Genomic DNA, 62,617 nt, shown 5'->3' with positions numbered 1-62,617 from the left:
ATTACAAAAAACATTAGTTGCACCTGCATCTGGCTTAATCAAATTGCATGATCACATGATCGTATCACATTGCTTCTGGATGCGACTACCTTTGAGGAAACTCATATATGGGAGACTGAGACGGAGTAAACAGTTGTCTGTAACCTTTTTGCTTCATGGAACTTAAAATGTATATAATATTCTCATATTTATTTCTGACAGTTTATAACTAAACATACTGTGTAAATTGATGTCAAAAACTATTTCAGTAGTCTACTTCCGTTCGTGTCAGATAAGGAGAAAACTTAGGTATGTACTGTACTGCATTTGTCTTCTCAGACGTTTTCGAAACTGCTCAAATTATTTGTTAATATGGACATAATTTATATTTGGACACAGATACAGTATTAGTGCACTATAGGTATTCACCTGCATTAGTTCTACTGAATCTATACAGTGCAAAACATGCAGAGTACAAAAACATACAAAGCCACCACTTTGATTCAAGAAAGAATCATCCTCTTATGAGATGTTTTTTTCAGCGAATCAAAACATAGAGTGTGGCCAGTGTACTCCGATTCTTGAATGAATGATGCTTATTAGCCAGTTCTTTATACTAATTTAGAGAAACATTTTGGGACATGCGTAACACAATCCCCGAACAAATGACTCTTATGCACCGATTCGTATTGGTGAATCAAATATACAGTATTATCAAATGACTAGCTGGTTCTCCTTAGTGAATAAAAAACACAACAAAGCAGCCAGAAGCTGTCTGAATCACAAATTTGTATTATTCTTATTATTATATGGTTTCAGTTTATTTCCTGTGTGTCCTTATCTGGTTCATTTCCTGTTCTCATATTAGTTAATCATCCTTCATTCTGTTCACTTGCATTACATTACTCATCTCCTTTACTACTTGGTTCCATGTGTTTATAAGCCCTCAGTTTCTGTCATTCTTTTGTGTTGGATTCAATAGTTTAAGTGTGTTGATGCTGATTAAAAACTACACGGTTCCTACAACCATTACAGTTTGACACTCCCATTTAATTTATTTATATTAATGTCAACCGTAGCTAGTAAATTAGGTGCAGACTTCAAAACATTAACACTTTTTTTAAGGTTACTTGCCAAGATGGGTATTATGACATAAGTTTCTATGTATTTGATGGTTCAAGTGCTAGAAGAGGCAAAACTCATTGTTTAAGGTCTATGAGATACGGCTCTCTGCACGCGCAAAGAACACAGAACCTGGGTGCTGAATTAAGCTTTTTGCGTCTTTTGTTTTGTTTTTGTGTATGGTCTGTAGGGTATTTGTTCATTCAGGTACAAGAGGACATGAAGGAGAGCTTGGTTCGGTGTTTGTGCAATGTCTGTCAGACACGGCTTTCTGTGTGTACACCGAACACGACACGCGAGTGCTTAGGTTTTTTTATTTTGTATCTTGTGCTTGAATGCTTTAAACCCTTTTGAATGTTTAAATTGGCAATGCTTAAGAACATGTTCAACTGATTAGCTTTCGTGAAAATGCACAGCAGTGGACTGTCATCTGTTCTGAGCATCCTTGCCCGCTGGACTTGGCCAGTCGGTTGAAATCATCAGAGGGCCCCTCCGAGCTGTGTGCCTATATAATGTAACCACCTTTCGCCCCACTTGTGACGGCCCTGCCTATACTGTAGGTTGGCTTATTTTTTGATGAATCAAAACATAAAACGCGACCAATGAATGGCCTGAAGGAATTTATAAATAACATACATGACTGGCCCAGTCTGATTCCCTAACAAATGACTCTTAAGAGCCGGTTCTTCTAAATCTATAATAATAATAATAATAATAATAATTATAATGATGATGATGATGATGATAATAATAAGCGGAGAGTAAAAAAACACTTAAGACAATCTACAAAAAAAGATATTACCCCCCCCCCCCCCCACATAGGTTGTAAATTAGATTGCATTACTGTGCCTCTGTTGTTTGAATTACGTAATATAGCCTAACTACTAATTTGGTAATCATTTTCAGCAGCATCTACGTCAGACTGGGGTTCATCTGAACTGGAGTAACAGACGAAAGGAAATGCTAATACAATGCACTTTGGACAATGCCAGACGTCTACTAGGGTGTAATGGATCATTGCAATTCCAGCATGATGACAGCGGTGCGTCGGTGCTGTGGCAGCACAACACAGTCGCCATGCGCAACAGTCCTCATGTGGTCGTAGGAATATTGCTCCAAAAGTATTTTCGGTGATGAATCGGTGAAGTTGATTGCATCAGCTTTATAAATGTGAGAATCAAAGTTGTTCCTTAAGCAAGGTGAGTTTCTGTACAATACACTGCGATCTGTAAATCGATAGAGCATCCTTATCCAAGGCTTTAAACTGTGCGTGTATTTAACCGTTAAGCGTTTAATGCGAATCGTGATGTCAATCCAGCCTTCATGTACTTCATCTGCAATTTCATAAGTTTAGTCGTGATTCTTAATGATGAAACGGAAGTTGTTTCTAAGTGAAGTTTAGAGTGGTTTCATTGCGTAAGCATGCGCAATTTGGAGATTAGTGGGTTTTGGCAGGTTTGCGTGCTTTAATTTAAACTACTACACACTGAAATTGTTGTTTTTTGCATATTTGTAAACTTATACAAATATATATTTTGTATTATGAGCTTCATTTTTAGTCCCAGAAGGTGATACCATACCATGCGTAATCTGAAGATTAGTTTCTTTTTTTTCTTTTCAGTTTCTCTTGCTCTATTTCACACCACAAGGGGATAATAATTCAACAATTTATTAACACAAGAGAAATGGTAATTGTCGTTGTATTCCATGAAAATATGATCTGTCCAGTTGTGCCAAGCCGTTTGCATGACCCCACGAAGTTGTTTATTAGCTGTGCGAACTGATAAAAGGTTCTAAAAACTAACCACTTGTATGACTAGCTGCTATCTGTTTTATTGCTGGTTCTTTGTGGTCTATTACGTTGCACCTGCTAGCTGGATTTTCAGTAGACTGTATAAAGCCATTAAACTGTGTCCATATCAAATCCCAAGATGTTTTTGTCTTTAGGTTGCCATTACTCCTCACTCTTCAATTGTTTTGTGATGGATTAAGTCAAGATGTCGCAGCTGTACTACCGCCGAACGGACAATTCCTCGTACCGGGACCGCATTCCGCTGCGGATTGTGCGCTCCGAGTCAGAGCTCTCGGTGCAGGAGAAGTCCTACCTCAGCGCCGTGGAGAAGGGCGATTACGCCAGCGTGAAACTAGCGCTGGAAGAGGCGGAGATCTACTTCAAGATCAACATCAACTGCATCGATCCTCTAGGGCGCACGGCGCTGCTCATCGCCATCGAGAATGAGAACTTGGAGATCATTGAGCTGCTCCTCAGCTTTAACGTGTATGTCGGGGATGCTCTGCTCCACGCCATCCGTAAAGAGGTGGTGGGAGCCGTGGAGCTCCTGCTGAACCACAAGAAGCCCAGCGGAGAGAAACAGGTTTGTTCGAAGAACTGTCTGCTCTAGTTATTTAGATCACATCACATGGCAATATTCTACAAAACAACAGTTTCCAATAAAAGAACTGAAAATGGCATCTATCTCTGCTAGAACTAAAGCTTAAACCAGTCTAGTTTAGAAGTCTTATAAAGCTGGTCTCTTCTGTTGGTGTTCAGTTGGTTTAGCTGGGTCGCCTACCCTGACCAGCTAATAAGTAGACTTCTCTAAAACCATCAAACTAGACCAGTCTGACTAGTGGAAACTATAGAAGGTTGGTTGGTTGGTTTAAGCCAGTGATTTATTAAATGCATTGAAATATGTATTAACATCATAAAAATACATTTGTTAGCATGAATACAAAAACACATTAACAATTTTGTTCTTTGAATTTTGATGGCCAATAATTAATTGCACAAAACAATTAATTGCCAAATTAAGCAGGTGCCAAGTGGCAGATAAATTTGTGGCAACTTCTAAAGGTCATAAAGCTTGTTTATTTTGCTGTACTAACTATGCATAATTATTTGCACTTCATTATACACGTTGTGTATATTGTGCCATTTTAAGTTCTGAAATCGCATCCCCAAAACAGAACTTGTAGAGCATATCTGAATATAGATGTTTGCTTTATTATCCAGATATTTCATTGGTTCTCCCTGGACACAAAACCTTCAAACGATCTCTTATCAACTTCTCATGTAAACAACCCGTTACTGTAGATAGGAGTGCTTTTAGGGCTGAAAGGAATGAAGTTCTCAGTTGTCAACACAAGAACACTCTAGAAAAAGTGTGCTTGTCTGCTTCTTTTCAGAGGAGAAAACTGTTTGCTATAAAAAGCTCAGTGTTCAGACACTCAGGCATGTAAATGAATAATTACTGTTGTTCTAATGCTGTTTACTTTGGAGCGATCTTTGCTCTCTCACCAACTGAGTGACTTAACATATGGGTCTTACTGGTCTGTCCACTCCTTATAACTTCAATTAGATTTCCCTTTATTGGCTAGGAATAGACTGGATGTTGCAGCACTAGTTCAAAAAAAGATGGGATGGATGCACCATTCACAAACCAGAGCAGCTGTGTATCTGATCTTTCCTTCCTCAATCCCTGAGGGTGTTTTCTTTTCCTCTGTCTCTGTGTCTCTTCCTGTCTATGTCTATTAATGACACATTTATAAAACTTTTTGATATGCAAATGACTACATCAGCATGTCTAAAAACCACAAGAGGGCGAGTAAGTACACATGAACACATTGTTTGCTTTGATTTTCTAAATTATGAATCTGATGATCATATAATGTGGCTCTCTTCATGTCTTTTATCACATTAGCGAGTTCTTGTAAATTATGAAAAAATATATATTAAATAAGGTAACTGGCTGTTATGTAGTCGTCAAAACAAATATATTGTTCTTTTCTTAAAGAAACAGTTCACCTAAAAATGAAAACTTGTGGAAAATTTTCTCACCATCAGGCCATCCAAGATGTAGATGAGTTTGTTTCTTCCTTGCCGATTTGGGAAAATGTAGTAGTACATCACTTGCTCACCAATGAATCCTCTGCAGTGAATGGGTGCCGTCGGAATAAAATTACAAATAGTTTTTAAAAACGTCACAGTAATACACAACATGACTCCAGTCCATCAATGATTGTCTTGTTAAGTGAAAAAAACTGTGTGTATTAAACAAATCCATCTTTAAGATGTTTTTAAATTCCTCTAAAAGAGTCCTCTGTTCATTGTATTGCTTTCTCCAGTGAAAAGGTTGTATTGTCTGAATCAGGCGAGAAATATGAACAGATCAAGCTCTGTTTACAAGCGAAAACAGTCCAAAAATAGTTCTTAATGGTATATGTTAATGTGAGAAGACAACAGGAAACGGGTTTTGGAGGAGGCGTCATTATGGAATCATAATTTGGCCACAAGCGACGGTTTAAAGTTAAAATGTCTAATTAATTAGCTTGTTTTCCTACAAACATACAGCTTTCTACTTCACAAGATATTAGTTTAATGGATTTAAGTTACTTGCGCTTAATTGTGATTTTGGTTTTAATCATTGTTTTATCATCATTGTTTTTACCAGCTAATTGAATACTTATTCTGACGGCACCCATTCGCAAATCTGTTCTGATGAAGCAACAAACTTATCTACCTCCTGGATGTGCATGTAAAAATTACACTTTTAGCATTATTTTCATTATAATCATTATTTGGGAGTAAGAGTCTCTTTCTTTAGCAGTTAAAATAATTCAGATTGAAAGATTGAAAAAAAAAAGAAGCGATCCCTCAGCTTTGTTGGAGATGTGCGTAATGAATCATGAGACTGGCTTCTTTTCACTTATTAAACACAAAACTGACTTGAACTGTCATCTTGCTGACATTTTGAGTCAAGCCCTCTACTTTCTCCAATTCTTTTCCCTTCACCTCTGCGGTCTATTGTGGTTAAGGATGAGCTTCAAAGCGTCATATTGCGGCAGCAGATAATCAGTATGGCTGCCAGCCTGAACATGTCTCTCCTACTGGAGCCTTCATTATCTTCTTCAAATAGTCGAGCTTTTGCTGTTGCCATTGTGGGCTCTTGTGAAAAGGATGAAGATATCAGTCGAAATGTGCTAATCACCCCCTACCTTCAAATCACACCTTCTCTTCTCTAAGTGGCTTTAACTCATAAACTCTCGACCCATTTTCTCTCACTTCACTCGTTACGCTTTCTCACTTTTAATCACTTTTTTGCGCATGCTGCCTGGTTTTCTTTTTCACGCTCTTTCTTTTTGTCTCACAGTTTTTTTTTATCCATCTCCCCCAAATGTGGTGTGATCACAGAACCCAGTCTTCATGTAACAGTGTATATATTACAACTCGCTAGTTCATGCCGATTTAAAACTTGCACTAAAGGATTAGATATTATCCACTTCACTACTTTTAAAACCGTGGTTCAAAGCTGGTTTTGCTTCAAGTTCCAGATTTCACATTTACAAGTGATGGCGCATGTCGTTTAAGGATAGTCATTATTTGTCAAGACTAACCTGGTGAAAAATAATATACTTAAGTGTATTTAAAATACATTTATTTCATGCTAAGTATTTATTCAGGTACTTACTAAAATGTCGTGCAATTGTACTTTTTTAGTGTAATAAACTGGTATACTTAAAGTCTACTGAATTGGAACAACTAATTTTGTACTTAATGGACTTTAATTGTGCAGAAGTACAATTAAACTGTAAATTTTATTGTACTTAAGTTGAACTATTGCAAGTATACTTCAGGTACACTTAAAATGTTGCATTTAAAGTCTGATATTATTCCAAGATCATATACAGTCCTCATCAAAACGGACATTAAAACATATTTTCGATATGATTAAGATTAAACAAGTAAAGTTTAATTATAAGTTTTATATTAGTAAGCTTTTATTTATCTGTGAGTAAATATGTTAATAGATTTGAACTATTCTTAATATGAAATAAATGTATTTTAAATATATAACTTTTTTACTAGGGTATAGAGATCATAGTGGTTGAGTTTTGTATATTTTAAAGCACTGGAAGTCAATGATTTAATGCAACATTTATTAATTTCAGAGCTAAAGCTGAAACACTGTGACTGTAATATGTGTCTGGTTATTGTTCATTCAACAACTTAACATTGTTTTATAGGTTATTTTAATATGGTTAGGCAAGAATGACATGTTTAACTCTTTTAATGTCAGCACTTGTTTTTTCATGTGATTTTAGCCAGACATATTGGCAGATATGCTCTTATTTATTAAGATAATGGATTATACTCGTGCGCCACAATTCGAGTCCTGCATGTACTTCACGGTTGAATTACGATTATGATTTATGTTTCAACCATAGCATTTTAGGACATTCACTATCTTGTTCTTAAGTTGGCTAATGTTCATTTATCCTTGCCCTTGTCCAAAACATTGTCCTTTAGATGAACTACCTCCCAAATGTGAGGCTGAAATAGGTTGCTGTATTTCTTGCTATATTGTGCCAGCTGTTCTTTCTTCTGTTTTAATAAGGTGCGTCATCTTTGCTGATGAAAACCAGTGCTTCAGTATTGTGCTCCCCCAGTGTAATTTATTGGATGCATTGTTGTTTGTAGTTTTGGACACTTTTAGTTTTGCCACACATATTGCTTTGGTTAGAAAAGCTCAGTCTTATGTGACCACAGAAACATTTCCCATTGTAACTGGGTCACTATTATGCCTTTCAAGCAAAAACCTTGCCAAACTCCATACAGGATTTCACACAGTTCTTCTCTGCTACCGAAGCTCTCTCTGTAGCTGCTTCAAAGTGATCACAGGCCTGTCTGTAGCCTCTTTCCCAAGTGTTTTTTTTCTTTCTTATGTGCTCAGAGGGTTTTTAGGAAAGACCTTTTTCCCTGTCAGTGTCTGGGTCATTTGATTTCATCATTATTAAACCAATAGTGGGCCCTCCTATTGTTTTATACTCTTCTTCCTAATTTATGCATTTGTGTTCCTCTCTCGTTTGGAATATTCTTTAGTTTTCATTTGTTATAGCTGCCTTTCACATTTGAGGTCTGAATCATAACGAGGCCTTAATTGTGGGGTTTTTATCCAGCAAGTGTGTTTAGCGATTCATGGGGAGATGCCAATTGTAAATGCAGCACAGTCTCATCCAATCTTTTGCATATTTAATTTTTTGTAAAGAAAAAATAAATAAATATATATATATATATATATATATATATATATATATATATATATATATATATATATATATATATATATATATATATATATATAAAATACTATAAAATAATGTCTCAGTAATAAATATTGCAGTATTTCGGTACACTGTAAAAAAAAAAATCAAAGATAAATAAAACAGATTATTCATTTATAAAGCTTATTGCTGTAGAAAGGGGAATAAAACAAAGATTATTCAATGTGTTATTTGCTGTTATTTGAAAATTGTTTCAAAATAAATTACACATTTAATATTATTATTATTATTATTATTATTATTATATTGTGGACACAAATACAATGAAAAACATTCAGTAGAAACAATTTTTACTCAGAAACTTTTAGTAATTACAAAATAACAAAAAAGGGACATTTAATTAAACATGATATTTTAAAGTAGTACAATTTTTGTAATTTTTAATTTTGGTGAATTTAAAGTTAGTGAATTGGTACAACTACTTTTGTACTGAATCCACTTTAATTTGAGCAAGCATTGCTGAAGTGCACCTAAAGAGAAGTATATTTGATTGTACTAAAGTGGAGCTATTGCAAGTACACTTCAAGTACACTTTAAATATCCTGCATTTAAAGGATTACATTATTCAAAGCATTATTAGTAACATTAAAGCACATTTTAGGCCTAATAGTAAGAAATGTGTGTTGTGTACTTTTACAATTAAAGTTTTAATTATAATTTTTATATCAGTAAGTCTCGAGTGATATGTCAGTAAATGTTAATAGATTTGAACTATACTTGGTATGAAATAACTGTATTTTGAATATATTACTTATTTACTAGGGTATAAAGTATATGCATTATATGACAAAATATCAAACAAAGTGGCATTTATTTAAAAACATAACACATTTTGATTCATGATATACTGTATTTAGTATGTTCAGTTTCATATTAGTTTTCTAAACATTTTAATTGTTTTTGGGGCCATTGTGTAGTTAAAAATAATGAATGGCATATGTATGTGTTATCAGATTAGTTTGAACCATCTTTTTCATTTTCTTACCAGGTACCACCCATCCTGCTGGATAAACAGTTCTCAGACTTCACCCCTGACATCACTCCCATCATCCTGGCTGCCCACACCAACAACTACGAGATCATCAAGATGCTGGTGCAGAAAGGTGTGTCTGTCCCCCAGCCTCACGAGGTGCGCTGTAACTGCGTGGAGTGCGTCTCCAGTTCAGACGTGGACAGTCTGCGGCACTCACGCTCCCGGCTGAACATCTACAAGGCCCTGGCCAGCCCCTCTCTCATCGCCCTGTCCAGCGAGGATCCTTTCCTCACCGCCTTCCAGCTCAGCTGGGAGCTCCAGGAGCTCAGCAAAGTTGAAAACGAGTTCAAGGCCGAATACGAGGAGCTCTCCCATCAGTGCAAGCGCTTTGCAAAGGACCTCCTGGACCAAACCCGGTCCTCACGTGAACTGGAGCTGATCCTCAATTTCCGTGATGATGTCAACCTGCTGCAAGATGAGCCTAACAATGAGCTGGCTCGGCTGAAACTAGCCATCAAATACCGCCAAAAAGAGGTACAGATCTGGTATTGCAACCATGTACAGTTGAGCTCAAAAGTTTACATCCCCCTTTCAGAATCTGCAAAATATTAATTATTTAACCAAATAAGAGGGATCATACAAAATGCATGTTATTGTTTATTTAGTACTGACTTGAATATGATGACTCACATAAAATATGCTTAGATATAATCCACAAGAGAAAAAAAACGAATAGTTTAATTTATATCAATTACCCCATTCAAAAGTTTCCATTTCCTTGATTCTTAACACTGTGTCCTTACCTGAATGATCCACAGCTACAATGTGCAGATATTTTTTGGCTTTTTGGGTCAGATATTTTTTAAGGTTTTAATAAGCTAATTATTTCTTGCAGATTGTGATTTCTATCTCCCCTAAGATTGACTAAGCTAAGGACAAATTAACTCCCATGTATACTGTATACTCAAGAAAGTGCTCTTAGCAATACCTGAGGTGAGCCAGATGATACTCAAGCCTCCGTTGTGCATTAATTCAAAAGCACTGAAGTGTTACAAGCCCAAACTAAGAGGCGGGTAATTTTCTCCACAGTTGACAAGGTCATCATCACATGCCTCAGCGCTGTGTAGATCTCATAAAAGGAGCCCTTTTGACCCAGTATGACTTTTTACAGTGTAGGAGTAAGGAGTCATCCACTTTTAGCATGTAGTGTGGATTCATAGCTACTAATTACTTTGCCTCTTGAATTTAGTCTGTTCCAATTTGGTTAGAAAATAGTCCACATTTAGTCTTTATTTAACACAGTGTGAACATGAAACAAAAATGATAAAAATACTAATAAATAATATATTAATGCAGCAATTAGTTTTGACATCTTGGAGCCTTGTTGCTGAAATTATTTTGCCCTCTTTTGGTTTTGCAAAGGCATTACACCCTAAACATCCACTTTGTTGTTTACTGTATGCGAATTACCTATATATCCATTGGTTATATTCTTCTCAGCTCGTGATTATATTAGACATGATTAAATTCAGTTTAAATGGCATTTGTTCCAGCAGTCAAACAGTCTTTGGGAATGGCAGTGACGGCCACATCAGCGCTAATCTTATTACTGTAAATGTTACTTGAATGCCTCCAATTAAACGGTGCATGTGGATGTCCACTACAATATAAGAGAACAGTTCAGAACAGATGCAGCATGCTTTGTATTAGCTCAGATTAAAAGATGTCAGCCATTAGATTATAAGAGTAAATAACATGTTGCATATTGTTTGCTGCGAATGGGTAAGAAAAATACCATCGCCTTTAATAATGCTTGTTCTATTTATTTATTTAATTAATTAGTTATTGTGGAGATGTTTTCTGAAGTTTTCAAGTTTTATAGTTCTGAAAGCCTTAAAAATTAAACGATATAAAGTTTTTTTTTTTTTTTTTTTAATTGTTGCTGTAGAGTACAGCAGTAAATAGACACATGCTCTAGACTGAGCCTGATTTCAAAGTGGTAGCCTTAATTGTCCTGCTGATTATATTGTGTATTGTGTATTAAGGTACTGTCTTTGCTCGTACAGCAGTCCTGTGACAGAGAGTCCTTTAGTTGAGTGGTAGAACAGATTGCATTGTGCAAATCAGGCCTGACGGAGAACACTTAAAATCATCTCAGACTTGACCTCATCGCCTCCAGAACCCCTGGCTCTGCTGTAATGAGGATGCATTTGTTTGTAATTTGGTTAGGCACCATCCCACTTCCGCATGACATTTAAGATGCTCTGTTAATAGCTTTGGGCAAATCACTGGAGACGGATGAAGAGGATGATGGAGAGAACAAATAAGCATCAAGAGCAAGAGTCGATATATGGCTGCAAGTACTGTAGCATTTGCTTGCCCATGCAGATAATAAAAAATAAACATTGCATTAAGCATAATTAATTTTCACCACACATTTTTTATAAATTTCATTTTAAGGTCAAACCATACAGCTTTAATTCAGCATTCTTCGATCAATAAAACGGTTATAAATAAATAAATAAATAAATAAATAAATAAATATATATATATATATATATATATATATATATATATATATATATATATATATATATATATATATATATATATATATATATATATATATATATATATATATATATCCACAGTATATATTTTAGTTTTTCCTTTCAGCTTACATTTTTATTATTTTCACTCATTGACTTTTTTGATTTACTACAGTTTTTTTTTAAAGAATTTAGAATGTAGTTTAGCTTGTTTTTATATAAGAATTTTATGTTTTTAATTTTTGTTTTAGATGTCAAATTTTATTAATTATCTGTTAATTTGATGTCCTTTAAATAACCACATTACATATCTATAGATTACTGATTATTTTTGCATTTTAAGTATTTATTTTATTTTAAAATATTTTTTTCTGATTATATTAGTTGTTACCTAATAACATTTTACTAACTAAGGACCAGCTTGGCCTAAAGATGACCTGACAAAAATTTGGGGAGGATTAATAGAAACTGTAGGACCAGTTAGAAAAATGGGTTTGCAATACACTTCTTATCAAAATTATTTACATTTTTATGATTTTACAAATTATAGGTGGCATTTTGCCTTCAGATCATTTTGGCTACAACAATATGGTTGTCAAATCACATCGCAAACCTTTGTGCAAGTGTTTGATGCTCAAGCAGTATGAAGCAACATGTAAACTATTCAACAGGAGGCTCAGCAGCTTGATGGGGAAGAAATGAAAGAAACTCAGACCTCGTGCCTCACTGTTCATGTTCACTTTAGCATTCTGACTTTATAAGACACTAATGCACACTTCACATGGTATCCTGTAGTCTGGCTTTGGAGAATCTGCTAAAATACATATGTGTATAGTCTGCTAAAATACATGATGTATAGTCTGCTTGTGCTGTAACAATTTTACTGACAGTTGATAGCTCAGTTAGAGTGGAATACATGCATCCCATAATGTCATACACAAACTATGCCTATAAAATATATGCAAATGGTAAATGGCATTTGGCAAATTGCAAATAGTAAAAATGGAAATTCTGGGAAATCTGATGATGAAATGTCAAAACAAAAATACAGCATTGGCTCCTTGTTTCCCAGACCACCTGTTCATACTTGGATAGTAACATGTGATTTCCCTTGTATTCTCTTCTATTCTTTTCTCTCTCAGTTTGTAGCACAGCCAAATTGCCAGCAGCTGTTGGCTTCACGCTGGTATGATGAATTTCCTGGCTGGAGGAGACGTCATTGGGCTGGCAAGTTCATCACATGCGTCTTAATCGGCCTCATGTTCCCCCTGCTCTCCCTCTGTTACCTGGTGGCACCCAAGAGCCGCTATGGCCTGTTCATCCGCAAGCCTTTTATCAAATTTATTTGCCACACAGCCTCCTACCTGACCTTCCTCTTCCTTCTGCTGCTGGCCTCTCAGCACATAGTCTCTAACAATCCCGATCGCCAAGGTCCAAAGCCCACCACTGTGGAGTGGATGATCCTACCCTGGGTTCTAGGTAAGACAGAACTGATATAATTCCATAAACTGACCCTAAATTGAGATATTTGCTTATAATGTTCTCCATGCAACGTTTTCATGGTTCATCTTGGACCAGAGAACCATGAAGGTCTTTGAACAGAGACCAACAAAATCTTTTGGCTTCCCTTGCAGGATTCATATGGACGGAGATCAAGCAGATGTGGGATGGTGGATTTCAGGATTACATCCATGACTGGTGGAATCTCATGGACTTTGTGATGAATTCCTTGTATCTTGCAACCATCTCACTGAAGATTGTTGCCTATGTAAAGGTACATTGCATCACAACAGTCACTGGTGGGAATCACTTGGGAATGGATCAAGAATTACTGACTGTTATTTTCATCTTTCCTAACAGTACAGTGGTTGCAAACCCAGGGAAACCTGGGAAATGTGGCACCCCACTCTAGTGGCAGAGGCGGTGTTCGCTATTGCCAACATCTTCAGCTCTCTACGCCTCATCTCGCTCTTCACGGCCAATTCTCACCTAGGTCCTTTGCAGATATCATTAGGACGGATGCTTCTGGACATCCTAAAGTTCCTCTTTATATACTGTCTGGTGTTGCTTGCCTTTGCTAATGGACTCAATCAGCTTTATTTCTACTATGAGACTAGTGAAGGCATGAATTGCAAAGGCATCCGCTGTGAACGTCAAAACAATGCTTTCTCAACGTAAGTCTTTTTTGTCACCCAGAAATTTAAATTCTTTCAATAATTACTCACCCTTGTGTCATTCCAAACCTTTAAGACTTTTGTTCATCTTTTGGAACATAAATTAAGATATTTTTTTATGAAATCTGAGAGATTTAGACATAGACGGCAATGTAACTGAAACCTTCCAAGTCACAGAAATGTAGTAAGAGCATCAGTAGGGGACATACTTTCACGAACACGTGGCAGAGACTAACAAAGAAGAGAAGAAATTGTTGAATAAAGTAATTAGTTTTATTTACGGTTGAACCACTGATGTCACATGGACTATTTTAACAATGTCCTCACTACCTTTCTGGACCATGTACATTTCAGTTGCATTGATGTCTATGCAGGGTCAGAAAGCTCTCAGATTACATCCAAACTATCTTAATTTGTTCTCCAAAAATGATAGAAGGTCTAATGGGTTCGTAATGACATTTGGGTGAGTAATTATATATATTATTTTTGGGTGAACTATCCCTTTAATTGATCTGTTTTCATTGTCAACTATACCAGATCTAAATCAGTATAATCTTCAAAAGTAATTTGAACTCCTAGATCAAAAAGAAAATGTTGAAAAAAGTTGTGTTTAAGTTGCAACTACCCTTTCTAATCTTGCTTGTCCTCTGTTTGTAGGTTGTTTGAGACCTTGCAGTCTTTGTTTTGGTCCATTTTTGGGTTGATCAATCTGTATGTGACCAATGTCCAAGCTGACCACAAGTTCACCGAATTTGTGGGTGCCACCATGTTTGGCACCTATAACATCATCTCCTTGGTGGTCCTCCTCAATATGCTCATTGCCATGATGAACAATTCATATCAGCATATCGCTGTAAGTTCATTCTAAAGTCTGAGCACTTAGACATATTTTTATGATATCCTACTCCAGTGTTTGTTGCATATTGCATGAACTGTATTTTCCAGGAAAACAACTTGCACATGACTATTACAGAAAGGAATTAAAAATATGTAATTCAGTATGAAGCAAACTTTAAACAACATTAACTATAAATGGCAAGTCTAAATGGTTTTAAAGCAAAACTGAAACTGCCATCTTGTAGGAAATGCACTATACATATAAACTTGAGGTCATAGTGATTTTGTGCTTTGTGCATGTTTTGTACGCTTGACCTTAACTGGATTATTTAAGTCACCACATGATATACATTCCAGAAAATAAAAATGTTGCAAGTGTTCTGTACATTGTGCACTCTGGTATGAATCCATAAGTGTTAATTTCTCAGTAATTACCTGCTTCTGACGTATAATGTTTTCTGGCTTTTCTGAAGGACCATGCTGATATTGAGTGGAAATTTGCCAGAACTAAATTATGGATGAGTTATTTTGAGGAAGGTGGCACCTTGCCACCTCCCTTCAACATTATCCCCAGTCCCAAATCCATATGTTACCTGTTTACATGGATCAAGGTGCATGTGTTCAAGAGGAAGTCAAAGAGGACTGAGACATTTGGGACATTAGGGGTGAGAATCCTTCTTCTTCTTGGCTCTTATATAGAATTTGGTTTAAATAAATTATTATTTGATAAACAGAAAATATATATATATATTTTTTTAATTGTCAATGCTAAGGTTACAGTATGTAATGCACCAAACTAAATATTTGTCATAAGATGTCCAGCATGCTTGGTTTTCTTAGAGTGAGAAGATACTTTAATATTTTAGGGGACAGACATAGAATTCTTCAATTTCAAATGCCCTTCCTTTCCTCCTTTCAGAGAAGAGCTGCTGAAAACGTGAGACTCAACCACCAATACCAGGTAGATTATCACCAAAAATACTGTTTCTGTACAGTTTTTCTATATCGAATTGATTTTCTTTTATTTTTATTTTATCTGAATTGTCCTGCTGTTCCCCTAAATGCAGGAGGTCTTGAGAAACTTGGTAAAACGATATGTGGCAGCTATGATTCGAGACGCCAAGACTGAGGAAGGACTTACAGAGGAGAATTTCAAAGTAAGCTCTGAAAATGACTTTGTCTACCAAATAGTCATTTTATGTCAGATTTTACTTTTGTTTTCACATTGATTTGAGACAAGGATTAAGTAATTTCCTGCTTATGATTTTACCGGTCCTTACATACAACAACAGTCTTGTACTTTATACTGAATGAAGCATTACAAATTTTAACTTCTCAGTGTCGTTGTAAGAATGCTCTTTATGTATGGAATTACATGCGGGTCGATAATAATGAACAAAACTTTATAAAACTGAACTGAACTGAACTATCAAAAATATGCCATTACAAAAGAAGAAAAATGAACTCAGTCGCACAAATTTAACAGGCTCTTCAAATATGCTTCATTCTTTGTTAATGTTTTTCAAAGATTTGTTTTCGCTAATCGTGGATTCTGAATTAATTCCGAGTTTCTGAGTTCTTTTTCAATAGTTTCAGAAAAAGTTACGTTCAGTTTCGTTCATTATTATTGAACCAAATGTAATTCCATATTTATGACCCTTGACTAATGTATTACAACCAAAAGTGTCCAAAAATAGTAAAATATTTAGATTTCAAAATGCCATCCACCATGAGGTGGGCCCCCCTAATGTATAGTTAAACAGCTTTTTCTTGCCTGCTGATACAGTATAACTGGAGTCTTGATCTAATTTCAGTGTGCATTTTAAACCATCAAAATTCTAGTCATTGCGAGAAACATTTTAAATGACAAAAACTGCTTAGTGCACCTTTAAATAAAATACACAAGTAAATTGAGGACTCTGATCACTTCGACAGGAGCTGAAGCAGGACATCTCTAGCTTCCGCTACGAAGTCATTGGAATGATGAAAGGCAACCGGAAAAGTACTCGTGCGAACAAGACTGGCACAGCGGCCTCCGATGTTTCTCATCCAGACGGTTCACTTCAATTTTCCTCGACTCTTCCGCGGAACAAAAAACTACATTTGTACAATGTGACTACAGTGCTACAGCAGCACAAATCTGAAGAGACGAGGGAGTCTCTCGGTTGTCTGGCCAATGGATCATCAGTAGTTCTGACTGACCTGATACTCAAAGACAAAGCCAGGAAGGACATCCCTAAGGATTTTACAGACTTTGGGGTATTTCCAAAGAAACAAAACAGTCTCAACCCAAATAAGATCTACTCACTCGCTGAAGAGGCAAAGGAATTGGATTCTGACATATTGGACTGGGTTAGAGAGGAAACGGATGAGAATCCTCTGGCAGAAGAAGCTGAACAGGAAGAAAATGAATCAAAGTGCCTGATGGAGGAAGAGGAAAGTGTGTTGCAGGACCAAGAGAAAGAGCACATTGCATCTCCACGTGACCATTAGACAAACAAACTCATTCTTTTTGTATCCAAGGATTATCCAAATCTCAAATTTAGCCGACATACTTTGTCAGAGATGACAGAGTTTTCTTTCTAATGCGCCGAGGGGAGGTTTTGCAAGATTAATTGTCTCAGGAAAAGGTATTTGCTTGGTTGCAACCATAAATCTGGAGGATATGAAATGAAACAAAGCTAGGGAAAATGCTACATGGTGTCCAACTGACTTGTTTGATAGGTGTATTTTTATTTAATTTTTTTATCTTATGTATTTATCCTCACGTTTTCAATGTGCAGCATCCTCTCATTCCTTTTTTGTGAAAAAAACTTGAAAAATAACAATCATCTTATCAATCACCAGAGAAACTGTATATTATTGTTATTATTAATATGTTTTTATTATTATTCTGCAAGAGTGCATTAAATTGGGCAAAAGTGACAGTAAAGACATCTATAATGTATCAAAAGATTTCTGTTTTAATTAAATCCCGGTCATTAAAAACAATTATCGACACAACAGCACAGCCGTTGATGATGATAACAAATGTTTCTTATAAGGGCTGCTGAAAATTTCTAATTAAAAATGGTCAAACTAAAATTTTTAATTGTAAGAATATTTAACACTATTACTGTTTTTATTTTATTTTTAATCAAATGAATGCAGCCTTGATGAGCATAAGAGACTCAAAAGCATTTGAAATTCTTACAAACCCCAAACATTTGAACATCGGTGTATAAATAAAAATATGTTGCACATGACATATAACAGCTGCACAGCCTGTTTAAAAAGACTATGCAATCTTAAGTATAGCACTCATAATACATCTGTTTACACCTGTTACAGATTTCTAAGCACTATCCTCAATATTGTGATGTTGGATAAGTATCCAGCGTTCTTATAGATTACAGTTTAACTTGACTTTCATGGACCATATGACATACAGTAATATTTCAAACTGCAATTCAAACTAAATGAGAAATAAAATCTCTACTACAAGTTCGGATTCTTTGTTATCTTTATGTTCTGCTTACAAAGTCTGCCCACAATTGCTAGCATGCAATTTTGTCATTTTTCCAATTTCATGCCCACTAATAATGCTTAATCACTTGTTACGTTCTGAACTTATTTTTGAAAAATTAAGGCATTTGATATACTGGAGGTTTTTCATTATGCACAGTATGTTGTCTCTCAATTTTCCAATCTGGCTGCGCTACACTCGCTGATTAATATTACAGCAGTCATAGAATCTTTCACTCTCACAATTGCTTGTTATTTGTCTTTTGCTGCTATGGCAACATGCAGTGGCTGCTCTTGTTCTTTAATTAATTGACTTCACAGCGGTTCCTTTATCTGGGAGCACACCATGCTGTTTTCAATTAGCAGTGAATAAATTGTCAGCAGATAGTTTCTCAGATTCTGTTTCTTTTGAAATGAGTCGCTCCCTGTCTTTGAGGTAATTGTGGTAGCAATGAAAAATTTGCTGTGAATCTTTTTCCTAATGTTATTCAAGGAATATTCTTTTTATGTTTTTATAATCATAAACTAATGTTCCAAGACCAGAAAGTTCTTAGGTCTACCGGTAAACTAATGGTTTTCAGTTAAAGCTATATATATATATATATGTGTGTGTGTGTGTGTGTGTGTGTGTGTGTGTATGTCGTCTTACTGTTTTCTTTTTTGTTCTTTTTTTTCTGTGTTTTCCTTTCGCATCTGTTTGCAGCAGAATCCCTCTGCAGCTTGAGCGGATTATGTTCATGTTCTGATATTTACTACCAATGTCTCTCGGCTCGCCAGCATCGCATGCAACACTGCGGCACGAATAAAAGCCACAGAGAAGAGAGGGAAAAGAGAAAGAGTGGGAAGAAAGTGAGCGAGCTATTTCCAGATGCATCTCATGTACGCACTTTGACTTCAGAAACATGTTTCTGTGAGATTGAATATGACATTTTTAAACATCTCGTATTTTTTTTTAAAGATAACCCAAATCTTGTTTTGACAGAGTCAGTGTTTATTAGTATGGGTGAGGTCAAGCAACACTCTTTCATTGCAGTTTGATTGTTAGTAGGTAATAAGAAAAAAGCCCTTGAATGCCAGTATGTTTGGCGACCACTGGAGTGAGGGTTTGGAAAAGTCCACTGCACCCTTATGTCTTATAACTGACTGTAAATAATATTTAAAATATCTGTTTTCTTTTTAAGTCCAGGGCCTACAAAGTGCACTTTAGAACTGGCATCGGGAAGAAAGATGGATGTCTTCAGACTGGACGCCCTAAAAAAATTCTGTCAGTACAGTTTTATGTCAGAGTCAGAGTGATCTTCTTTTTTGTTGTTGTTGTAAAGGTTTTCCACGAGATGGAGCCACGCATCCAAAAGGTTCCAAAGGCTGTTATAGATACCACCATCTTTTCATAGTTATGTTTGCATCTGGCCACAAGAGTGAGCCAAGCGCAGAGACGTGATTCTGGATGAGACCGCTGTATCAGATGACTCAGGGTTTGATTTATATTAGTGTCAAAATGTGGATACTTGGAGTGAAGCTATAGTGTTACGTAAAATTGATTTATACTTTTAATCCTGCTGCTTTTGGTTTTTTGGAATGTTTTACTTCACAGAAACACTTGCCATTTAAGTTACAGGTTTACCTAACAATATTCCTTGAAAAAAAAAAAAATGAAAGAATTTCGTAAAAAACATAACTCTGATGAACCGAGAGGATGATGTATGTTTATGACTGGAAATAAACATGCACTGTATGTTTCTTTAGATTTTTGTAGTATCACTAGTAAAGAAGAACTGTTTTCAAAAAAAAAAAAAAAAATGTGAAGGTCAATGCCACTCCTAATATGGACTAAAATAGCTCCCCTGTATATTATTATTAATTCATTAGGAACTACAAGATTTCCTTCTCGCACCCCAGCTTGTTGTTAAATGAATCCTCCACTCTTTGTGTTTTGCTCATTCAGTATTAAGAGGTGAGATCATAAAGACACACTGGCGCACAGGAAAGGCTGGTGCACTGATGGTTTGCCAGTCTCTCCTGCTGCAGAGAGCCGAGCTACAGTATAAAAGCCCTCTCCCCTTCAGCTGGAGCCCATTTCTTGGTCTGAAGTCTCACAGTGGGGAAAGCAGGGATGAAGCTACTCTTTACAGCTACTTTTGCGCTCTTTGTGCTGTCTGCCTTTGACCAGGCAGACTCCTCAGCTTATGACAAGATAGTTGCCCATAGTCGTATTCGAGCAAAGAAAGAAGGGTAAGAGATATTGTTACATTTATTTATTAGCATTAAAATAAGAACGGTTATTATGATTTATATTTAGGTTTTGTATATATATCTTTAAAATGTACATATGTCGCTGTTGTTATTATTGTATTATTTAAACTTTCTTTGTCCTTGTGCAAGATAAGTAAACTAAAACTTAAATTAAAAAATTGGTGTATTATAGAACAGTCTATTAAGAATAAAACAGTTTATTTAAAAGTATATATTTAGGCTACCTGGTAGAATGTTATTTGTGTTTTTTAAATAATTTGTATAATCTTAATTTTAATAATGTTACTTTATTTTTATTTAATTAAATTGTTCATATTTTGTTTGAAATTGTATTTTATTATAGTAATTTTCTAATAATTTTATCAAAATTGAACTTTGTGTATTATTTATTTATTTGTAAAACAAACTTTAATATGCATATTAAAGTTAATATTATATTACTTTGGGTATACTTATATATACATTTATAATAATTTAATGGGTATATTTAAGAAATAGGTATATTAATGTGCATTGTTTTAATTTTATATTTATTTAATCCAGTCTATACCTTATAGTCCCAGTTTTAAAGAAAAGCACCATGCTGTCACACACACACACAAAGTGCATCTATTGCACTCCTCTGTTTTAGCTTTACTAATTTCGTCCCGTCTTACCTTTACCTTTCTGCAGACCAAATATGTGCGCTCTACAGCAAGTGGTGGGGACAAAGAAGAAATACTTCAGCACTTGCCGTAATTGGTACCAAGGAGCCATCTGTGGAAAGAAAGCGTAAGTATGATGTTTTATGATTTATGGAAGCTATTACAAATCCTGTATCTTTGACAGACACCGGAAAGTTCCTTCTGCTCCAATGGTCAAAGGTGAAAGGTCACTGTTCCACCTGGTAAGAGTACGTGAAGATTTCCAACACATATGATTTCCTACTTAAGCAGAGCTCCAAATGCAGCTTAATAGTTGAATTTACAATGCTTTAGACGACTTTTAAAAATACAATATTTGACAGCAACAGTAGATTTACAGCAGCCTGGCTGCCAAAAAAAGAATGGATAAAAAAAAAAAAGAATTACTTCACTGCTACCAACCAAATTCAATGTGTTACTACAGCACTCCACTCTTATAAACCACCGGAGAACTGCAGAACCCTAATTGGTATAAAATGGTGAGACCCACTGACATTGTCAGGACATGCCACTGATGATTAAAGAAGGCAGTAGAGCTCGCCCCGGAGTGCTTGGCTTTTGTTGAAACAACTTTACTTAAATTTCTGTCCTTAGGCAAAAATACACAGCTGTCTACAAAGTGGAAATATCAGCAGGATCTTTTGTTTTTCGGGAAGCTCTGGCAAAACTAAGTGAACTTAATGATGTGTGAAATGTAAAAACCAACAACAACAAAAAAAGATTGCAACATCTAGATCAACAATGTGCAGTAAGATGAGCGCAAAGTCCTCGTGTGAAGGCTCTAGTAATGACCTGGTGGTTTATGGAGAACAGCATGGTCAACCACAACCATTGAGTCATGCAGAGTTTGTTATGCCTCCGGTTTCAAATTCTTTTTCTGTGGTTGGAAAAGAGAGGAAACGGCAACGTAAAGAGGTTACCACCGTTGGGAGGTAACCTCCAGGGGTTTCAAATGTCCTTACTTTCAAATCCAGACTTGTCTGTGATATTCTAGATTTTCAGCTTCCCTTGCAGTTTTGATTATTAGAAAGCCAGGAACTGTTCTGCTCTGAGTGTCTTCTCAGACCATTACATAGCGGTTTGGCAATCTTTGTTTCGCCTGCATAATTGAGATGAGTATGACAGTCCTAGATGTCTTGCAAAGATTGGCACAAAAAATGATATCACTGATGGCTTCTCAAAAAGTGCAGATGAGGGAAGATTACTAACTTTTGAAGTCTCCATTTTAATTGAAATGTTGGGTTTAATGTTCTACAAAGCTTATCTAGATATATTTTGCTAGATATCTCCACCATCGGATGGTTTTAACTCCATCCTAATGGTTTGAATGTGCGTAATGTTGTGAAGACTTTGAACTGGTGACTCACTATAGGGAGAACTTCAGTGAAATTGGAAAATCTGACCTTCTCCCCTATGATTAATGTAGCCGTATTCCCTCAGACTGTCTGGTCAACAGGAGTCATGTTTTCCTACTGTTTTTGGGAGAGATTCTTTAGAAGCTCATGTTCTAGCGAGATTCTAATGACTTCATCGACATCCCTCGCCTTCTCCTACACTGTGCTTCTCTTCCACAGAAGACTCAGAGGCCAAAAATGATCTAAAACTATTGCTTCTGGATCCTCTATACAGTGGTCACATAGAGGACAACTTTGAAATCCCAATTAGGTTCTTACAGTCTCGTGATTGCACAATCTCAGAGACTTGTCAGTTTCCAATGTTCCACAGAACTCAGCACTGGATGTCGTTTATCATTTGGTGATTTGAAGGCTGTTTTATCTGTTTGGGGAATTCAGCAACTTGCATCACATGGAACCGATTTGCTGGTGTGGACATTTCCAAGTGCGGCAGCCCACTAGCCTTCAGTGTCCATCTGTAACTCTGGAGTGCATTTAATATCAGCAGCTTTGAGAACTTCTCAGCGGATTTTAACTCTCCACTGGTGTTTTCTCAGAAAACCATATAAAAAAAACCTGTTTCCCATTAAAAGCTATTTATTAACTCTACAATACAGCTGCTATATAGTTGGTATAATTAGCTTAGGGAAGTTTTACTGAACCCTTTATTCATATTAAGAGCCTGTTATGATGCATATGAACTTGAAACTGCTTTATCACACACTAAGGAGAATGGAAAATAAAATAAGTTCTAAAGTACATCAAGTCTGCACAAGTCAAAAACATTATGTCTTAAATGTACATGCTGCCTAATAAAGTAATTTGATATGCACGGGTAGATTTATATTTAGACAGTTATGCATATTTCAATGTTTTATAATGTATTATTTAATTATTGTTTATTAAATAAAATTTTCAATGTATACATTTTAATACATTATATATTTTTTTATTATATTTTTGGCTTCTTACATTCTACCAAGAACAAAATGGCTTTTCATCCATGAGATTCAATTTGTGTGGGCATGGAAATAAATTTACAAGCTTGGTTGGAAGGTTTAAAGAGCCGCTTTCAATGAAAACAGAAAAGGCATAGAATGTGCCCTTTATTACTGGAAAACTGCTGATTCAACATTTCCTTCCATTGTACATTGTAACTTCCAAACCAACATTTCACTGGGTTCTAAATTTGCTTTAAAGGCATCCTGGATCCAAAAAATACCCCTCAGCCTTACCAAACCACCTAACTGGTCTCCGCGCTTAGCTTCAGGGCATTTAAAGTATTAATGCAATTCTGTGACAACATAATGATAGTGGAATACGGCTCAAACCTCAGGACCACATAGCATGTTTATGTACGAAGACAGTTAATGGTTACCATATGGTCAGACTCTCTGTCCAGGACCATGAACTGTGTTATCATTAAAACCGGGATAGCTTGTAACAATGAGCGAATGGCATCCAAGAAAAAAATGGATTTGAGCCTGTACAACACTGGTATTGTATTTTTTCAAATGGCGTCATATATCTGAGATTTAGTATTCGCTTAACATATGTTCTACTTGTTTTCTATCTTTCTTCTTCATCCAGGACTGTGTTGTATGAGTGCTGCCCAGGTTACATGAAGCTGGATGGAATGACCGGCTGTCCTGCAGGTTGGTTTCTTAATAGTTGCTACTGGCCAGTTAGACATTGGAAAATGCATTACTTAGATTGTAAAGCTGATCCTACAACCAATCTGTGTCATTTTTCTTTCAGTTGCTCCCATTGACAATGTTTTTGGCACCCTTGGCTTGGTCAAAGCCATAACGACCCAGGACTACTCTGCTATATCCAAGCTACGGGAAGAGATCGAAGGCCCTGGGTCGTACACATTCTTTGCCCCCAGTAATGATGCCTGGGATCTTCTCGATCCGGTAGCATTTCATTCCTTCTTCCTTCTGCAGCACACATTTTACATTTGAGTAATTTCTTGACTGTTTTGCATTGGCTTGCTCTTTGTCCTATAGGAGGTAAGGAGTGCTCTGGTGAGCAATGTTAATATTGAGCTTTACAATGCTCTGCACTATCACATGGTCAACAAACGTCTGCTTACCAAAGACCTCAAGAACGGAATGACTCCCACATCCATGTACAACGACTTGAACCTGCTCATCAATCATTACTCCAATGGGGTAAGTTGATATCTTGAGAAATGGAGGGTTACGTTATAGGTTACTTGCGTCTGCGTCTCCATGAGGAACTCATTTTACATGTGGTTCTCATTCAGATTGTCACAGTGAACTGTGCCAGGATCATTCACGGCAACCAGGTGGCCACCAATGGAGTGGTCCACGTCATTGACCGTGTCATCACGGCTGTTGGCAACACTATTCAGGATGTGATCGAAGTGGACGACGACCTGAGTACTTTGAGCGTAAGTCTTAAGGAGACTTGGAACCCTGTAGCCAATGAACCAATTTGTTTATGCTCCATTTCTTCTCCAGAATGTGGCCTCTGCATCCGGTTTGATTGAGAAACTGGGTCAACCGGGACACTTCACCCTGTTCGCCCCAACCAATGAGGCCTTTGACAAGCTAGACAGAGAGGTTCTGAATAGGCTTATGGAAGACAAGAAATCCCTCCAAGGTAAAACTAAGCACCAAGATGTAAAGCCCAATGTGCTATTCTCAAACAGAGTTCTTTAAGTTGCTTAAGGGAAACGTTAAGTCCCATATTGATGGCAGACTTGGCACAAAGAAAGGCTTTATTCTTATTTAATGAGACAAAGGTGCAGGAAATCAGGGGACTGGTGGTTCCATCATGGTGTGTTTGTTGATCTGAGTCAACTGAGTGAGGCCAAGTGTTATTTCAACCCCTTTCAAACCAGATGGGCCCGCTGTACCCCAAGCTGTTGACCTGGAATTCTCAGACAGTTGGCAAACAGTGCCATAACCACACTTATGGGACTACATTGAGATTTAGACAGGGTTACAGTTGAGCCACTTGGAGATGAGATCAAATCTGAAGGTTTTTGGCAGCAGAATTAAAGTTTATGGGTATGTCTTATAGTATTTTCAAAATACTGTGGTTGATGTTTGCTTTGGAGTTAGGAAACACTAGCTTTCCCGGTGATCATGTAAAAGAATTACGTAATGCCCACTCTCATGAATATAAGGTTTGTCTAAAATACATTAAGGGTTATATTAACTACCCGAGTGAAAACTGAAATAAAACTAATAAAAATAATATTATGGCCAAATCTGTTGTGCCAAGCGGAAAGATATTTGATCTGCTACTTAAGCGAAGGGAAATGAAAAAGGAAAACTCCAAGCTTAACCTAGATACTGATGCCTGGTACAGTTAACTATTCACCGCATATACACGTAATACCATCAAATTCAGCACATGGCGAGAAAACAATGGCTTGTGTTTTCCAGATTGATCCAGAATGCATTATATAGCCGTAAAAGCAGCATGTTCATCTTAAGGCCAAAGGAGAAAGATCTAAGACCTTCTGAAAAGAGCATCATCCTTGTCTTGCCAAAAACATATAGATAGGAAACAGCTGTTAGCTTTACAATCCAGTGAAAATTGGCGGCAATGGGATCTCAGACCTCTTATTAGTCCCTAGCCAGAAATTTGACGTGAGATCAGAGCGCTCCATTTGCATTCAAATGGCTTGGAGCTGCTGAGAGACTCACTAGGAGAGGACCCAAAGGCTCCCAAGGACCCCTTATGGAAACGAATGGGAGATGCAGTGTCATAATGGATTACATGCAAGCATTCACATGCTATCTACATAATATATAAATAAACCATTAAATTTTAAAGACAAATTTTAAAGGTCATGAAATGAAAGTTTTGTGGCTTTAGCCCCATGTATGTTAGCTTTGAAGATACTGTTTCTATATGCTGGTGCGTAACTTAGTAGATACAGGCATTTCAAATAAAAAACATTCTCTTCCAGGAAATCAGATTAGAAATTTGATCATATATGTTGCACCACACAGATTTATATTCAGTCAAAAGCTCTCTAGAAGGACATCTGTAATCAACTAGCAAGGAAAAAATATTTTTTTCGACATGCGATGCCTTAACTTTCTGGAGCTATGCTCGCCAAGTAATTTAATGCAAATTAATTTGACGCAAATACCAAATATGCAAAACTGTCATTTAGCATTTTTGTATGATGCATTTGCAAATCCAACTCATTCCCATTTGTGATATGTTCTAGACATAAAAAAATAAATAAATACAAAATAACAAATGTCATTTTTCCATGATTTCCTCATATCTCAAGAGGCGTGTAAGAGGAATAACAGATGTGCTTGGATGACAGAGACTAATGTTTCTTCTCTTCCAGCTCTCTTCAACTACCATCTGTTGAACTCTGTTCAGTGCTCCGAGGCCATCATGGCCGGCACATCTTATGAGACCCTGGAGGGCAGCAACATCGAGATTGGCTGCGATGGAGATAGTCTCACAGTCAACGGCATCAAGATGGTACTCAAGAAGGACATCGTCACCTCCAATGGAGTCATCCACCTCATCGATCAAGTCCTCATGCCCGACTCTGGTTAGCTTTACCTCCTACCATCCTTCAGAAATCATTCTAACATGCTTTTTAAATTTTAGAATTTTGCTTTTTTCTTCAAAGCTAAGCAGGTTATGGAGTTGGTTGGAAAATCTCAGGGCACCTTCAGTGACATGTTGACAGAGCTGGGCTTGTCTGCAGCTATGAGACCCCAGACTGAGTACACGCTCCTGGCTCCACTGGACATAGCATTCAACGGTGAGCAGACAAGTCTGAAAACATGCCAATCTCTCTTTCTACCTCCCTTTGACTAACTCTCATAGTCTCCTTACCTTAACACAACTGCTGGTTTCTTCTCTTTCATTGTCTGTTTTAATTCTACCTTAGCAAAGCCTGTGTTCTTTCAATTGCTGATGTGGCATGCCTCTGTTAACCTCCGCAGTCCCATAACTATAACTTTGATTCTTCACGGGAAAGCAGGTGTAAAAACAGATCATTCATACCGTGCATGTGTATGGAAAATGGCAGCTTGCTGACACGGTAGCTGTATCTGTTAATCTCTGGGCCTCGTCGTGCTTCAGGCACTGAAAAGATGGGGAAAGAAACCGGAGGCGAAAGCTTCTGTTATCCCACCTCCCAAATAGAAGGTTTCAGACCTCACAGGAGGCTAGGCTAGATCTTTCACCTCATCATCACAAGTTTGTAGATCATTTGTGGCTAATGACAGGTGAACACATTCATCACATTATACTTTCAGGGTAAAGTGTTCATTTTACTAGGCTGCATGGGGGGAAAGGGACAATGCCTGGGGTTACAATAACGAAAAGTCCTGTCTGGGAATGCACATTCCATAAAACTGCTCTCTGCTAAAGGCCGGCCAAGTTTTTACTTGTTGCAGTTTAAAACATATTCTGTTTCTGCGGTATAAGCCTCTTTGGTAATGTGAATGTTTTAGTCTGTAAGGTTGCTCGGTTTTTCTAATCACACTAAATCAGAGTTACATACTGTAGTAACGCGTTACAAATGTTGTGACAATTTAGTTTTTTAGTGCAAACCTTTTTTCCTTCTGCAATCTAGATGAGGTGATGTCCATGGACCAGAGCTTCCTGAAGATCATTCTGGAAAACCACATCCTGAAGAGCAAGATTGTGCTGAGTCAGCTGTACAATGGTCAGCGCCTGGAAACACTTGCAGGAAAATTTCTCAGAGTCTTCGTTTACCGCACAGTCAGTGTTGTTTTATATGTCCTTCTTGATTTACTTATATTTTGTAAAAATCTGTATGGTAATTTATATATATATATATATATATATATATATATATATATATATATATATATATATATATATATATATATATATATATATATATATATATATATATATATTCATTGAAAACAATTAATTAATTTAATGATGAATGAATGAATTAAATGGTTTATTTAATCATACATATTACTGCTTGTATGTGTGTATATATATTTAAGTATATAAGCATATATAAGTATTTTTATGAGACGGCTACTACATAATATTTATTTAAAATGATATTTATAGAAATGTGTTTTAAATATTTGTTCATCAGATATTTGCCCTTTGCTTATAATTCAAAATATATTGTAAATAATACATAGAAAATAGTCACTTTTCCAGTGTCAGCTAATAAAATGTAAATACTTTTAAAGGTTTGATAATCTCAGTCATAAATAGCTGAAACAGTTGCCATTAGTAAAGTCAGAGGAAGTGAACTGTCTCGTAATATTTTGACTACGCAGGCTGTCTGCATTGAGAATTCCTGCTTGATCCGTGGAAGCAAAGAAGGAAGTAACGGCGCCCTCCATCTCATGAAGACCCTGATCACACCAGCAGATTCAAGCATGTACCAACTTCTGTTGAAAAACGGAGGCTTCAAGTAAGATAAATGACATGTTTGCACAGTCAAAGTGAAGATCAGTTTCTCGTTCTTGTCTTGACTGTATCATTTCATTGCTGCAGGATCTTTTTGTCTCTGATGGAGACAGCTGGCCTGACTGATCTGCTCAAACAGGAAGGAGATTACACACTTTTTGCTCCCACAGATGAAGCTTTTGCAGGGCTCAGTGAGAGAGACTTGACTCTTTTGAAGAGTGAGTCCTTATACATGTCATTTTCAAGGCACACTGCATCTAGAATGACTGTTTAGCTGTGTTTTATTCAGGATTAATGAGATTAAAGATGAGAGACAGAGGCTACAGGATGTGACAGCATCTCTTCTCTGTGATCAGGTGACATTAACGCCCTCAGAGCAATCCTGCTCTATCACTTCAGTAACGGCATCTTCATCGGAGGAGGCTTGGAGACTGGGGTCACTAACCTCCTGAAAACTCTCCAGGGCAGCAATTTGAAGGTGTTGTTTGTAAGTATCAAGCAATCTGAAATTAATTTCCAGTCATAACATGTTCTTTATGGTTATAGTTTTTATGTATTTATTTATTGATTGATGTTATTACCTTAATATACAGTAACTTTAGATTGTAAAGGTGACAAAACATTTTCTTTGATCAAATAAAAATGCTATCTGTTGTTGTAAGTTAATATTGTAAACTATGTAAACTAACCTAACTAATCAAATCGGTCATTATTTAATGTGACTGAATACATTAGCTTACACCAATAAATAATTTTTTTAAAAATAAAATGAATGCTATTCAGATCAGATAGGTACAACTCCTAAATATAACAAGAACCTGTATTATCTCTTTACATTTTTTTTTATTTTTTATTTAATTTAATTTAATTTAATTTAATTTATAAATTAATTATTTATTAAAATAAAATATGAAGAAATAAAATAAATATTACAGAACTGGTGGTAATAAAATATTACAGTGGTGTTTTTTATTTATATATTTTTTTTCATATGTAAAATATACAACATTTTTTATTTATTTCAGTGCTTTTTGTTTTTTAATAGTTATTATTTTATATTTTGTTCAAATTTTTAAAAAGTGAAAAAATAAAAAGCATAATTTAATATTTCATGTTTTATTTATTTATTAAAATGTATTTCTTTACAATTTGTAGGCAAATGGGAGCATGCTGGTCAACACTGTGAAAGTTCCTGATTCTGATCAAATGACCACAAATGGAGTCGTTCATTTTGTTAGGACTCTTCTGTACCCTGAGGGTGAGGGTTATGAAATTATGCCTCTACTTTTGCAGTGGCCTTTTTTTTTCCTTTTCAAATCAGATCCAGGTTTAAGAACTGTGCTCTATTTTAAAGATATACCGGTTGGGAACCAGGACCTCCTTTCACTCCTGAGAAGGATCATCCGATACATCCAGATTAAGGTATTGAATTGCAGCATGCTCCTTCAAAACCATGTCATAAGCATGAAGTAGTTCACATAAAGGGCTGTTTAGAGGACTCTGTTGCCCTGAAGGTATGGGCTTAACTTGATTATGTGCAACCAAATGCAAGCTTCATGCCTCGATGCGATCTCACAGAGCAGATATGCAGTGTAATCCAAATGTCATATTTTTCTCTTTATGTAATTTTACGGACATGCCTAAACATAGAAATAGACTGGATATATACATGTCTGTATATTCTTTTGTAGTTTGTCTCTGGATACAGATATCAGGAGATCCCTCTGACATTCATAAGTATGTATATCAAAAACTGGTTTCATGTCAATGCAATCTTTTTTCTTTTCTCAAAAATTTTAGTTTTCATTAGATCTGACATAATCATGTTTGATTTTTTTCCCTTTAGAAAGAGTCATCACAGGTAATTGACACCAATACAGCTCATTACTAACGAGAGGGCTATTTTATTTATTTGTTGCATCTGTCTAATGAGGATTGTTTTTTATATATGCAGTCCATAGGGAGCCCACCATCACCAAGGTGACACGGGTTATTGAGGGCCCAACAAAAATTAAAAAGGTTACCCGTGTGATTGAAGGTAAGCCCTCAGTCACTAAGGTCACCAGGGTAATCGAAGGAGATCCTACCATGACTAAGGTTACCAGAGTCATCGAAGGGGATTCATCTCATACCACAGTCATTGAAGGTAAACAGCACTTAACTCACCCATAATATTAACACTTTGCGTGTGTGTGTGTACATATGTGTTATAATGTATGCTATATATTTATTAAATATGTGTTGTCTTTTATTCATACTGTCATACTCCAAATGTGTGATAATGCTACTTAAAATTATGAAAAGCATGTGATTTTTCAACAGTTCAGTTGTAGCTCAAGCCAGAACCCAGCCTTTCCTGGACCTGGATTTAATAATCATTGACACCTGCTTAATGTTTTGTATCAACAGGTCCTGAATCCGATATGGAGCTTTATGGTAGAGTGTGACACTTTATTAGCATGCTAGCGCCAGCGCTAACAGTCAACTCCACTTTGTGCTCCTCATTCCAACCTTTTTTCCAATAGATTTTTGTCATATTCCAGGTAGCGGAATATAGTTTGCCATTTTATTGTGCTAAAGATACTGGTAAAAGACAGCTAAACCTTTTGATTTATTGTTCTCTCTTTTATATTCTTGGGATACTCTTTACCTTTTGGATCTCTTTTAGCTACGGTATAGGCTACGGAGTGAAGCCGGCCCACTCAACCACTAATATTTCCACCTTTTTCCTTTTCTTTCTAGTTCTTTGTGTATAATCAGATACATGCGAGTATCATTCATTATTTCTTCTTCTTTCCTGCTAGGTTTTGGCGAGAATCCTGGAGAAATCACAAAGTTCATTGAAGGTAAGATTCTGACATTAGGTAGGCTATCTCAATCTAAATCGTCCCAACACTGTTGACCTTTGTCTTTTGTTAATCTGTTTCCAGAGGGAAGGCCTCGAAAACCAGGTAGATAATTTACTAAACCGTGATTAGCATCTTGTTTGACAGCATGGCAGCAATGTCATGCCAATCAATGAGGGCAAAAACTTGAGGTAACCCATTTTCTCATATTATTTTAGCAGTTCCCCGGAGGAGACCCTAAATCAAGTCCAGGCGCAGTGAACCCAAGTAGAAAACAAGACCTGAGGAGTATAGCATATACCTCCTTTATTTACTTGTGCAATGGTTCAGAACCTACCATGTTGGAGTTGAGTTTAAGGCAAAAGAAAAACAATCTCGATTTTGCTCATTCTTGTTGCACCACAAATAATAGATGATTTTGTTCAAGTACATTTGGTCCAAACAGAAATATGAAATTCCCCATATGTATGTAAATATTTCAAGCGTTCTCTTTTGTTGTTGTTATTGTAAAATGTGGTTTGAAAAAGCACATGTTCATAAATGTATGTGACTTGATTACACAACATCTGATGCTGTCTGATGATTTTGTGTTCAAACAATTCAGAAACCTTTGTACAAGCATGCATCACGTGTGGAGTACTGGTACACTTAAGGTATCCGAACAAAAAAAAAAAGAGTTTATATGAAATACATGGTATTGGGAAGAGTTGCCTTAAACCACTAATATGAATTTATTTTTCTGAGGTTTACCATTGCATGGAGAATGATTTTATGGTGCTCATGTTTAGATGGTGTAAAATCTAAAATAAAGATAGAAATTGTGTAGCATTGTTTTGTTCTAAAATCTCAAATCTTTTTCATGTTTCTTTTCTGGTGGGGTAGAGGTTAAATGTTCTTCTTTAGTGTTTTTTGTGGTGTTCTGTATGTAAGTGTGTCCATTTGTATAAACCGTGCATATATGTGCTGAACAATGCATGCTTTGAAAGTTCAAAGCTTTATGTCAAACTGAATTTTCATGTTTCCAGTTCAAATTTAATTCAACATGAACAAGTTTTGGCTACTTTGCATTTATTTTTCAATTTCCATAATAAACTCAACTTGTAGACATGGAATTGTGTGTCAGTTTTTTTAAGTTACATAATGTTAACACATTTACATTTTTTAAAAATACAAATATTTTGAATGTTAACATTTTATTAGTATTGAAGCACTATTTTTGCCAAGTACTATGTAAGCTAACAGTTTTCAAGGTGAAAAATATATTTGCAACGCAAAATATCTTGCAAATGTTGGATGCAGGCTAAGATACTTTAAAAGTCCTGTTTATCATAATAAGGTATTTCAAAAATACCATTTCCAATATAAGGATTCATATTTTACCTCAGTCGCCACAAAAAAGTCCATATTTTTAAGTTTGATTTTGCATAGGTTTTCAAGAATTTCAAGCCCATACATCCATCTGAAATTACTTGATTATTGCTTGATTTCTCAGAGATTTACAGTATTTGTACATTTCTCAAGTTTATTGTTTATTTTTTTATGTAGTGTGAATTTACCCCCCGGAGGTACAAATTCACACTATTCATGTGAGTTCATGCAGCCGCTGTAATGTGGGATAAGTCAAGGCACATGTATAATGCAGAATTTTTACATAACTTATATGTTTAAGCATGTCACACACAGACATATGGTGTCAATATGGAATGTAGCAAATGTTATCTAAAGAAAATCCTATATAAGAAACACTGTCTAAGCTATACTGCTAATCTTTCTTCTTGATGCTGTTAAAACACTGAATGCAGTTTTGTTACTGTAAGAAATGCTGATCACATAAATGCTGATTAGAAAAAAACAAATGCATATTTTATATTAGGAGATAATGTAAATATATATATATATATATATATATATATATATATATATATATATATATATATATATATATATATATATATATATATATATATATATATATATATATATATATATATATATATATATATATATATATATATATATATATATATAATTATTATTATTATAATTTTTATTATTATTATTATTTTTATTTTTTTGCATTAGTAGTAGTTTGGACCAGAAAACTAATTATCACACTCTGCCACTCAGCCAGCCCAAAATGCAAAGGGCTGCGAATATTTTTCAGAATGCACGACAGAACTTGCTGCTATTCATTTCCACATGGGGTGGAGGTCAAAGCGGGACATTTCAGCTGCAGGCTAGTGGCGACACGCATCCCACTGTAGTGTATACGGTGCAGCTGGTTCATTTGAACTGCTTCCAAGAACTACTGTCAGATTCCAGTAGGATCTCTCTGACAACCTATTTGAGTCACTTCATCTGATTTCATTCTAATTAGCAGAATGGCAAAACTTGTGATCGTGTCCTGACCTTTTGTAAAGTCGTATATAACCAAATTCTCCATTATTATCTTTCATTTGCATTCATGCTGGAGCCCAACCCTCAATAGCTTGTTCAGGCAAGAGGGACAATGCAAATAACAGTGAAGTGGGAAAGGGTTGGTTGTATGGTACATGCTGGTGGGTTGCAACACATACACCCCCACACCTTCTCAAATAATCCATCAAGATATTTGAAAAGACTTGTTCAACTGGGGGAAAAAATCTCATTTATGTAAGGATTGGTTTTGTATATATAGAAATGTCAAAATGTTTTTGGAACTAGAACGTAATTCAAAGGAAGAGTTTAATTATCCTGTTTTTGTTCAGTTGTACAGCTATTTCTTTACAGCTGCAAAACTGACAGGCATTAACAGGTTCAGATTTGCCTAAAGGGTCAAAGGTCACTGCCCAGCGACAGACCGTTACATCTCAAAACAACAGACACTTAACAAATGGGCTGGGAAGGTTAACTACTTTAGACACACATTACAACTTTTGCTGTAAAGACATGAGGGGAGAGAGTCAGTCCAGTTGTAACTGCTAAATTTACTTCCAAACATTGTTAATATGTGACATGTTCTGAAATGGAGAGTTACAGTGAAAAGGAAGAACCATTGATGGATGTATTAATAACCACATTGTTTTTAAAAGATACAGTTAAAATACCATACTGTTGAGAATCCCTGTTGAGCACTGGCTATGCATGCACTCCCTACATAACAGACTTTTATGAGTGGTTGAAATGGAATGCTTCATACTAATGATACAATATACTTCGTTGTCTTGCTCTCGTCTTGTCTTTTCATTTCTTTAATAGTGTGGCTGAATGGATCTTCTTTATAGTGAAAAGAACTGTTTAAACTAATGAGTACAGAACCAACTGCTTTTACAGTCATTTCAGAATTAATGTTTTTGTAGGCTACTATTTGTTCTTTAATATGTTTTATAACACACAAAGGATCCAAACTAATTATAATAATAATACAAATAAAAATACATTTGTTTGGTTTTGGGCAAAAGGTCTCTAATATTAACCTTATATGCTGAAAGAAAAACAGTAATACTGTTAAGTAACTTTTTTTGTATTATATATATTTAAAATGTACTTTATTCCTGTGATGACAACGCTTATTTTTTTCTGTATCACATTATCCTTTAGAAATCATTCTAATAGGTTAATTTGGTGTTCAGAAATGTTTCTTATTATTATTGTTGAAAACATATTTTTTTTTGTGGAAACATTCTATCAGGATTCTTTGATTTAAAAAAAAAAAAAGTTTATTTATTTAAAATAGAAGTCCTCTGTAACATTACAAATGTCTTTACTGTCAATTTTGATCAATTCAGTGGATCCTTGCCGAATGTTTGAATAGAAGTATAGTAGTTTAAAGAGCTTAGAGGAGAAATGCTTTTTGTGGCTCAGCTATTATTGTAACACATTTATCATGTTTTTCCCAAGACCTGAAGTATGTTATAACTTTGTGAAACACAATCCTGCATTTTTTCACATAGTTCCTGCAAGTAATTCAGTTTTCTGTAGCAGACTGTAGCAGCTCTATATGATAAGGATAAACACAACCCTAACACATACTATCGTCCGTTAAATAAAACCAGATAGTTGGTTGGAATGTTACAAGATGAAGCACATTTTAGGTGCTTACTGGAAACTGTTTATTCCAATGAATACAACTTCTGTCTCTGCAAACAGATGTGTGTGTTTCAACACACATGATGAAATATCTGCTCTATCCCTTGAAATAATTCAAATACTGAATTTACGCACATTTTCAATTAGCAGCTGTCTCTACATAACCGGTTTTGACTAGCTGCCAATAAATACTTACTGTAAGTTATAAAAATGGATCCCAATAAATAGATAAATCAACTCATATTTTATTAAAGCAAAGTTGACATGGAGAGTAAACATAAAAACAAAATATATCATCACACACAAAGCCGTCTGTCCCATGGAAGCCATCAGATAGGAGATTGAGAGCAGCTGTCAGGAGATATTTGACATTATTAATCACATGCTGGAGAATACAAATACTTTGGGGGGGTTTATAAAACAAAGGTTTATTCATCACCACTTTAAGTCATTAAGATTCATGTAGAGTTGTTTTTCATAATGTTTTGCATTCTTCTGTTGTTGACCTTCCATCTTTGTCATGAACAGGAACTATCTTGACTTCGCAGCCTCTTTAGCTGACACAGGATGAGCATCCAGCGTGAGGAACGACCGAGGTCTCCATCCTCGTCCTGGAAGGTCCAAAGCTATGAATTTCTCAGCACTTAATAAGGTAATGATTGTGTGTACAGCGGCCTCTGAATCTGGATTCCAATAAATAGCAGTTGGCTCCATGGACACAAGGATTTTTCCAAGAAAAGTCATCTCAAATCATTTACCTTCTATGATGGATCCAGAGTGGATGTGGAGTTTTTTGGATTTGCACATGTTATCGTCACTTGTTTTTGTCAGAGATCGCACATTTGTCTTTGCAATACACATGCTGAAACCTGCTAAAGCCACATAACATGCTGCATTTCCCCCGAAGCTTTCAAGATCTCAAATGGTTGTAGTTAACGCAAAATCTTCATTAGAAAATCCTCTTCTGAGTTGTTTATCTTCTCAATGATAGACCATTTGACTTTTGCATGCATACTTGAGCTTTGAGTTGAGAGGCTATAAAATGTCAAATAATGGGGTTTCCAGATGCTGTAAGTTTCCAGTCGATCCTAATAGATTCTCCACAAACATACTAGTCAAAACAAGGCATAGCATAATATATAACAGTGCAAACACTGAGAATTTTGATATTTTTGGAGACTGGGGGTTGGTTGGCACTTTGTTCATATTTGAATGCAGTCCAAAAATGCACAGCTGTCACACAATCAGAAAGTCTGTCAACGTTTAGAGACTAAAACATCAGTATATAATGTCAGTATGTTAGAGCAAAAATTAAACCCCTCAGCTAAATATGCTGTCAGAAATATTGAGGAATAGAATAGAATAGAATATGTTGATGATGCATTAAAAAGGCTTCTGGATAGCAAAAATAAATAAATACAGAAATAAAAATTGCGTAAAGTGCTAAATAATAAATAAATAAAAATCACCGTATAACATGAACTACTTCTATTGAACATAAATAATACTTTTGAGAATTAAAATATGCAATGTATAAAGTTTTGTAAAAGAAATGCTGGGAAACATTTTTTTACAGCGGTAAATATTTTTTTAACAGTTGTACAGTCTTGGATCAGCTCGAGAGAAGTATATCAGAAAAAGTCATTTGCAGGGTATCCCGACAAGGTGCATGATGTTTATTGCTGGGTTTGGCCAAAATATAACAAGCAAAAGGCCTAAACTCTAAGCATAATTGACATTACACAGAAATGAAGCACATTTCCCTTCATGAACTGTGGTTAAGAGGCCATTCTTCCACAATAAACTTGCATGGAAACGTTTAAGGACAAACTGTGGACAGTTACAAGCAGCAATGAGATATTGAAGGACATTTTAAAGGACTTGTCTGGTTTATACCTTTGTGTTAAGTACTCTATAGCATAACTGTTTCAGATATATAAGTAGCCTAATAGAAGTTTCAGTAGAAGAAGTTTTGGTAACCTGTTAGAATTGGCCTGCTGTGAAATTCTGCTTTAGTACATTGTAGAGTTCAGAGTGTCACGTTATGATGTAAGCGTCTAGCTGTGACCCTGGATAATGGCCTTTTCCAACAAAACACAACCACACACATGGTTTGTATGAAAAACACATTTCCTGTGTTCTCTTTTAAATACGGCCACGTGTCACCAAAGGATGAGAAATTATTATTTTCAGTACGGTCTTGCGCCCATGGCAATATTATATAACATGTAAATCATCTTTCCAATAGTTCTTTGGTACTATGACGGCACATAATTGTTACAATTTCTGATCTGATACATACACATACTATACTAATATAATTTTAGCAAAATATGTGCTGTTACAGACTGTATGTTAAATTGAACTTAAATCAATATTCCCCTGCCAAGAGGGAACATTCTGGCATTTTAGCTAATGTTCTGGCAAGGTTCTTTCAAAGTTATGAAAAAAATTATTTTAGTATTATCAATAGTTCCAAGTTATCTGGTCTTTAATAATTTTCTCAAAATGTTGTAATCACATTGTTCATAGAACATTGTTTCTCCAGCTTTAGAGTTGAAGGTTGGCCTAACTTATTTATATATATATATATATATATATATATATATATATATATATATATATATATATATATATATATATATATAAAATACAATAAACAGAATAAAGATGCAATAAATAAGAAATAAGAGATGCATATAAATAATCTCAGTTTCAAATGACTATTCATATTGGTGTAATTCTGATGTATTTGCTATCTGAATGACCTGTATGGGTGTAGTCTGCTGCACGCGATGTACTGGTTACATAATGCTGTAAGCTGGAGGACATTCACCTGCCACCTGCCAGAACACATTTACTACAGCATAACTGGCCTTTAATCCACTGCCAGTATTTACACACTGATCGCAAACAGAACCCAAAGCCACTAAACGAAATATAAATAGGCTCCTCTGTGTCCCGTGCCGTTGGGAGATCAGACAGCCTCCAGATGGTATTTGGGAAACAACATCAAACCATATTATATTGATAAATTCTTGGAAGAAATCGGTTTGATCAGTTGCTGATGGATATTTGCCATTGCATTACAAAAGTTGTAGTATGATTGATTTCAGGCTGCAGAATCAGTCACTGGCTTCATTCCATCAACATCAGGTATTAATTAGTATAATCCTCATTCAATTTGGTTTATTTATTATTCATTTGATAATTTATTTTGTTCGAATTGTCATAAATGAATGCTGGTTGGCAAATCTGCACATTCTTAGAGGCTCAAAAGTATTTGATATAATAAGGCAGACAGATATCTTCCAAATGAAATGTGAATGGCACAAAATGTTTTGTAGGTGCAGGATAGATATGTCCCTTTGGCCAACCATTGAAAATATAATCAGCATTGAAATAAAAGTTGTGTATTTAATTGATGCAGTACAGTATGCAAAAAAAAGTATATATAAATATATAAGATATATAAATAAATGTATAATAAATGTGTAAAATACAAAAACAAATATTTATTAATACATTTAAACTGATGCAATGAGGGCAAATTTTAAATCATGTCAGCTTAACATTTCATGTTTATATTTATTTAATGTGACATGCACACTTTTTAGTTCTAAAAACTCCACGTTTTTTAACGTGTGGCACTGTCAGTCAAGTGTTTACGTGTGCCATCCCATCCAGCTGTGCTGGATTTCCCATTTTATCATGAGATTCATTACTTAAGCTGAAGGATGGAACCTGTCAGAGAGATAGAGCAGATGTCACAGACACTTGGCACTTGCTGCTAAACTCTTGTCCTCCTCATTTTTCAAGATTGTGTGCATGTGTTAGGAAAAGAAAGTGGAAGGATCCCCTGAAGGTCAGCTACTGGGAAAGGGCTTCCTTTGCCAAATTCTAATGTCTATTCCGCATGTCAGGGTGATTAATTTATCCTTAGCACTCCGCTCTTTAGCAGGACATTAGCCAGATGCTGCCGAACATCACCACACACGCGGATTACGCTGATCTCACACGATAGCTCATTTATTCACACTGAATGATGGCAGTGGTCACATCCATTAACAGGATGATTCTGACATGACAACACTAAACCCAGAGATCAGTTAAAAGTTTTTGTTAGCATCGTATTTGAGGCAGTGTTCACAAACATTGTCTGAGACCCAGCTGCAATTCTTAATAAACTGTGCAGGGACTCCATCATTTCTGTACTTTCACATTGTTTGCTACTGTATGTAAGCCACAAAATTATTTATTGTGTGAAAGCAATAAAAACTGAATTGAACTAAGTGTAGCAGTCAATGGGTAAAATAACCTATCACTATTTTATTTTTTTTAAAAAAATGTAATTCAGTGAACTTTAAGGTTAAGCCTAGAAGCCCAGGGGTAAAACACACCTATGATTTTATTTTATTGATTAATTTAATTTTATTCAGTGAACCTTAATATATTGTAAGTTAAGCCTATTTGTATTTTATTTATTTATTTATTTTCATTGTATTTTATTCAGGGGTAAAATACACCTATTTCGATTTTATTTATTTATTTATTTAACATATTGCAAGTTAAGCCAATTAAATTAAATTAAATTAAATTAAATTAAATTAAATTAAATTTAATTTAATTTAATTTAATTTAATTTAATTTAATTTAATTTAATTTAATTTAATTTAATTTAATTTAATTTAATTTAATTTAATTTAATTTAATTTAATATTCAGGGATAAAATACACCTATTTTGTTAAAACATTAGTTAAGCCTAGAAACCCAGGGTTAACAACAACATTTTTACATTTAGTCAAATTTAGGAGATATCACAAAAAAGCGATTGTCAGAAGATCAGATCACCTTAATTCACTCAACAAGCATTAAAATGTGTTTCAACACAATCAGAACATCATGTGGAGGTTGTTGTGTATAATTTTATTAAATATGTGTGCTTTGTGGTTCTGTGTTGTTATTTTTTTAATGCTTCGATGTCTCTATATGTCAGAGCAATTCTTCTAAAACTCTTTAACGGTGGCTATTAAAGTGTGGCTGACTTTGGTTCAAACAGCTCTGCATAAAAATATTGGGAGGCAGAGACTAACAACTTTGGCATAAAAATATGGGCAGACAGAGACTAAAATCCCATCCAGAATCACACGCAGACAAATTGTATCAAGCCGAATACCCACAGAACCATTATTCAATCAAGTTGTTGTTTTAATTTTACAATCCAGTTTTGTTTGTAATCTTAGCTGCTTGCAAGATGTTGGAACGATTCGTCAGGATTAGCATGACATCTTTTAAAACAGCCTCTAACCAATCACTCTCCAATATTAGTGTTGTTCCTCTGACCTAAACACCTTGTTTTAAACTCTCCGTCGCTGGTTGTGGTTTGGTGTTGTGAGAACAGTCAGGCCACGTAGATGGGGATCCCTGTGTTTCTTGAGGCCAGGTTTCCACTACAGCATATGTGTCATGCAACCGAAGGCCAGCTGCCTGCAAAAACACACTGCTCTTCCAAGTCTTTGTCCCTCTGCTGAGCCAAGTCAACAGCAACTGCTTGGGGAACAAAACAAGCACTTCTTTAATGTAATACATATACGCAGATCTTGAATGAATTAATTTGGTCTAATAATCAAAAGCTGAAGAAAAGCTTATATAACTGTAAAACATAGGAAAACAGACGGGATGATAAACCCCATTCATTTTCCGTCCGGAAAAGGGAACAGAAAATTGACAAAACAGATGTCTTTTCTGAAGCATTCCATAAGTTTCAGAACGATATGACTGTCGGTGAAAGTATGAAATTAGTTTGAAGCACAACAATCAGAATGAGATCACTTTGCTTTGCTCTTTTTAATATAATGTGCACTGATTGTTCATTATTAAATATAAGGAAATAAATATTAAAGTATATTGTTGTAGCCAGACCATGTCGAACTGAAAATCTTGAAACTCTCAGAGGATGTAATGAGTGGAGGATGTGCTCGTGTCACAAGTGTCTTGTTGTGGTGGTTCGAGTCTGGCCTGGGTCATGTACTGATCCCATTCCTCATCTCCCTCAAGTTTTCTGTCATTCTTCTCTCCTGAGAACAGTAAAAAAGACCATAAATGCTTTTTAAGAAATATCACCCGGACATAATGTGATAACAGCAGCTGTGCTGATCTCAGACCAACAGCACAGGTGCAAGTCTGATTATACAACAGTCCAATAAACAGTTGCCATTTACTTGCCACCATACATTTATAATAATAATAATAATAATAAAAATTGTTATTTCATTATTATTCTTAGTATTATTAGTAATATTAATGTCATGGTAAAGTAAACCATTGTGTTTTAGAATTCGAAAGAACTATAAAAACTTAGGTGGAATGGAAAAGTTCCACGGATGTTAAACGTTCTTCATAGAACCACCAGTGTTAATAAAGAGATTTATTTTTGCCAGTGAATTATGGTCTCTACTTTGCATCTCGACTCAAGGCATTCTTGTATTTGTGCCTGAGAAGCACGCTGTTATTTCAATTACACGGCCTGCATGCCAGCTCCGTTATACTGCATGATGATTTGTTAAAGAAAACGCTGGCACAGGTTTTAAAACATGCTTACATTGGCCCAACAGCCTCTGTGGCAAAAGATTACATTACCTATTCAATATTTTCAGCCAAGCAACAAATCCCAAGATTAAGAGTTTTGAAACGTAAGAACACATTAAACTTACTGTACCACCTTGAGTTTACAAAATCCAATTCTTTTTATAGCATACTTATAAAGCTCATAATTTGAATTTGTCCAGTAAATTTACTGAATATATTAATTAATTAATTACTTATTCTTTTGAAATTATAATAAATAATTATTATATAATGATAATAATTAAATATATTAATATATTTATAGATAATTTATGTATTTATAGATGTTTGTGTGTGTGTGTATGCATATATATATAGGGGTGTAACGGTTCACAAAATTCACGGTTTGGTTCGATACGATTCACTGGTGTCTCGGTTCGGTTCGGTACGGTTCGGTATGTTTTAGATACAGCAAAAAGAAAAAATGTGCAGATATATTTCCTTGATTTTTTTTATTTTTTTTTATTAAAACTTACCTGGGAATGTATGTTTTTTGTTTAGTTTTTTTTACATTGAACAATGATGGAGCTATTCTTTACCCATCTTCTATGGTGTTTTCTTAGCAGCATACTGTATAAAACAAAAACAGCTCCTTATAAAAAAATAATGAAAATGTTATATTGTTGTAGTAGTTATGAACAAATACAAAGATGAACGGTTCAATACGAATACGCGTATCGTTACACCCCTAATATATATATATATATATATATATATATAATCTTAAACTCTTGCCATATTCATTACATTTATATGTGCTTTAATCCAAGTCTTCTGAAGCCAGTAGCTTTGTGTGACAAACAGACTAAAAATGTATATTATAGAATTTCTTTTTTCATACTGCACAGAAAGATAAATGCCGTAAAGGTTTGGGATGACATGAGGTAGATTAATGATAACAGATTTTTCATTTTGCCTTTAAGCTCTTCTGAAGTATTACAGTGAGTTTTGCAGTCAGGCGATCATGAAATTGAACAGATGATGGACAGATCATCAGCGGTCACTCAACTTTTGTTTTAAGTTTGAGATGAAGATAAGGTTAAGAAACCCTCTTTATATTTACACAAGAGCTAGGACTGAACATTTGACCTCATCTGTGAATATTTGAAAAAAAAAAAAGTAACTCACTGAGGCTACATTAAAATGTCCATATTTGTACAGTATGTATAACCCGATCAGATTATTTGGCACAGGATTTGACTTTCTGTCTTTTTCTTAAAACAACGAACCGATGGAAGACAAAACACCTTTCCAAAATGTGTTTGGTTAGCTGGCTTAGAAAATGAGTTAGTATTCATTTAATAACCAAGATGTAATGAGGTGTATGAATGTGTGTGAGACTGTGAGGTATGTCTGGGCAGAATTAGTCAGGGCTTTGGTGGTGCTTTGGTAGCATCTGGTGGCCTCATGTGCGGTGTGATGGCAACGGTCTCTGTGGCTAATGGAGTCACTCCTAATTAACTTCAATCAAACTCAGCTTAAATACGATGATCCTTTTCTCTGTCTACCATTGAAGTCATGATCTTTTGTCTCTGCGTCTTCAGTCAACTACACAAGTCAAGATCCAGCAGAATCCATGTAATGGCTCTAAGTACAGATACATTTCTTGGACTTTCCCTGGAATCTGAATGCATACAGAACAGATAACCGCTGCCTCTAGAGAGGTATTATGTCAATTGAAAAGACAGGTCTGTGGAGGCAATATTCCATGTGTTACAGTTAAGGATTGCAATCCAGACAAAAACCTGTCTCACAACAGATCGTTTATATTTGAACAGACCAAAAAATAATTTACCTTCATTTAGTACATAACACGTACTCTTGCTATTTATCCTCTGACACATTGATAATAATAATTATTAATATATAATTATTAATTATTATTATTATGTTGGAGCTGTGGTCATGCGGTTAACACACGTTCATGTGTGAACATCAGACACCAATTTCTCTCTCTCTCTCTCTCTCTCTCTCTCTCTCTCTCTCTCTGTCCATGCATGAACTAATAAAAACTTTATTTTATTGGCTTTTTTTTTTTTTTTTTACCTGTCAAACCCAATGGCAATCAAAAAGACCAGTTAAATCAAATCAACTCTATAGGGAAAGTATCTCAATGTACACACCCTCTCAGATTTCCAGTCAAAACATGCAGGGAGCCATAACACAACTACTGTACATGTGTCTTTAGTAAGAGGACTCTGAGAGAAATGGCAAGAAAGGGTCAACTCCAATGACCTAGCATGCTGTTTTTTTCAATAGCTCTAGTGTGCATTTCTAGCAACATAGTGTGCACTTGCAATCTACTCCCAACTTCCAGTTGGTTAAAATAAAATTTTAGGCCAAACTCCATCCCTATAGCACATTTCATTTAATTTGCAAATTAAGGTTATTATCATTATGGTTAAGTGACAGACAGGTTTAGAGGGCTATGTTTCAGATTGCACCATCAAATTAAACATCAACATCTCAACATATTACTGCTACCCATCTTCAGAAAACCTAGCCACTGCATGCTCCAGGTATGTTATGTTATGTTATGCAACCACTGAAGATGTTAGACACTTTTATTTTGTAAAAGTGTAATAAATAGTCTACCCTTTTTACTTTAAGTGAGTCACTCACTTTTATTAATGTTAAAACATTACTGAAGAAAAAGAAAAGAAAAGAAAAGAAAAATAGAAAATGTAATTATTTTCTCGTCCTGAGAAACAACATAACTCCATGCAGACACAAATAGGCTATTATCAGCACATATGTTATTTGATCTTTAGCCACATCACATCAGTTTTTACATGATAGGACAAATGTAGGATTCATAAATAACGACATTTGTGCATAATATTCACAATTAATATAGCATTAAATACTACAATACGTTTGGAATAAATACAGATAATATGTCTGTGTATGATAAATAGAGTGGCTGCTTTCCAATAGCGCCCCCTGATGACAAATGAGAAATCTGCATTCTGATACAGATAAAATAATGTTCGGTTAATTCATAAAATATTGTAGTTAGCTCGTTTTGGCATCCACTGTGAGAAGCTTAAATCCTAAACAAATCGTATAAGTTCATCGGACTCTATTTTTATTCATCTTAACGTAAAACGGAGCTGTGAAATTTAGTTCTTAAGCTCAGACATTTTCCAGTCGCTGATACCCTTTACCCTAAATTTCTATCTGCCATGGTTTTAATAAAGAAACACATTTCTGAAGACATAGCGGTTTTGTTTTACCTCTCTGCTGAATGTCAGTGTCTTGTCAGTTTCTTGGATGAGGAAAAGAGAAGACATATCCAACACGGTGATGAATCACTCCCTCAGAGATATCTTTGCAAGAATTAGGCAGTTCTTTCTTACAGAATAGTCCTAATGGGGCTCTGGGTCCTGCAGTAACCCCACTTTTGTATCTAAAGCTGCCTCTGAGTAAGAAACATCAATTATGTATAAATAGTAATGCAGTTAAATTCTTTGAGAATGAATCACAAAGTTTCAAATAAATCTTTGAAATGCTGATGATCAGAATTATTTGGTTATGTCCCAGGGGGTATCTTGCTTCATCTTCCCCAATGCATTTCTAAATTTCTATAACTTGAAATAGTTTATTTCATATTATTTTATTTATAATAAAACAACAACAACAACAACATTTATTTGCCTCCACATTTATTTATTTTCAGGTTTATTTGACAGGGACAATGCACATCAATAATACATAAATATACAATGTGCCAGAATAAGCTGAAAGGCTTTTTTACATCTGCAGTACCAGGACTGATGATAAAACTGTCACCTTAAAAATATTATAAAGAAATAAACTATACATGATACATTCATAATACATACAGATTTCAATAAACAAATACAAATAATTAACAAATAATTAATTTTTTATTAATTTTTTTTTTTTTTTAACCTGCCTCCTTAAAAAAAAACAATTATTTAACTATTGGTCAGAGTTTATTCAGTGTATTCAGTGTTGGTGAAACCAGTGCCAGAATTTATGGTCAGTATATGGTCCATATGGTCTGCATTTGGTCTGCATTTGGTCCAGATCACATGCACACCATGCACACCACTGTGTGTAATCTGTGTAAATATCCAATAAAACCTCAAGCAGCGTTTTATTAATAGGACTTCAGGGGTCAAACATGACGCATACAGACTTAGAGTTCACAGAGAGCGCGATGAAAAACACCACAACTCCTGTGAACGATCCAAACAACATGATATCGTGTTGGTTTACAAATGTTGATCATTATAAACTTCATATTAATGCACAGATTTATTTAATATAAAATTAATTTAATGCACATAGTCCCTAAACTTTGATCCTTCATGCTGCTGAACTTTCAGGGCACTGTTGTGAGAGTATACAAAGATTTATAGTTCAATAACTTTCTTTTTCCTCGTGGGGGTTATGTGAATTCCTGTTTTATGTATTATACATGCACTGAGATATAGTGCAGCCATATGCTTTGGTTTAGTTTGACAGTGCTGTGATGTCATGCTTACAGTGATGTCATATACTTTGAATCTATTTTAATGCATGTTTTTAGATCTCACCTTACACAAATCAATGCATAGCTACTGTAATTAATTAGCACTTTTTTCAGTGTCACATGTGTGCAAACAAATATGATTTTCCGGCTTGTTCTCATGCAAGTTGTTTTGTCTGTGGGGAATACTCTATATTTTGCTGTTCAGCTGGTTGGCAGAAAGCGTTACTAATGTTAAACACAAGGCCTTTCAAATGTGAAGTAATGCATGAAGCAGATGTAGTGTTATGCACCTTGAGAGCTTCATGAAGCTGCCCAAATATCTGTCTGGCTGTCTCAAAATCTCAAGTGCTCTATACTTTCCCGTCTTTGGAAATACACAGACTGAGCTATTCTCACATTGAATTTAACATACCTCCTGCTCCAGGTGTTTTCCAGTGTAACTGTACAACACATAACTAAACATGGACTGAACGGCCTCAAACACCCTTTGTCTCAGCTTTTGTTAAATATACAGCTTCAGCGCCCTCTGTTGATCAACGACTTACAGTTTATTGTAAAATTGTAGTTTATATCAGCGTGTAGGATATTTAATTGCGCAAGATCATATTTAATAGGGATGCACCGATCATGATTTTTCATGGCCGATTCCGTTACCGATTTTTTACAAGCAAACTGGCCGATTCCGATAACGATTTCCGATTTTTTTAAAAATCTTTTAAGCAACAAACAAGAAAGAAGGAAAGTGCATAAACAATATATTTGGTATATAATAGGCCAAACTTGCTTTTAGCTATTGAAAACAATAACTGTTACCATCTGAAATTAACAGCAGTAACTGCACGGTAAGTAGCCTACAGTACATTCAATACAAACATAGATGGTACAGACGTCAGCATTTAGCTTTTGTTTTTGAATTGTAATAAAAGATTAACTGTAACCATGTGAAATTCAAGGCAAGGACTGCATAGTTCTACAGTCCAAAAACCACAATCAACACACATTCAATAAGATGTTTCTTAATCAGCATTCAGTATTTTAGTTTTTAAATTTGGTTTTAAATTAAAAAAAGGTCTTTACAGTGAGACTAAATAATGCTATATAAATACTTTTTCCAAAATGTTAAAATCAAATAATGTTGGTGCGAATAAAACAAAGATGCAATGTGTTTCATACATTCCAATAAAAAATAAAATAAAATAAAAAATAGGGTACTTATTTACATCTATTTACACTTATCGTCTCAAGTAAAAAAATATAGATGTGAATCATTACCCTAAAATGTTTTAATTGGATGAATGAAACACTTTTTTTCAGTGTGCTACAGCAGGTGATTTTAAAATCAAATTAAGTCTATGTAATTTTAAGGTCAAATAAAAATAATCATCCTAATGCAGAACTGACGTTTATTTATGGATTTTCAAACGTGTATGCAAGTTCTAATAAAAAAACATTTCAGTTTTGTCACAGTTTAGTCCGTTTCGTTTCTCATCCAAAACGCGAGAAGTTGACCTGAACATCTCTTCACGGTCTACCAGTGTTCAGGGCGCGGACCGGTACAGTGGACGCTCGCGCAGCTTCAGTCAGTATTTGCATTTGCAGTACTGATCGGCTGCCTGAGTCCTGCACACAGATTTCGAAATACTCTTCCACACAAATGACATACCGAACGATTACAATGTAGTCTGTGCACGCGAGCGCACCTCTGGAAAAATCGGCCGGAAAAAGACCAAAAACCAGCCGATTGCCGATCGCGTATTTGAAGCAAAAACCACATGTAAATTTCTGTGCACACCTAAATTCACCCTGAATAGGTTTCCTCAAAAAAAAAAAAAAAAAAAAAAAAAAAATTATTTATAAATAAATAAACAAGTAGCTAAAAAGAAAGAAAAGAATGAAAAAATTATTTAAAAATGAAACCCAATCTTCCTCATAACAAGGTGTTTGATCAATCATGAACAAATAGCGTGTGAAGAATCATCTTTATACCTAAAAGTGCCTGGTATTAATTGGTTCAACGAAACAGGAAGGTTTGAGTGCCAAAGCAAATAATTCTTTTCATAGCCTGTGTGACTGCTCTTAATTAAATGGGTTGGGAAAACATTTCTAAAACAAATAACTTACAAAGAAAATCAGCTTTTGGTTAAGCCTATTGATTCAATTAACTATAAAGGACAGAAAACGTGCTCTGAAATTTATAGGCATGGAAATTCCTCACTGTATAAATTAAAACCGTGTTACATGTGCTGACTACAACATTTATGATCTATAAATATGAGAATTAAAACTTCACATGCTGTCATAGAGGTTGATTTATAAAGATATGCCTGGTTTACATTGATATCAATCACTGGTTAGCTAGTTTACTCTGAACATGTTGCCTTATGCTCGTTTTAGACATTTTAACTTAAAATGTTGATGGAAAAACGTCAACTAGGCTAAATCTGTTCAGCAAACTCTTCTAACCAATCATAAACCTCAAAAAGCAGCACGTGACTAAACGCGGAAGTGCATGTGTAGTGGACGAGCTGCAAAAAGCGTCTTCTTCATTGGATCACGTAATAGACACGCACGAGTACCAGCAGCAGCTCAGCTGTCAGAGAGCTGAAGCTGTTCAGTCAACAAACCCGGAATAACGCGGTTAAACTCCACATTTGATTTCATTTATCACATCTCCTGGTGAGTTTCCTCATGGAAATGTTTTGTTATCTGCTTTGAAAACAACAGATGAGAGGTGGAGGTTAATATGTGGGCTTATGAAAGGGTGTTAGCCAGCAACAGTTTCATTATGTTGGATTGTTGTTTTAAAACTTATAAGATACTTGGGTTTCAAGATTCACTAGATAAACTACCAATAGGCCTCTTCTTCAAGTCTGAATGTCACTTCGCAATGTTAAGCAGGTGTTTACTTTGTAAATCCTCATGTGACAGTACGTCATATAAGCTGGTCCAATGCTAATAGGCCACAAAAAGTTAATTTAGTTTAATTTCTCAAAATGCGCATAATAATTTAATAATTTAAGTTCATCTTTTGAAAAATACTACAGTATATTGGTACCATTGTAGTGTAATGACGCCAGTCAGTGGTGCTATGATATTATATGATGTTCTACTAAAACTCATTGTATTCACTTTTAGGAAGAGTACTTAATATATGCTTTAAAATAATTTACTTAAGTGTTAAATTTAAATAAAATGCAATCAGTTGAACTTTTGACATAAGAGGGACTTAAGTACATTTTTGTATGTAATTTCATGAGTTCTTCTGCTTTTGAAATATGGTTAAAGTATGTTGAATGTACTGACAATTTCTGGTAAACTAAAATGTACTTAAATGCCATCAATGTTTAAACTTGTATGTCATGTATTTTAATATTTATGTAATTACACATTTGAACGGATTCAGCTGTAGTTTAGTACATTTAAAGATATTTACTTAAATGTAATATTGAACACACTAATTAAAATTCAGTTTGTGATTTAGTTAACACATTAAAATAAGTGTATTTCTTTAAAGCATGACAAAAGAATATTAAAATGTACTTCTTTCATTTGACTTCAGTATTACATGATATGCAAGTATGAAAAAAATATTTTGAAGATTTGAAATAAAGTGAATTTTCATATTTAATACAATTAAGCACGTTTCTTTTTCACTAAGGTACACATGCGGATGCAAGTTATTCCAACAACAAAAAGACTTGATATTTTGTGTAACATTTGAAGTAAAATTTGCTTGCTGGCATCTCTTGTAATATAAGAAAGTTGAGGAAGTCATGGGACACAGAGGAAGTTATGTAGCTTTTAAACACATGAACATTCCTGACCCTGACACATGAACATTCCTTTTTTCAGTTATGGAGCAAGTGAAGCAGGAGGCCTTTGATAACGCCAGGCTGCAGGTGATCAAAGATGGGTACGAGAAGGCATTCACATGCATCAATAAAGCTCTCACAGAGGATGAGGTGGGCCACAGTGCAGAGGCGCTAAAACTGTACCGACAAGGGCGGCAGCACCTCCTCAGGGCTCTCAGTGTTCCCTCGCAGGGTATGGAGTGTGTGGGTCCCTCCTGGGAATCAGCTAGACAGATGCAGCGCAAGATGCAGGAGACTCTCAACAACATTACCACTCGCTTAGCCATGCTGGAAACCATCCCAGACCCCAACAAAGTCTCGGATAGCAGCGCAGCCCCTCAGAAACTCTACCCTGAAGTCCCGAAGGTCAAGTCGGACCAGATGCTTGCTTCCAACAGCAGGGTTGCAGGGGCTTCAGGTGGGCCAGTTCCGGTCTCCCCCTCAGTGCAGCCCAATATGTTAATTGACCAGCCTCCTGCATACACCCCTCAAGCTGCTGACGGACACCTGAGCATTTCCTATGGCACCGACTCGGGTGAACTCTCCCTGGTTGGTGATGAGTTCTACAGCAATACGTCTAATTCAGCACCTTCTCCTCAGTGTCTGGGGGAGGATGGAGAGGAACTCTTTTTCCTTCCTCAAGGGGTGCAGATCTTCTTTGTTACACCTGACGGGCAAGTCAGTGCTCCCTCTTATCCAGGGTACCTGCGCATCGTCAAGTTCACCAGTGAGCAATCAGAGAGGATTCCAAACAGGCCACCTGCCTTCCTACAGGTAAGAAATCAAAAGCTGCGTTATTTATATAAAGCTGCATTATTTAGCGCAAGGTTGGGGGTTCGATTCCCTGGGAACACATGATAGGTAAAAATTGATGGCCTGAATCCACTGTAAGTCGCTTTGGATAAAAGCGTCTGCTAAATGCATAAATTTAATTTAATTTAATTTTTAAATATAAATGTATTTATTAATTTAGTTGTTTTTTTTCTGTACAGAAAAATAAAGCAAGTTTTAGGAACAGGAAGATTTTTTTTCTTTTTTCGTTTTGATCATTTTAATTTCAATTAAACCAATTTTCTCCACAAATTCAATTTATGTAATTCATAAAATATCATTTGTTTATTTTTATAACAACAAATTATTTTTATAGCAACAAATTTTCAATAACAATACATTTTTAGTTTTATACATTGCTATTTGTTGTGCTAAATTCTTTAAACACGCATTTTGTTTCTTTTATTTGAGATCTTTAATAGTCTTTGTTGTACTAAATGTAATAAATAAAAATGAATATAAATAAATGTAGTAATTTCTAAATTCTGGATGAATGAGATGTTTGCAAAGTACTGAGAATCCAAGGAGAAAATATGATTAATAAATTGTTAGTTAAATTGACAGTAAAAAAATTATGTTGCAATGCAAAAATCTTAATGGGCCTAAAAACAAGCTTAATGTTCTTTACACAAAATATATTTTCTTATTTGTGGGTGAATTGTGAGTCCAGACATGTTTTATACAATCTTCATAAGATTCTTTAAAAACGGTTGCTTGATCTGTTCAGCCCATAGAGATTGTTCATGTTGATATTTCCAGGCATTTGTAAAGAACGGTCCAAGTAGGCTTGTTTTCAAGACATGGTGTCCTGTAACCTACTTTCACAAGCTTTTGTCTGGCTCTAAAGCTTCCTACACTCTTGAGATGGTGTTGTCTTTAATGAGACCATCCTCATCCGTTGTTTCTTAATGGGATAGTTCACCCAAAAATGAAAATTCTGTCATTAATTACTCACCCTCATGTCATTCCAAACCTGTAAGACTTTCGTTCATCCTAGGAACACAAATTAAGATATTTTTGATGAAATCTGAAAGCTCTCTGATCCTCCATAGACAGCAAGGATTCTCTCACGATCAACACACAGAAACGTAGCAAGGACATTAAAATAATCCATGTGACATTAGGGGTTCAACCCTAACTTTACAAAGCAACGAGAATACTTTTTGTGCGCAAAGAAAACAATAATTACATCATTTATTTAGCAATTCTTCTCCCCAAGTTACCGTCTTTCGTCATTTTTGAAAAAAAACCAGAACGTAATCAGTGCTCGCATTTCGCATTGTTATTATTGTTTTCTTTGCACACAAAAAGTATTATCGTTGCTTCCTAAAATTACGGTTGAACCCCTGATGTCACATAGACTATTTTACCGATTTCCTTGCTATGTTTCTGTGCGTTGACTGTGGTAATATCGTTGCTGTCTATGGAGGGTCAGACAGCTCTCAGATTCCATAAAAATATCTTCATTTATGTTCCAAAGATGAATGAAGGTCTTACGGGTTTGGAACGACATGATGGTAATTAATGACAAAATGTTCTTTTTTGGGTGAACTAACCCTTTAACAGTATCATGTGAGTGTATCCTCACTGCTTGCATCCAATAGGCTTTCAGTGAGTGATGTCACCTCGGGAAAGCCCCAGTCATCTGAGCTTAATGACCTGTTTGGTTTTTCTTGAATTGTTCCCCTACACTAGAGACAATATAAATGACCTGGTTCAGCTCAATAGATTTTACACTTTGACCGCCACTCTGTGATAACCTGTGATAAAATTATTATAATCTGGCAAAGGTAAATAGTGAGTAATATAATCTTCACAATATGAGATGCACTTTGAACACCGCCCTAAATGAAATCCTCACAATATGAGGTAATTTTATGGAATGTCTGTATTGTATGTAAATAATAGAGTAATAATATAAAAGCCTTGGCTAACCTCTGGACCCAATCAGGGCCCAAAGACACCCACGTCCAAAAATAAATAGAGCCATATCCTCACACGGACATTGAGGTCGTAGATTAGCTGTGTCATGAAGCTGAACAAAGAGCCTCCAGTTGCTGCGCTTCAGGCTTTGACTTTAATCTTATTAAATGATAGCAGTCATGAGGACAGGATGAATGAATCCAACTGCAGAGCTGTCCACTGTCTCAATTTAGGGAGAAAATCCAGGCCTGGACTTCAAATTCGGAGCCACAGGGCAATATTCATTTATAACTTTTCACTGGTTAACATATAAATTAACATAAAAAATTGCATATCTGCAGAAAGGATAGTGTCAGCAAGCTGTATTTTTAATGATTTATTCAAATGATGGATGACAGGAATTATTATAGAGAAGTATATTTTGGGGAAGTTGTGGCCTAGTGGTTAGCGAGTTTGACTCCTAAGGTTGTGGGTTCGAGTCTTAGGCCGGCAATATCACGACTGAGATGCCCTTGAGCAAGGCACTGAACCCCCAACTGCTCCCCGGGCGCCGCAGCATAAATGTCTGCCCACTGCTCTGGGTGTGTGCTCACGGTGTGTGTGTGTTCACTGCTCTGTGTGTGTGCACTTCGGTTGGGTTAAATGCAGAGCACGAATTCTGAGTGTGGGTCACCATACTTGACTGTATGTCACATCACAGTTTTTTTAAAATTTTTTTATATATATGTAACATCAGACTATATAAACAAATATTTGTATATTTTTCTAATTAAGAATTAACATAAATCATTGTTCATTGAGAATTGTTTTTGTGGGTTTGTGAAGTAAGGCCTTTAAATTTAAAATACAATTTTAAGGGAATAATTAAATTAATTTAAAGGGATAAATCAGATAAAAAGTGATTTGTATATTTTTTGATAAAGCATTTTCACACTAATTATTCAGTAAGGTTTGTATTATTTGATCTCTGTAAAGGATACATTTGAGGTGGGACTGTTTGATTAAGCAGATTAATATCCGACAATAATTATAAAGTCCCAATGAGGAAGACATGTTCCTGAATCAACATTCTCATGATTATCAATTTTTATTTTTATTGCCTGCAGATTTTGGTGGCTTGTAGCCTGAGGAAGCCACACTCATTTTCATTTCTAATTTCAGGTTTGTGACTGGCTTTACCCATTGATGTCCTCTGACTCCCCAGTCCTGCTGTGCAACACAGGAGTCTACATGTTCCCTGACATGATGGCTCCTATCCCGGGCTCTTATGTTGGGGTGGTCCTTTCTTCTGAGCTTCCCCAGAGGGACCGCGAACTCTTCCAGAGTGTTCTTTCACAGCTGACTGACCTGCGTGTCCAGGTGAGCTGTCCCTGTGTCCCCTCAGCTCCCCCCTCAGAAACACAGGGGTCAGCAGGGGCTTCAGAGCAGGTGTGGTGGCTCAAACTCGTCTCAAAATTTGCGTGTCACTAACTTAATCTCTACAGCTTTACAAACAATTCCAGTATCTTAAATGTTGCTGCCCCTTTTAGTGTTTTTCTTTTTTTATTTATTTTTATTGTTGTTGAGTTTTTCTTTTTTTCTTTATCACAACAGAATAGAATCAAGAATTTGACACTGCGGTAAAATCATTATGTTCTTTAGCTGCATGATGTTCACTGTTTGGAATCAGATTTTTGCATGTTGCTCAAATGCATTGGGAACATATCACTGCATCTTCCTGCTTTATTAACCCCTTTTCTTTACAGATTTCAGGTGTATTTGAGAGTTTAAAAGATTTATTTAAGGTATAAATGCATTGTAATATCACCGAATGACAAGTGCATTTTGGTTGTGAATACTGTATTTATGCACTAAACATTAAGGAATACAAACACAACAGGGTGTTTTTTGGAAGTCTTAAAATTTTTAATACAGAAGAAACTCTAATGTCCTTGAAACCAATGGAAACTTAAACATTTCCAAATGACATTAGAGTGCTAGACATTTATGCACCCTTAAAATGTGCCCATATATTAGAGAAAGACTCCAAGCACATTAATGGTCAGTACCACTCTCTGCCAATAACCAAAAATGTAAAAAATAAATAAATAATAATAATTACATAAAAAAATTAAATAGCTTGTCTGAAATATATAAATGATATTATATTTAAGTATAAAATACTTTATTTAAATACTTATTTTTATAATGAATAGTTTTTCTATAATAATTATTATTGATATTATTTAAAATTTGACTATACTTAAATTCATGTTTTAATAAAAATGGACTGTCCCTGTTTTATGAAGTACGCTCACTCAGGGAATTATTTTTGATTTGAGATTAATTTATAAAATCTTGTATAATTTAGTCTGCTGTATTTTTGTTTATTTGGTTTTTATTTTGTATTCGTAAATCTTGTATTGTTCCAATTCAGTTTTTTCCATATAGATAAACAACTAACAAACTAATCCCATTGTGACATAATTATGTAAATACCATACCATGTAAAAAAGCATACCAATTTCACCCTTTAAGGTTTTTAATGTGCAGGAACGTTATATTTTCTACTATACTATATTTTCTTATCATTTAATGCACTTGACAGTTCTTGTGGTTCTTACAATACTACTATGCTTTCTGCTGCTTGCACTGCCTCCAATGCTGATATTCATAAGTTTTTCACACATTTGGCTTTGGATATAATAAAATAGCGAGCTGACTTGGCTTTTGCTTTTGAGCGGGCACACTACCCTGCGCTTCCATGGATCGAGAGCATAGAGGAGAAGGAGAATTAATTAGCTGTAATGCTCTTAGCAAACCAAGAACTCACCTTAAAATAGTGGTGAATGAGAGCACAGGCAAGTGTAACAGTAACATACCCGCCACATTTTTCTTCTTTTTTATTCAGTTGCATTATAATAAGTCATAATCCTGGTCTAGTGGTTATGTGAGTCAGAAAAACATTGTGCATGCTTTTAGAAATCATTTCACTGAGCAGCTGCTGCTGAGTTTGGAACCAAGTGCCACAGTTCTCTGTAAAGGAGGGGGCGATGACAAACACCCCCATTGTTGTGGAAATAACAGGTTGTTGTAGCAGACCATGCTGACTCACTGGCTCAAGTGTTTAGAGGCAACAAAGGATTTTTTTTCTTTTTTTTTTGGCAAATGGGGAAAAATCTGGAAGCATTCCCTCCTTGTCATAAACAATACTGGCTAATTTCCATATAGTCATCTTACAAATCACAATTTGCTTTTAGTTGTCGCTTGAGCTTGCTTTTGCGTTCTTTATGATTCTCTGTTTTTACTGTTGCCCGCTATCCTGTGTCCCCAAGGCATCAGATGTCACAAGCGATACCATTAACCTGGGTCAGAAGGTGCCGATAGTGCCTCCTGCAGCTGAAGCAGTGCCCCCTGCTGCTGAGGAGGAGAAGGTACTTCCTGAATGGAGCGAGAAGGTGGCTCAAGGGATCCTGACTGGTAAGAAGAGCAATCTGATTCCCTTAAATGAGGCTTTAATATAAAGAAAGCACGTTCAAGGCCCAGAAACATAGGACATCATTAAAATATTCCATGTGACATCAGTGGTTGAAAGGTTACCTGTACAACATTTTGGATTGTACTAGAACCTCAACAGTTGTTTTCACAAAAATAGTGATGCTGTGATGCTCTCTTTACTGGATGAAATATATCGACAGGGGCTTCATGGCTGAGCTGGGGGTTGGTGAAGGGGGCTGAGTACACAGGGAAAGCCATACATAAAGGTGCATCCAAACTACGAGAGCACATCACACCAGAGGACAAACCAACTCAAGTCAGCCCCACAGTAACCAAAAGCCTCCATGTGGCCAAACAGGCCACAGGAGGAGCAGTGAAGGTCAGCCAGTTCCTTGGTAAGGAAGTGTCTTTGTAAATTCCTAATTGTGTTGGTAATATTCAAGAAAGACGAGACGCACTTCATTTACTGTGTATGATTTGAATCAAAAGCATGTTGTGTACTGTTTCAGTGGATGGACTGTGCACAGTCGCTGGACATGTTGGCAGAGAGTTGGCACCCCATGTAAAAAAACATGGAGGGAAGCTTATCCCAGAGTCTCTGAAGAAAGACAAGGAAGGACGCTCCAATATTGATGGAGCCATGGTGGTTGCAGCAAGTGGAGTTCAAGGTGAAGTAAATCATTCCACTCAGAAATTATTCTTTTCTTGGCTATTTTAGACACATTGATGACTACAATTACATTATTATCTTTTAGACATTATTGATCAGATGGTTACCGTGATTTATCAAATTCTTTACACATGCAAATTTTACCATGGAGCAAAAAAGCCATTATATTATTGACTAAATTTATAACAAATACTAAATGGTGTCAAGAGCCAGTAATATGTGCTATTAATCATTTAGAGACCGTTGGACTACTACCATTAAAATATTTGGGCTCAGTAAAAAAAAATTAATGATTAAAAAAATTACAAAAAAAGTCTCTGCCCTTATCAAGGCTCTATGTATGTGATTAAAAAATACAGTAAAACATTACTATTGTGAAATATTAGTACAAATTTGAAAAATTGAATCCATCTGTAATGGCAAAGCAAATTTTCAGCAGACGTTACTGCAGTCTTTAATAATAATTCTAATATGTTGATTTGACGCCAATTTTTTTTTTTTTTTATTATTACCTATATTGAAATCCTTTTTTTTTTTTTTTAGGATTCTTTGAAGTTCAAAAGAACAGTATTTTTCTGAAATATAAATATTTAGCAACATGATAAATGTCTTTACTGTCACTTTTGATTTTGAAATTGAAATAATACTCTACTTTTGTCAGGATTTGCAACAATGTGGACAGGGTTGGAGGTTGCAGCAAAGAACATAGCAAAGAGTGTTGCCACAGAAACAGTTACCACGGTAAAACATAAGTAAGTAACTCCACAAGGGTCTCATTCCACCTGCTTTAAAGTTGATCATGACAATGTTTTAACTACATTTGCAGGTTCTCACCAGTAACTTTGATCAAAATAATGAACTGCACTCACGCTAGTTTCTTTCCCGTCTATTTGTTTGCAGATTTAGGGGTCTGGAGAACATTTCAGACACCCCAAATGAAAACAAGTAGAAACATGTATCCCGGCACCCTGTAAAAAGGCCTTAATTAACGTCACGAGCATGGCTAAAGCTTATGTATGAGACTGAATCAGTCAGCACTTGCACGCAATGCTAATGATTTATAGGACATAATGATTAAATCACCTCCGTTAGCATCCTGTATTGCTGTGCGCAAATTATCCACAGCTCAGAAATGGAATGTATATGTGTTCCTAACAGCCAAAGTAATTAATCTCATTGTATTTATTGCTTCATTTTTCTTAACTTTTGAACCTTTTAAGCCTGACTTTAATTATACTGTTCATCAACAGAAGATTTTATCGGATAGCAAACATAATCATCATCTACGTAATTTGACAAAGATGTACAGTATATACATGTATGCTATCGTTTAAAAGTTTGGGGTTAATATGGTTAATATGTTTAATAATACGTTTTTATTTTATTTTTTGATTTTTTATAAATTAATACTTTTGTTCAGAAAGGATGCATTAAATTGATCAAAAGTGGCATTTATAAAGATTTCTGTTTCAAATAAATGCTGTTCTTTTGAACTTTCTATTCATCCAGGATTCCTGGGAAAAAAGTATCATGGTTTCATTAAAAATATTAATCGGTTAAAACTGTTTTCAACATTGAAAAAAAATACAAATAAAAAACTTTCTCATCAGCATATTAGAATGATTTCTGAAGATTTATGTGACACTGAAGTCTAAATTATGGCTGCTGAAAATTCAGCTTTGCATCACAGGAATAAATAGCATTTAAAAATATATTAAAACAGAATATAGTTATTCAATTCAATTCAAGTTTATCATCAGAAACAGGTAACATGTTTCGTAGCTTGGCAGTGTTTCTAAGATGAAAGAATGCAGTTTTTGTAACTTGGAAAATATGCTTTTCAAAAGACAAGTTTCTGTCTAATATAACACCCAGGTTTTTGACTGTAGAGGATTTAACAGGATTTAATCCGTCTAGTTGCAAACTGTAGTCTACTAGATTCTGTGTACTGTTTTTTTGGTCCAATAATTAATATCTCTGTCTTATCCAAATTTAATACGAGAAAATTATTGGTCCAACAATCTTTTACATTTTTAACATTAGCTTATCATTAGCTTAGATAATTTAGAAGTTTCATCTGGTCTTGTTGAGATATATAGTTGAGTATCATCAACATAACAGTGGAAACTAATCCCGTATTTTCTAATAATATTACCAAGGGGCAACATTTACAGTATATTTAAAATAGCAGAAGACCTAGGACAGATCCTTGTGGCACTCCATATTTTACTGGTGATAAATGAGATGACTCCCCATTTAAATAAACAAAATGGTAGTGATCGGACAGGCAGGATCTAAAGTTACTGTATTTTAAATTGTAAACACATTTCTAATCAATTTAAATGCAGCTTTGGAGACCTCAAACTTTTGAACGAGAGTGTAAATCATCTTATACTTTACGACTGTGCAATTCATTGTAAAGAAGGTTTAAGATTTCAAGCTTAAATCCTTCCGATTAATTATCCATTTTTTAAAAGTGGGGAAATAACGGTGATTACTATAACCGTCATATAGCTCATAATATCATAATGTTTTTCAATCATAATAATTTGCACAACCGTCCTATCCTTTCTAACTAAAAATATTCAGGAATTTCAATCCAGCTTTTTTCACATCACAACATAAATATTTTTATGCCATCTTTAGGATTAATTTTTCAATTTAAATCAAAGGCAGATATTTCTGTAGATAAATGACTGAATCCATGCATGTATGTTTAACTGCTTTGCTCTGCTTCGAATATTGTCCATCTCCTAAAGCCTTTTCCATTGCCTCTTTCATCACCCCGTCCCCTCCTTTACTCAATCTGGGTTATTTATAATCAAGGTATGGGGCGGAAGCGGGCCAGGCCACCGATCATGCTGTCAACTCTGCCATCAATATGGGCGTCACCGCGTTCAATATCGACAACCTGGGGATCAAGGCAATGGTCAAGAAGACTGGCAAAGAGACTGCCCACGCCATCCTGGCAGACTATAAAGTCCAAGAGTCGAGCACTCAAGTTGAGAAACATAAAGACCAAAAGTAGAGGTTAGATTCAGACCTTTTGTTTCAGGTGTCCATTTTTAAGAGCAAACCAAATGACTGAAGACGTTGGTGGATCCTTGTCCAGTTTTTCAACGAGTGCTGTTGTTTGTTGATGTGACTGACCCTAAACTCCAAAGACTTTGCAGTAAACACAGTTTGTCTTACTGTCATGTTTACTATTTTCACTGTGTCGCAGTGTAAATGGTAAATGCACTTTTAAAAATTCCCTGAGAGTGCCGGACAATATTCTTGTTTTGCCTTACACTTCACTTCACCAGCAGTTTACTCAACTAAACATATCACCAATGATTTTACTCATATTAAATCTTCAATAGTTTTGCATGGTTTGTGTCTTTCAAATGGACCCTTAAAACAAAGTACAAGCCAAAGGTGGACTTTCGGTTTTCCCATAGAGCCTTAAGAAATATAATATTCTTGTATTTAAAAATACATATATATATCTAAAGCTTCAATATACGTATATTCCAAAACTGCTTTATGATAGCTGTTTTATACGGTATACAGACCTGTTTGTTCTTGGTACTAGGATTTCTTTATGTTTTAAAATATTAAAAAGCACTTTAACCCCTGTTAGGAAGACTTTGACATTTCTTGCAGATGATGATAAAATTAAATTGCACTTGCAGTTCGAATATGACACAGAGTTCAGATATCAGTAATCTGTTTATTCAGGAGGCAGAAAAATCTTAACTTTTTTTTTTTTTTTTTTTGGAAATGTTTAAAATTATATTATTTTAAAGTTTAAAATGTGTATTTTATAATATTAATATTATATAATAATATTGTAAATGAACAAGGCATATATTTAATAATATCTGCATAAAACTGTGAAATGCTATATATGAAGTCCAACCACTGTAGATATTGACACTCATAAACCATCTCTGCAGTTTTATTTCCCCATGAAAACTGATAATGACTGCATTTTTTTCTTTAAATTTGACTACTGACCATGTTTCTTTCGATTCCATATAAATCTTATTCCCATTTCACTGTAAACGTTAACAGAGTTGTTCATGCTTTGTGTTTGTTTTCATGCAATATGTCTCATTTGAATGTTTGGACAGCATAAATAAGCATAACAACGTTTAACCACAAGTCAATAGGTTTGCTCAGTGACAAGTAATATAATAGCCTATGGTTATCTGACATAATAAATGAAACATTTAAAACATATTGTTTTCTGTGTACTCTAATTTACACGCCGTTTGATGCTTTAAAATGTGTTCCATTCCATTGCCTTCCATTCCTTTTCTAGCCAAAGCACTAAAGATAAGGTCAAACGAGGTTATTCAGTGTGCCATGAATCAGCAGAATTTAACTTCATTTTACTGCATAATATATGAACAAAATATTATTATTCTTATGATAATGTATAAATACGTACTCAGTTGGGCTTCCTGTGAAAATGGAACGGAATAACAGTCTTGAATGGAAGTATTTTTCCCTATGCATTGAAGTTAAAGTGTATGCTGCCATCTAGTGTCGTACTTTGTAATTGTAAATTTACATTTATGCATTTAGCAGACGCTTTTATCCGAAGCGACTTTTTTTTTTATACTTTTTTAAAAAGTGCATTCAGGATATACATTATTTTATCAGTATGTTATATGTGTTCCCTGGGAATTGAATCCACGACCTTTTGCGCTGTTAACAGCTCTACCACTGAGCCACAGGAACACTAATAATAATAAACTCACTGGAAGAAAATTTGCTACTACATAAACTTTCTCTACCCATATTTAAATCTGCAGTAAAAGT

The 62,617-nt window shown here is 35.3% G+C and overlaps 3 protein-coding genes across 8 annotated transcripts; all 3 read left to right on the top strand.

Annotated features, from left to right (window-relative positions):
• Positions 1–2,029: 2,029 nt before the first annotated feature.
• Positions 2,030–17,684, top strand: LOC113114787 (short transient receptor potential channel 4-like). Its single transcript, XM_026281806.1, has 11 exons — positions 2,030–2,300; positions 3,049–3,476; positions 9,212–9,730; positions 12,888–13,224; positions 13,380–13,519; positions 13,606–13,919; positions 14,577–14,772; positions 15,230–15,421; positions 15,676–15,717; positions 15,824–15,913; positions 16,692–17,684. Exons 2-11 carry the CDS (start codon positions 3,099–3,101, stop codon positions 17,247–17,249), a joined length of 2,766 nt encoding a protein of 921 aa, XP_026137591.1. The 5' UTR covers positions 2,030–2,300; positions 3,049–3,098; the 3' UTR covers positions 17,250–17,684.
• A 2,639-nt stretch (positions 17,685–20,323) lies between these two features.
• LOC113114786 (periostin-like) lies at positions 20,324–32,971 on the top strand. Of its 3 annotated transcripts, none has more exons than XM_026281804.1 (21): positions 20,324–20,492; positions 21,186–21,284; positions 24,181–24,245; positions 24,349–24,506; positions 24,600–24,764; positions 24,860–25,006; positions 25,077–25,218; positions 26,936–27,148; positions 27,230–27,364; positions 28,184–28,332; positions 28,881–29,017; positions 29,101–29,231; positions 29,370–29,500; positions 30,169–30,271; positions 30,368–30,435; positions 30,705–30,750; positions 30,860–30,874; positions 30,968–31,159; positions 31,818–31,859; positions 31,944–31,964; positions 32,081–32,971. In XM_026281804.1, the coding sequence occupies exons 1-21, from the start codon at positions 20,374–20,376 to the stop codon at positions 32,098–32,100; spliced, it is 2,298 nt and encodes a 765-aa protein (XP_026137589.1). In that variant the 5' UTR covers positions 20,324–20,373; the 3' UTR covers positions 32,101–32,971. The 3 variants fall into 3 exon arrangements, with proteins under 3 accessions (XP_026137589.1, XP_026137588.1, XP_026137590.1); XM_026281803.1 differs by having other exon boundaries at positions 32,078–32,971; XM_026281805.1 differs by lacking the exons at positions 31,818–31,859; positions 31,944–31,964; positions 32,081–32,971 and adding an exon at positions 31,423–31,785.
• Positions 32,972–49,578: 16,607 nt separating this feature from the next.
• On the top strand, positions 49,579–62,030 carry LOC113114785 (spartin-like). Of its 4 annotated transcripts, none has more exons than XM_026281800.1 (8): positions 49,579–49,732; positions 50,909–51,681; positions 54,823–55,020; positions 56,976–57,120; positions 57,339–57,533; positions 57,648–57,806; positions 58,470–58,560; positions 60,635–62,030. In XM_026281800.1, the coding sequence occupies exons 2-8, from the start codon at positions 50,911–50,913 to the stop codon at positions 60,834–60,836; spliced, it is 1,761 nt and encodes a 586-aa protein (XP_026137585.1). In that variant the 5' UTR covers positions 49,579–49,732; positions 50,909–50,910; the 3' UTR covers positions 60,837–62,030. The 4 variants fall into 4 exon arrangements, with proteins under 4 accessions (XP_026137585.1, XP_026137584.1, XP_026137586.1 ...); XM_026281799.1 differs by having other exon boundaries at positions 54,823–55,089; XM_026281801.1 differs by lacking the exon at positions 60,635–62,030 and adding an exon at positions 58,709–59,223 and having other exon boundaries at positions 54,823–55,089.
• The last annotated feature ends 587 nt before the right edge of the window (positions 62,031–62,617 follow it).

This window comes from Carassius auratus, chromosome 15, assembly GCF_003368295.1.
Source record: "Carassius auratus strain Wakin chromosome 15, ASM336829v1, whole genome shotgun sequence".
Lineage (NCBI taxonomy): Eukaryota > Metazoa > Chordata > Actinopteri > Cypriniformes > Cyprinidae > Carassius > Carassius auratus.
This window is presented reverse-complemented; position numbering and strand designations above follow the sequence as displayed.

Bases quoted from the DNA above. Each gene is read 5' to 3' on its own strand.
- LOC113114786 (XM_026281803.1), top strand. From the start codon at position 20,374: ATGAAGCTACTCTTTACAGCTACTTTTGCGCTCTTTGTGCTGTCTGCC. The intron at 21,285-24,180 runs GTAAGTATGATG...TTCTTCATCCAG, and splicing joins GCCATCTGTGGAAAGAAAGC to GACTGTGTTGTATGAGTGCT. The intron at 25,007-25,076 runs GTAAGTCTTAAG...TTTCTTCTCCAG, and splicing joins ACGACCTGAGTACTTTGAGC to AATGTGGCCTCTGCATCCGG.
- LOC113114787 (XM_026281806.1), top strand. From the start codon at position 3,099: ATGTCGCAGCTGTACTACCGCCGAACGGACAATTCCTCGTACCGGGAC. The intron at 13,520-13,605 runs GTACATTGCATC...CTTTCCTAACAG, and splicing joins AGATTGTTGCCTATGTAAAG to TACAGTGGTTGCAAACCCAG. The intron at 14,773-15,229 runs GTAAGTTCATTC...GCTTTTCTGAAG, and splicing joins ATTCATATCAGCATATCGCT to GACCATGCTGATATTGAGTG.
- LOC113114785 (XM_026281799.1), top strand. From the start codon at position 50,911: ATGGAGCAAGTGAAGCAGGAGGCCTTTGATAACGCCAGGCTGCAGGTG. The intron at 55,090-56,975 runs GTGTGGTGGCTC...TGTGTCCCCAAG, and splicing joins CAGCAGGGGCTTCAGAGCAG to GCATCAGATGTCACAAGCGA. The intron at 57,534-57,647 runs GTAAGGAAGTGT...GTACTGTTTCAG, and splicing joins GAAGGTCAGCCAGTTCCTTG to TGGATGGACTGTGCACAGTC.